The following is a 72,089-nucleotide window of genomic DNA, read 5'->3' as shown; positions in this document are numbered from 1 at the left end:
TCATCATCATCATCATCATCCTCATCATCCTCATCATCATCATCATCCTCATCATCCTCATCATCCTCATCATCCTCATCATCCTCCTCCTCCTCCTCATCATCATCATCATAATCTCATCATCTCATCAGCATCATCATCAGCATCATAATCTGCATCATCATCAGCATCGTCATCAACTACAACTTCAACATCACGATATCAAAGTGTCTGTTCAACAATTGTAATAATCTCGAACATGTTTTTTTAACGAACTGGGTACGCCGAGTTGAAAGAACACAGTTTCACACATATTTGACTTAAACTGTGACTTCTACAGTGATGAACATTTTTTTTAATTTGACAAAGTTCTTTTACCCCACATGACCCAGTTTCAAAGCCGGATGATATATGAATAGAACAAATGTTTTGACCATGTTTCCTAAACATTAAACTATACATGTGACTACTAAAGAGTTCATACATTTTCATTTTTGACATATAAAGAAACCTGCCTAGCCCCATGGCGGCCATTTTTATTCAACAATCCGGAACCATTTTCAAACTAAACTGGTATACCATTAGAATCATTTTCTGACACATGTTCCAGAATATGGGACTATAAATATGACTTCACTAGTGCTAAGAAGCTTTTTCTTTTAGATGACCTTGTGATATTTTTGTTCAGCACTTACACTGTTTTGAATTGGCCAAGTTATCATCGTCAAAGTGACAAATATTTTGACCAAAAATAATAAAGATTGGACACTACATGGGCCTCTAGAGTGTTCACAAGGTAGATGTTACGAAAACTTTGAAGTTTTGGGGATTCGCAAACTATGCAGATCTCTCATGCTTGTGCAGTAAACCGTTTATAATAACGTGAAGACGCTATTGTGCAATATATCGATAGATCAATCACTGGATTTTCACAAATGCTGCACCTTAAAATAATCCATATACACCAGAGGAACATTGTTATGGAATCGAACTATTGCAAGAAAAGGCACCTTTAATAGAATTTGATTTAGTCGACGTTCTGTTTTTGATAAGTGGTGATCTACATGTGAGGACGAGTGATTTCGAATACATTATTGAAGAAGATAACACGTACTAAATTTATAACGGCAATGGTTACAGAATAAGGTCGTTTTTTGTATGCCTAATTGCCATAGAGACAATGAACATTGCCCCATTCAATAATAGAGAAATATTGCATCACAAGTGTACACATTTTGCATGATTAATATAGCGATATAACTGGAAATGTATCATGAAACCTATAGTAGCATTAGTATTCTAGGCGTCTGTTTCATGCGAGAACCGATTTTGACGTCGATCATTTTGTTACCTCAGATCACATCCATATTGTTTGCAATTTGACATTTAAGTTGGTCGCGAGAGTCGACGAAGTGCAGCCAATACGAATACGTCAACTAATTTGACAAGTACAAGTGGCCATCATCTCCAAACGAGAATTGGTTTAACATTTTCCAAACAGTAGTCAACACATTCCTGAGGTTGCTTCATTAAAAACGATGTAAATTATAATAAGTTCCTGTTATTGTCTCAAAGCGCTGATATATGCATGAAACTTTTATGTCCTCCGCTAAAAGGTTCATATTAAAATCGCCAACTCGAGAAACCAGAATGGTGAGTTAATGATTGTCATAAAAAACACAAATAAAGACGGTGTCGTCTGACCAATTATTATGCGAGCGAAAAATGTATTAGAGTACAAATACCTTAACATAAATCAAAACTTGCAAAATGCCTATCACTGCGAATGTCATAGCGTAATGCTTATATGGTAAAATTAACAAACGCAAAAGCATTTTGGCAAGGCATTAAACAGGCTCAAAGATGTTTCTTATGAAATATATGCAGACGACTGTCGAGATTATTTTAAAATTGTGTTTTCAGACTTCTCGCCGGAGACGGGAAATGGAAAGCGATTTTTTGCAGAATATTTAGTGCAAATGAAATTTAAACTATGTGAAATGAGTGCAATTGGCAACGTCGGTACATGCGTGGAAATGTATCAACACATCACGCTTCGTTTTCCTTTCGAATGTTCCGACGGCATAATAACTGATATTCTCTAAACAATTAGCGAAACGGACACGAATTATTATATACCTTTATCCGTTTCGAACGGTGTAGGTAGCACATGTATGAAAAAAGAAATAAATGGCATTCTAACTCTTTGGTCTGATGAATAAGCATTAATTTATGAATCACAGTCAAGATTCCGACCTAGCTATACAATATAATAGTAAATACGACACTCTTCTTTACCGTATCGGAATAGTGCAGAAATATATATCTCGGTGAAATGCATTGACCTTATAATGTTTATCTTTTTCTTATTAACAAATACAGGTATTCGAGGTAGCATGCACCAACAGTGCAAGTTCATGTCTAGCCATAACGCTCATGTGCATAACAAATAAATAACCGCTCAAATGGCGTCTTATCAGTTACATAGTAATTTGAATACTGGCGTTTTTGTAGAAAAAACACATGCTTTTAAAAACTTAAAAACAAATAATTAAAGAAAGTAACAGAATGTCTGTATTAATATACAGTCGTGATATTTGGATCAGTTGATGTTAAACATACACACTGCTAGTAATTTTTAGTTTTCAAATCTCTATTAACAAAGCAGGATATATATTTGTCGTCCTCTGACTCGTATTGTCTTGTTTCAATTGAAAACCTCTATAGGTAGATAAAACAAACTTGCAGCAGATAGCTGCAGACGTTAATGGATCGTCAGAGTTCGAAGATATGTGCATAGTGGTATTATTTGCTTCGTTGTCGGTAGGTATATTCATTTAATTATCTTATGAATTATTCAGTTGTATCTTAACATATTATTATGTATTAGGAGATCTACAATACATTCATGCTTTATTATATTGCATATATAAAATGTATCTTTGTAAAGCACTCCAATAGCCATAAAAGCGTTGTTATGATTTGCCTTTCATCATCCATGTTTACACAGATTGAAGTAAATTATTTCAAAGTCATGAAATGATCTTTATATAATGTCATTTACCCGTTTAGTGTTCGAAGCCGCACGGACATCTTGCTTAAAATAAATTATGGCATGGTAGATTAATTTTTAAAATAAAGCTTAACGTTTTGATTATAATGTGTGGTAACATTCAAAGCTCTACACCGAACAAGCTCAAACTGCGCGTGCAATAAATGCCTAATGCAAATAAAGCTTTGTTTTTAATTATATATTATTATTGATTCAATTTGTATAATTAAAATAGACTATATTGCACTACCAATACACACACGTGTGAATATATTATTTTAATATCAAGTTTATTAAACATTTGATTTTATAAATGACCAGACACACTATATGCAAGCAAATGCAATTTTGTACACATATATTTTTTTCAGAAAAAATGGCAAACGAAGTGTATTGATATGAAAAGACCGAAGTCCAATTCTTCCATTATAATATAACAGTTGGCATCTGACCAATGTTTGTATGTTTTTTTTTATGTAATGTTACACTTTAACAATATCATTTTAATATCAAACATCTACACCCATGCCAAAACGCATTTTCCATGGTCGAGTATGTAACAAGCACTTTATAGTATACCTGCAAGTTTTCAATTTGATAATTTCACCTTTGCGAGGAAAATAAATAACTTTGTTTTATTTTCAGTTTTCGACAATTCTAAATTAACGTAGAATTTGTCTTCTCTCCTCACTGCGCAATCATTATCTGTCGCTTCAGATTCACGGTTAAGAACACTAATCTCCTCTGTGCTGTCGCTTGATATGACCGAATACTGATGAAACGAAGTTTTAGCCAGTGTCTAGTACTGGTTTATGTTATGGGATTCTGAAATAACATATTTCTTAAGTTCATCGCATACAGATCCGATAGTCCTAGAGTGGTTTAAAAAAACTCGCTTTGCGTTAATTGTTCAAGGCGCTAACTCCATTTCATCGATCGTTATATGTTATGTGGCCTAGGATGTTAATTGTTGCTCTGTATGTCAAATCGATTAAGCTTTGTTTAGTAGGACCAGAATAATTTATCTCGTAGGAATATATATATATATATATATATATAAAGTTTAACGAATTCCTATTGATTAATTTTTCATTTAATATTATATATCAAGAATTTAATACATTATTAAAATTTCATCAACATTAAAAAGACTGTTCAATCACAGCATATATATTTTCAAAACGTAAATTACATCTATAAACTTATTCACAAAAATACAAACATACCGACTCTGTACTCAGCATATTCGGAGCTGGTATTGAAAAACAGAGACGTTTGTCCTGGAGCAAACAGTAGCATGATTCTTATTATTGCTTACAATCAATTGTTCAATTTTGGAAAATAATTGACAGCAAGCGAAGTATGCATTCAATACTAGAGCAAAATAAAAACAAATACTACATACTGTCCTTTGAATAAATCATCGTAATGAGCACCAGCGTCAGGATTTCCTGAAAGCGAATGAAAGTGTACACTTAATTCGACGGACACACAGTGCTTACATCATATTTAAGAAAACTTTAGCGCATCTATCACTACGGAAAATATTTAATTAAAAGGATGATTCGACGCTCCAAAAAGTAGTCTATCAAAAAGTATATTAGTATTATCTGATGCATTTATGTGGGCGATTCATTAGTAAAATACTTCAATCGCAGCATTTGACTGGTCCACACTTGGATCACAGCATTGTTCCAGTGCGCAATAGGATGGAATATACGATTGAGAGATCAAATACAGAGTAACCCAAATAGGTATGTAATAGTTTATTGAAGAATTTTGCTTACTAATAACCCGATATATTCGCTTTGATTGTTCAATTCTATTATTCTACACAATAATATCAAATTTTAATCCAGAATATACATACGTTTAAACTTGTTCCTATATTTCCTAAGAACCACTAAGACGACTATCACAAGAACTCCGCCTACAGCACCTCCCACTGCAGCCCCGACAGATGGACTGGCTTCGTTATCTTATTAAATACATACATATTATAAATCATTATCATGCGTGAATTTGGTATTGTTGTGCTGTAGCCTGGTGATCAATCAAATCACTTGGCATATTTTCTGTTTTGATAAATAGACCGTTTCAAAATAGTGTCGGTATTTCAATATCGGTAGCTAATACACTCAAATTGAGAAAAAGAAAAAAACAACACTCAAATTGAAACACAAAGAAACAAAACATACCTATTGAGTGCAATTATTTTGACACTGTCAAATCACTTCATTCAATTTTATAATGTTTTTCATCATTTAACATATTTTATAAATTATCTATATTATTTGTGGCAATTAAGCACCTCCGAGCATCTGTAAAAATGTTTAATACAGATAACAATTCAATGTTATAAGACGTGAATTATTGATTTATAATCTGTCAGATATAAAGTGTTTTATGGACACGATATATTCAAAATAGGACGAACTAATGTCAATTAATAATTTAATTCTTAGTAGCTTCATATTTGACAATACTGAACACAAATCTTTTATGTTCATAAATATGTTTCCGATTATAGCCTACACCCATGATATGTACTTCATTTCATAATAATACACATTGAATTATACATACCAGATTTAGCTCCAGTTGCGAATGTTATCACATCGGTTTCCCCTGATGTTCCTATCGAATTTGCTGCATACATTTTGAAGTTATAGGAGGTCCCAGAAACCAATCCGTCAAAAGATATTCGATTGATAAGTTCAGATACGTTTTTGTAAAGCCAAGACTCGCTCGTTTCCTGTTTATATCTTATAACGAACCATTGGTATTCGCCTCCATTAAATCCTGGTATCAATTCGACGGTCACTGAACTGTCTGTTACCGACTCTTCAAGAATTCGGAAAAGTTTTGGCATCGCGGGCTCTTCTGTTAAATATAGTCATTAATACATAATATATTAATTATACAATAGATTGTAAATATCAAATGTGATAAATTACTGTGTACATGTTTGTTCAGCATTAAGCAATGTTATAATCGTACATATTTACAGGTCTTACAATAACGGAATCGTCGTTTTTACCTTTTGCTTGTATAACAAATGTCTGTTCTACAGAGCCAATTCCATTGTCCACGTTTACCGAATAGGTTGCAAACGCGTCTACTTTTACTTGCAATATTGAAAGGTTTGTTTGCAGTCTGTCTTTGGAAATTTGAATGTTAATACTGCTTGAATCAGCGAGTATTAACCATTCATCATTTACATGCTTCCGCCAAACAAATGCTGATGAAGAGCTGGGGGGGGGGGTGGGAGAGAATACGCTACAATGGTATACGTGAGAATTACACTACTGTTAATTTTCGTCCAAATATCCGTTTTTGTGGGCATAAATGGTGAGGATCTCGGAGCACCTTGTTATTGCGAAATGTAAGATATGTTTACTTACAATGCATGTATCAACACAAGACAAATTATTGTTAACAGAAAACAAACTATTGGTGTTTTATTGTATTAATTTACATTGGATCTTTATCTCACTTTCGCTCACATACTGAACGTAAATGGAGAAGATCTCGGTGCACTTTCATATACAGAACGTTTTAATTATTACTCATAACGTTAATTGAACATGTTAGCAACATAAGACCGTTATTTAGAAACAGAAAAAAATACATGCAGTAAACTCACATTTGATCTTGATCTCGATTTCTCGCACCTGCTGAATTTTATTGTGCGTGTTGTTTACCCTGCATTGGTAGATACCCATGTCATATTCGCATCGTGCATGAGGAATAGATGCGGATATTGTGTTGTAATAATTTCCTCTTAGTAAATCATTTTCACCGCGAGTTTTATTTATAAGTTGAATAGAAGCAAAAGGGTCACCTTCAGCATCGCAGTGTTATATAACAGTTAAATTCTCATTTACCGTAATATTTGACGAACTACCAAATCCGTCGGCATAAAATCGTATTATCGAGGCGGCGTCTACAAAGCAATTTGAGCATGGAAAATATTTATAAATATATGTAGTTATGCTCACATGTGTGTTTTGTATGTATTTCAACGCATACTGTGATTTATTTATATGTATGTTAACGACGATGAGCTTGACATGCTTAAGTAAAAAATAAACTATTCTATATGGACATATATTTAACATTTTGAGCAATAAACTGTAAACAATGCTAAAAGTCTTGAAATGGCGTTTAATTACATAAACATACGTAATAACAACTCACTTACATTGTAAATCAACATAAAACATTGTTTCATCGTATGTCGGCAGTACGCAACATCCTGTAGGTGTGATTGTGTTGTTAACTCTGCATTTATAAACGCCCTCATCAGTGGTCAGCATGTTTGGAATCACAAGTATTTGCTCTCGTCCAACCACGCGAGATGTATACACTTGTATCCATGTAAAACTTGTCTCAAGTGGATTCCCAGATGTGTATGGGCATGCGGAAGACGTCTGGTTTCTCAAAAGGTTTTATTTTCAATATAATGTACGGCTACCGGAACTTAAATTATAGATTGCACAACGAGTATATTGCAATGAAGCATTGAACCATGCATGGACGCCTCGAAATCGGAATATAATAGATCTACTTTTTACGTGTATTTATCATGAGACGGAAGAGATGTAAACCAATCATTCTGACCCTAATAATTTGTATTAATTGCAATTCAAATAGACATTTATATATTATACGTGTTTTAAACTTACATAAAATGTCACGTGTAAACATAACATTGACGTGCCCACTAATGGCTTGCGGCAGCAAGGTTGAGTTCATAACATTGTTGACATCAAGAGTGTAAGGACTGTTCGACACTAGCGTGGTATTGTGAGTTGATGTTCGACATGTTTCATTCCATCAGGCAGAGTCCACGACTAGCTCGTGGGAGGAGGGTTGCTCTTGCTTGTGCAATTAATATTCAGTGGTTCATTTTTGACTGCCCTTATAGAATTTCCTGTTATCAATTTATCTGCGATGGCACAGGTTGGAGGTGAAGGTGAATCTGTTCAGAAGCGAGTTCGTTCAAGATGTTTTTCATCGATGATTTTGTTTAAACGTTAAACATATTATGTTATACTATAATCAACTGTCATTCAAATGGCAAAAATATTACGCGTGTGGTTCAATTAATTGTAGCGTCCAGGAATACATATATATACGTAATTAAATTAAAAGCTTTTTCAAATTGTCATGTTTTCTATCAGTCGATGATAGATAGTATTGGGTTCGATTAAAACTATGACATATGTTTTTAGACCATTAACTTTCCCATATATCTATGCACACAAAAGTGCTATCACTATCTTCGCGTCTTCATGCTTGTATTGAACAAAACATACAAGTAAAACTGTGTACATCACTTCTGTGATATTCAATTTAAGATCAATTAATTGTTGAATAATGCTTAACATTAAACAAGAAAACTAACAAATTGATACTCGGCAGTGGACTGCGCCTATATTTAATATCACAAAAAGGGGGTATGGATTACACATTTTATTTTTGTAATGAACATTTGCTGATTATAACACTCACAGTAATGTAACAACATACGGTATTCATAATGTCATAATACAAAATCGTTATATTATACCAAGATATGAGAGAAATAAATTTTCACTTAAGGAACATCGGATATAAATTCCAAAAGAAAATATAAACCAATGTCTTATAAAATCACGACAGCAACATTCAAATGTATTTTTCCTAATTCGGAAAATAGTAATGCATCACAGTTAGACAATCAAACTTTAACGACGGCGATTAAAATCACTGGTTATGTATTTATGTGTTACACATTAATTAATTTAAATATACTTACACAAAATGTACAGCAGTAAATCAGTTGTATTATAATATGTTATCGGAGTTCCATATGTTGGCTGCATAACTTTTGTGGCCCTGCAGGTGATCATGTCTGTGTTTACTCTAGTATCCCATTTGAGTTCCATTGCCATGTTTCTAATCACAGAACCATTAGATAGAATCCATGATATATTGGGCTTTGGATTTCTAGTGGAGTTACATTCTAGCGACACAGTCCTGTTTAGTAACACAGAAATATTGTCGCGGATTATAACCGAATTGTGTAGAATTGTTGGCCTTGATGGAAACACTTAAACAATTTATGAATATAGAATACCGTTGTTAAACATTGCTAAATAAAGACAATAAAACAAAATATTCGAGGAGTAAGTATCATTATGTTCGATTATGTGAGTCAGTACACAACAATTCGCTTACCTAACACATCAATATACATTCTCGATTTGGACGTGATTTGCTCGTATCCATTTGTCACGATTATCTCTACTTTTTCGACAAAACCATGGTACTAAACAGTCTACTTTCGTTTTTGATGGTGCAAAATGGCACAGAAGAATATTCACGATAAGTCTAAACAATTATAATCCTCGGTGTGGAAGCATTTCGGGTTTTATCAGCATACAAATTCAACTTGACAAAGCAAACGCCATTAGCAAAGTATGTACGGTTCCCCTTGTATACAAAACCGGAACAACCTCCAACCAAAATAAACACTTTGTACAATGTATAATATTAAGTATTATGTTATGATAAGAACTAAGTGTTTTTGAAATTCAAAAACTTGTTAATTGTTTTAAGATATTTTGAGATACAGGAACTTATTTTTTTCAGTATTTTTAGGTACTTTAAGACACGTGTAAATTGACAAGTCTTTTGATTTGTGAAGCAACTTAAATCTAGTAATATTGCAGATTTTATGTTTATTTAAAAGGTTTTTGAGGCTTCTTAAACTGTAACTTGAGTATTGTTCTCTGTTTGGAGTAATAAAGTTTATAATAATAATGAAAGTTTATTATTTTTTTTCATAAGAAATATATAAGTTCTGGTGTTTCAAAACATTATTAATACATTTTTGTTATAGCCATATAAATTATAATTTATTTTGCGTATTGTTACTTTCAAAGTAGTATTCGAACCGATATTCGATATCCGGGCCTTTGGATTCGAATTCGGATCCGATTGAAATTTTGGACTCGCTGCAGCACTAGTTTAGTCCTAAATCGGCGAGCCTCATAATGAGAAAACTCATCCGGAATTTCGTCGCTAAAATTGCGCCTAATTGTGTTAAATTGCCTACTATTTTCTTTGATTTGCCGTAAAACGTATTGAAGTAATATAATAATAGGGAAAGACTGGTAATTGAAAGTATTTTCTATGAAACAAATAACTGATTTTGACATTTTAAAATTCAATGAGCTGACTTATTACTCCCCTTTTATGAAAGTAGGCAATTGCTGATGTATAGCCTAGCCAAACACAATTCGTCAACACATGTTGATACCGATTTTAGCTTAATGCAGGGAATGACACGTACATAAAATAAGATTTCACTAACAATTATTATTGATAATCCCAGTTATTACATATAATATAGCATACTACGTAACTTGTGCATTAGTTTGTTTTCGGTCAGAATGATTTATTCTGTCATTTTAGGGAAATTGAAAGAAACACACTGACTATTAACATTGGTCAATTAATTGGATACCATGACACCACATACATGATGACCTGGGAACGACAAGGTCAAGAACTACACGCGCAGAAAAGATTGTACAGACTCTCCGAATCAACGTTTAAAGTCGGTTAAGGTTTGTTACAATTGTTATAATTGTCCATTCAATATCATTGATTATAGATACACGCAGATACTAAAAACAAGTATATATTATTTTAACAATGAAATTCATGGGCAATCATCTGTATATATATTGATTTATCATTAAAAAAAAACTATTTAAATTGTACACCGGTCTTTGAAATATTTGATCTTTTAATTTTACTTAATTTTGTTAAATGAATTAAAGAGATGCTCTTCTTTAAATACCGGTAACAGAAAGCTGTGTTTTAACTGTTACACAATCGATTTAATCCTATTATAAAACATACTTTGACAAAATAACACGCCATGGTATACATTCTGCTGTTTTTCTACCTTGTTTAAAACATAATGAGCATTATAATAGCCATAAATTGCTTGACTTCATGACAACTTATTACATCTTATTTTTGTTTAAACACAGAATATTATCAGGTAAGCCCAATGAAAGATTAAAGGCCGAAAAGAATCACAGTGATGACGATGTCAATGAATATTAAACCGTCTTGAGAATAAGTTTAATAACGTACTGTATACCACAACAACAGGGAATGCAAATCCTCTTTGCTCAATGCCTGTGATATAAGTGGAATAATTAGAAGGCTGTGCACAATGAAATATTGCCGTCTATCCCACTTGTATATGCATCAATGCCAACAATATGTGACTATAAACAGCTTATATTACAACTAGTTGCTGTAACATTTTAAAATAATGAGCACTCTATGATAATATGCAATGACCATGATAGATATAAGATTTAACTGTTGCAAGACCTAACTCATATTTTTGAAATATTTTTTAATGTAAAAAGAACTTATTATATACTCTTTTTATTGAGACGTTTTATTTAATAATTTATATTCCATTCTACAAAAGCAACTAAAAAAAACTGCATGCATTTTTTTGAATGTTTAAATGATTACCATAGTTACCACAACCTTGTAATCAATGTTATGCAACTTTAAGTTATTCTTTAACATTAATGAATTATGAATTTATTGTTGTTTCCAGAAAGCAATGTGAAAAATTAATCGAACAATTAAATTAAGACCAATGAACAACACAGAGAAAAGTATGTTTGTCTATGTATGTTTTTTAATTTGGGATATATTTTGAATTCTTTATATATTCATAATTTCATTGACTTATTATTGCAGGTATATCTGATTTGCTAAGAGATTTAAACATGCCATGTTTAATTATATTGTGTTTTATTGTTGGCAAGAATTAATTTACATAACATTTTATGTTCACGCCTTTTAAATAAATTATTTCAGTTAGATCTCTTTAAAAAATTGTTTTTAGTTTTATCTTTAAAAATAAATAAATTATGTTGTGTTTGGACATTGGCTTCCATGGTTATATAACAACTAAAACCTTGATATACCTTGTAAACAATCACTGATTATATTTGTAAAAAGTACATGTAAACGTTAGATAATATGATAGAGTGTTTAAGACATACTTTGCAGTATCATAACATCTGTTACAATTAAGAAATTGTTAGTTATCTTATCTGATCCAAAGGTTCAGGAAACTAATTAAGAACAAATAAGAACAATATTCTATATTTATGGAAGAATGTGTGTCTTGAACCAGTCATAAAAACAAAAACAATTTAAAATGGTTTTGAATACACATAATTTAACTAATTTGAATTATTTATGGTGTTTACATGGTAACCAATATACATTTTATCATGTTTTATTATTCTTGAGAGGAATTAACTATATCATATTATAAAACCATATGTTATTGATTTATTCTGCACTTTCAGATTTATTAAAAATGTATTTACTTATTTAATTGAAATTACAATAAATTTAATAATTGTATTCTGTGTTTAAATATGCATTTCTAAATAAGCCATTTTCATATTTAATTGTGAAATATTGCAAACATCTTACTTTTTCCGTGGTAAACATACATGCACGCTTCTGAAAAAGTTATAACTCATTTTCGTAAATGTACACCAATTTGACCAAAACATTCCCTTAACCGGCAAGATATATATCTAGAAATCAAACAAGAACACAATTTTGTTAATCACGTTTTCCTCCAAAATTGAGATATCGACATTAAATGCTTGAGAAACCTGAATTATCTTGCTAACTTAAAGACAAATGAAAAAGCTTGCATATTGAACAACACAACGCAAAATTGCAATATTCATTGACGCATAAGATTAAATTGATATCCATGTTTAAAAATAGTGAACTTGACCTTGACTCAACTGGCCCAAAAATAATTACCATTCTAGCTGTGCGTGTAAGAAATGTTATAAACAAACGCTTACCTGTAAGTTCAAAATGAAAATAAGATGCACAATTCTGCTACATTTCATCTGATAGATATTGGCTGAGGTCGGTGATATCACATGAATAACCTAAAGACATGCATGAAGTTTCAGTTGGATGTCTGTTATAGTTTTACAGAACGTTACGTGCTGTTTGCAAATTTTAAAATTACACTTAAACTTGACTATTCTAATTACAAAATGGGTCATGATTATGCTAACATGTGGATCAAAGTAATAGATTTTGACAGGCTGCTGTTCATAAAGACTCTGGTCACATCTGTAAACTTTATTTTAGTATATGTAGTAGAAATAAATATAATTAGTTGCTGCATGCTAGAGTTTACCTTATTGTTCGAAGTAACACAGAGGTAAAATTATACTAAATTGCAGTTAAGAGGAATTGCCTTGGTGGTTGACCTCGCATGCTGATTCACAGAAAACATTCGTGAAGTTTCAGTTGAATATTAAGTACAGTTACAGAGCTGTATTTCATGCAAACCTCAATCTTGCATTCATACATTAACCGGTAATTTTTAAGAACAAAAAGAGCATAATCCTGCTAAAAAGCTGGACTTGTTATAGATCTTTGTAAGTGAAAGTTTATAAAGACCATGAAACCTAATTTCATGTTGTATTTTAACATCTGTAATAAATATAGAAATATTTAGATGGTATTCAATTTAATAACTATAGTAGAATAAGTCTTTTGGAGATGTTCGTTTACCCTTAGAAAAGCATTTCGCGGACGCAGACGCCGATAGCGACGCTTAACTTTGCTGGTCTGACTAATCAATGAAAAGTCGATCTAAAAGAGTGAGTTATACGACGTTTACAAGGTTTCACTATAACACTATCATACTCATTGTGGCCATGTTTTCAAAGGACTCAATCATTTTCGAACTTTGCCGAGATATTATAAAATCTTTAATTTTCAGCAAGTTTTAAGATTATTTGACAAAGAATGTGACTTTCAGAGTGTTCACAACATTTCACTGCACTGCAGCCCTATAGTGAAAATGTCCCGTCCCTCTGAAATCACTGTCTTCCAACGGACAAAAACAATTAAAAAAACTGCGCCAAGATATCGTTTAAACAGATGTTCGTAACAATTTGCATGTTGATTGTACCAAAACTGTGACCTTTTGGGTACTAATAACTTCAAACATACCCATTCAAGACTTAATTCCTCGTCTCCGGCGGCCAATTTTCGAAATCGGCTGAGATGTCGTTAGAACAAATGTTTGCAGCAAGTAATTTGAACCAAATTCCTTCCAGACCGACGACCGCAAATATTTTTAACTAGCCGGAACCATATTCGAACCCGGCCGGGGTATCATGAGAACAAATAATGACCAATTGTAACGAAGATTAGACTAAACATTACAATTCTATAGTGTTAACAAGGTCAACAACGTCAACACATTTTCACTTTCGCCATAATCACTATGTTATCAACCGTTTCTTCAAAATGACCTAGTGACCGGGCATTCGACCTCAGATGATCCAGTTCAAATTGTACCGATATATCATTTGCACCAATAATCTGACCATGTTAAATGCAGGTTGGGCACTAATAACCCCCAAAACACATGTTTAAATACTTACAAACCCTCTATGACTATTAAACAGTACACAAAATTACAAAGGGCCATACTTCAGTCAAAACTAGTCGCAGCAAAATTCATTTCCTAACGATCGATCATCTTTACGTTTAGGTCATTTAGTCCTAATAGTTTTAGCGATCCGCAAAAGCATTAGAAAGGTCTCTAGAATGGTGACAAGTTCTTCGAATATTTGACGAGGTTTCCTTTTGTTTGGACGCATATGGCCCCTATTAGAACTCAGCCGAGACGTTGTAAAATGTTAACATTCTGATCAAGATTAAATCAAAAGAGTGGCCTCAGGTGAAGTTTAAAGTTTTCTCTAAGATTTGACATGTTTTTATATGCACATGGCCCAGATTCAAACTCGGCATAGAGAAAATATTTGACCAAGTTCCATAAATAGGAATTAATAAATGTTTCCTGTATATTGGTAACAAGGTTTTTCTAAGTTTTTAGCCGACGACCTAGTTTTTAGACTTACATAATTCAGATTAAAAGTCAGTTCATATATTGTCAAGATAAATGTTCTGACCAAGTTCCATCAAATTGCTTCTTCTAGAGCGAAAACGAGCTAAAAGAAAGTTGATGAAGCACGACGGACGACGATGGACGACGGACATAGGATGATAACAAAAGCTCGCCATTATCACTTTGTGCTTCGTTGAGCTGAAATTGTACGCAACATCAGAATAACCAATTGCCAGTTCATATTCAACAATAATGCATCGAATAACAGTTTGCAAAAAAAGTAACCATCGTGCGCGGATCTCGTGGTCTATGATCAAACTATTTACAACACATGCATAAACAACCGAAAACAAAGCGGACTTAATGCAGCTTTGTTCACCTATTATTATAATTCGAGTTTCTTAATACGATTGATTGAACACTTTTGTATTAAACATATTGAATTATTTGTGGGATAACACATTTGATGAAAAGTTAAGGCGTTGCAGAAAACCGAGTCAATATTTTGTGTTGGTGTGTGAAGTAAAGCGTAAAGCGTTGTGTTTTCACAGCGGTTCTCTTAAGTAGATTCTAATGAAATTCGCTAAGTAATAGATGGTCGATCTGGGTCGGAGCAGCGAATCATTGCGGCAGTGCGGGATACGGTTCCACCGGTCTCTCAATAAACAACATATCTTTAGGATAACGGCGTTTGCCAGATGCATCTCACGAACCTTTGTGTCTATTGTTAGTACTTATTTCGCCCCATCAACCTCGCACGTATAACATTGAATACCACAGATTGATGCACGTATAGTGCGGGTGTAAGGTACTAAGAGAAAAAAGGTAGAGATATGGTTAACGATGTTAAAGATTGCAGTCACATGTTCTATGTCTAAATTTGTTTGGGAGTCCAAGGGTGTATGGGTAATTTGTCCGTGGTAAGGGCCCGTATTCGGACCTTAAATGTCTCATAACCATAAAAATAATGCCATGTTTGGTGTGAGGTAAAACATAATTAATGCTTAGTTTCCTCAATTTGCATAAAAGGAATACGTTGTTACCACGGTAGACAACACGTGAATAATTAAGAAGAAAATTATACCTAGATTTATTTCCCTTTGATCTAGAATTGTATAAACTAATTGACACCGCACATGCTAATCTATCTTTATATGGAATAGTTCATACTTTGCCAGGGAAAGTGTCCCCATACGTGTTGCGAAATAACCTACCGAGGGATATAATTTTATGATTGGAATTCTCAAACAAGAAAAGTTATATTTGAACTAGTTTTTAATAATAATTTCTGAAGAAGATAAAGCGATTGTCTTCAATAGCTATTGAACGTACTTTAAATTAAAAATTTAGTGTGGTGAGAAAACCCTTTTGAATTTCGACCGGTAATACAATCGCAACTCAAGGTTAAGTTTACGCTAAAGCGGTATATCTTCCTGGTGTCACAAGTGCGTTGGCATTGATGGACAGCTATTCATAAGTTCAAATATTGACAAGTTTAAGCAGCGCTTTTTATAGATTATGTATTGCTTATGTAGACAATATTTGCATCAATTTGGGGTTATTATTTCTACCTAGTAATCACGAAGATAGGTAGAAACTATACTTCAGTCATAATAAAACGCAATTATAATTGTTTAAAAAAATTAATTGCGAACATTATCCTAGTTAAGGTTAAATCCACGCATAGGCAGACGATTTAAAGAACCACACACATATTTTAGCAATCAGAGAAAATCCTAACGTATTAAAAGAAAATGCTTATCAAAATGCTATAGATTTAAGTGGGATTTTCTTTGTTAAATTGTGAGCACAAATCAAGTACTGAAGTCTTTTTGTCAAGGATACGTATTAAATTATATGTATCGGGTCTATATTGATCGTTATCGGTACCCTTCTTTGTATATTCAATGCGTTTCAAGGGATTCAGATTCTAATAGAGTGGTAATAGTAACTGAATTATTTGGATATCGCGGTCTGTTATAGTGGGAATGGGAATAGTCACCGCGTTCAGCAGGGCACTGGTAATGATATAACATAATACTAATTATAAAGTCAAGACGTTCGGTCGTTCTCGGATTCTTAGATATTGTATATCGCCACAGGTTTTGAGGTCTCGGATTCTTACGTTGTATGTATAGTCAACTATTCTATGGGTCTCGGGTTCTAATATGTGTTAAAGTGTGTATGATTACCGGGTTAAGTTGATCTCTGGTTTGTATATAGTATGCGTCTTCATCGGGTCCCGTTGGTCTCGGGTTTAGTTACCGGGCTATGTGGACTCGGGCTCTTCGCTAGTGTGTTTAGTCGCCGGATTATGTGGTCCTGGATTATTAGCATGTGTGTTAAGACACCGGATTCTGTGGGGTTGGTTTCTCAAATAGTGTGTATCGTCAACGGTTTTCTGGGTTTCAGGTTATGAAGTACTGTTATGATTACATCACTATACTCAAAATGTGATGTGGGCCTCGGATTGTTATATGCTATGTATAGTAATCGGGTTCTGTGGGTCTTGGGTTCTTATATAGCCAGTAGATTCAACGATTATATGGGTCTCAGGAAATGATATAGTATGAATAATCAGTGGATTATGTGGGTCTCGAGTTTTTTTACATATTGATATTCATTGTATACTTCGGGTTTTGTTGGTCTCAGATTGTGATACCGTGTGCATAGTCACCGGGTTCTTTGGGTTGCGGATTGTGATATAGTGTGTGTAGTCACTGTGTCCTTTGGGTCTCGCATTTTGATACAGTGTGCATAGTCACCGGGTTCTTCTGTTCTCGGGTTTTGATTAAGTGTACATAGTCACCGAGTTCTTTGGGTCTCGGGTTTTGATTTAGTGTGCATAGTCACCGGTTTCTTTGGGTGTCGGGTTTTTATATAGTGTGCATAGTCACCGAGTTCTTTGGGTCCATGTCATTAATATAGTGTGCATAATTACTGGGTTCTTTGGGTCTCGAATTTGGATATATTATGCATTGTCACCGGGTTATGTGGGTCTCGGATTCTGACCAAAAAGCGCATATTTAACGGGTTCTGAGGGTCTCTGATATTGATCAATAACATAGGTCATATTTGTTATGTCCATGCTTTTTTATGTCGCATGGATTTCTTCCCGTTACACTTCCTATTTTTGACGCATTCACCAGAATTTCTAACGTCAATTAAGTGTGTAATGTACATACTATACAGCAACAACACCCTCTTCTGCATTTATTAAATTTTAAATTATGAAATTGTAAACTACAGTTTGAAAGCAGGTATTCTCATTATAGTGGATACCTTAAAGTTACAAAGCATTAGCTCGTTTATTTAATTCACTACGTAGCTGCAGCAATAAACGGGCTATCCGTAATATCATTTATGTTAACAAACTGCTAGAAGCCTATATATCTAAGTTATCAAAGTTACACAATATTAGGCAACTATTTACTCGTAAAATTGTTGACTAAAAAGTAGCAGTTACAGCTAACTAACCGTCATAAACGTGTGTGTACATACACATGTCGGTATTGTGAAATTAAATAATAAATATCCAAAAATTATACAGTCAACCATAAGCAAAGCATAGCTCCCTCAACCCCAGCCACCATTAAACACCACGTATGATTGTCGATTAAAATATAATCGTTATTTGATACGGTTTAAAGTTTTTTTGTATTGTCTTTTTAAACAGTTTTTACCATAAACAATATATATAACAAAGTTAAACTATGTGGGAAATAAAACGGATTTTCATAACATAAAACAAAATCCTTTCGCGTCTGGAAGGATTTTATCGGACCTTTAACAGAGGTAACACTACGAGGAGTTTGCGAGAATTAGTCATTTACATTAGCTTAATAGTTACTTAAATAAATACTTTGCCACAGTGTATGGTAATATCTGCGAACGACAACTCTCCTAAGTGATTGCTATAAAAAAAGAACAATACTTCGGTTTTTATTGTTAAATATTTCAAAACTTTAACCTAAAAGATATACACTCTTTCAATTGTTCAGCTTGTATTAATAATGAAGCTCATAATATTAACGATACAATGATCACATACACATCGTTTATTGTGAAGTGGTGGCTCAAACCAGTGAGAAGTAATAACTTTGATAATATTCTCTCAGCCTCATCTTCATCCAGCACGTGCTTGTTTGACCGTACTCCTTTACCTGACGTGTTTGCTGGGTGTAACTGTGCAGGATCAACGTTTACCTGTACCCTTAAATCATTATCACGGAACAACGATGGAGACAAATGGAAGTGCTCTATTATTCAAACAAATGTTGATGTCTTCAGTCAGGAAATAACAATTGCTTTGGCAGGTTTATATTGTATATTATATTGTTAATTTTATCTTGTTTTCAATATTATTTGCATCGGCGAAATAAATACATATAAATAATTACATATGATATATTTGCTCATCGAAAAAGTGAAAACTCTTTTAGTTGAATATTAACTAAATGCGTTTCAGAACGACATCAATTGTTTATTTTGAGATAACTAACGCTAGCTATCACAACAGTTGTTTTAAGTAGATTTTTAGCAATAAATTAAGGCTTAAAATATTAAACCTTAAGAAATAGTTGTATTGTCTTGCTAAATGGACCATAAAATATATCTATGCATGTGTGTATACCCGCGTGCAATGAGCGTTTATTGCATTTACGCTTAATATATGAGATAAAACACCATTGCCTGAGCGATCAAATTAATGCATGAAAAATATCAATCCATATTTATAATACATGTATATGCGTTATTTAATCGTGTTTACAATACATATTAAAGCGGACGTGTTTTAGGGATATTAAAACGGAATTGTTATATCGCGTTTGGTTCTGTGATGTGTATGTAGAACTAGTGTATTGAAGTGGCAATATAATCTGTTGAATCATGATATCTATCTCCATACGTCTTGTTAAGTTTTCTTTACAGATGACACACACATGTAACTTTGTACTGATTGTACCATTGGATTAATGCTTTAACATGCCCATATTTATTCATTTTTCTATTCATACATTTAGGTTTGTATATTTTTTTTGTATTCTAAAAACAATCTTCTACATGTTTTGAAAAACTTTAAAGTGCGTCACGAATTAATAATCAACATTACGTTTCTTCCATTAGTGCCTGTGATCAGAGTAACGTTGACTCCACACCTACCAGCAATTTCTGTGTTACCAAACGTACCAATCAGCTTCATCAAATGTGAATCTTCAGAGGGTCGTCCTACCCCCATCATTACTTGGTATATAGACAACGACACTCCCATTTACAACGACGATGTAATTATCACTGAACGAAACATTAGTATTGTAGCAGGAGACCGGACGACAAGCACTCTGACAATTATTCCTTCACTGGAACATCACGGGGCAATCATATACTGCAACGTCACCAATGGATACGGGCCGATCATATCCGACAGGAAACTCCGTCTTTACGTTTTGGGTAATAATTAAGTATCGTACTTAAACGATAGTTTAAAATAATAATAAAATAAACAATTAAGTGTATTATTTTTATTATTTCAAATTATGTACGTATATTATTTTTTTTTTTAATTTTCAAAATTTCGTCATTTTTATTGTACGTTGTATTTAATCAAATATGCTTTGTTCGAACATACATTGATGTTCTTATTCTATTTTTATTTTACTTTCGCTTCGTTAAAGTTTCCCCATCCACACCAAAAGTTCTATACAAGAATGTGATTGTTGACACCATTACTGTGATACAAAATAGCTCTGTATCGCTGGAATGTACCTCTTCTGGGAATCCAACGCCTAACATATCATGGAAATTAACTAATAGCTCTGTTATTAATAACGGAGCTATTGAATTGAAATTTATGCAAAGTGTGAATGCAGTTACGCTCACCTGCACGGCCACAAGTGTCATGCAGCCAACAAACGGAAGTACAACAAATTATAATAATGCAACTACTTTACTTGTTAACATTCTTTGTAAGTATAATGTGCTGTGTATGTAAGTATAATTTACTTTGATTACAGTATAATACATACACATACGTATTAATTATATTACTTACGTGTCTTTTATACTTGAAATAACAAACCCACTAACATAATGCATATGCCTATTACGTTGTGGTGTTGTGTAATCATTCGATAATCATTTCAAAGTGTATTTAATGTCCATACAATTTGGGATGAGAATAACTGTTGATCAGATAATACAATCGCTATGGTCGTGTTGGTATATGGACCTCAACTTTATATAAGGTACATAGCGGGTAAAAGCAAGAAATCGGTTTATTTAACACAAGACGGATACAGATTGCGAAACAATTGTCTGTTGGATTTAAAAATTGCATTTTTACAGCATATTGACATTTTCTGAGCTTTTTAATTTACGATTTATGATTCACGTGAGCATGCCTCTGAAGTAAGACGCAACCATTGTTATATGTTTTATGGTTCTTTGACCGTTTGACATTATTTACTCAATAAGCTACTGATTCAAACACATTGTTTTTATAAATGCAATTTCTTATATTGGCTTGATCTATAAATTGATTCACGAATCTAATTAAAAAATTTAAGGTCAATTTTAAGGACTTTAGCGAAGATTTATTTTCATATAATTGTTGTTTAAGGAAACTATTTATCTGTGTTGTCGAAGGACACAGCACATAAATAATGTTATTGCCAACGTTATTCGTGTTCAAAATTGTAAAGCTGACACATGTTAATATGACTGACTTGATATAAAATTGGGAAAATACATTGGTTTAAAAAAAAAATGAAAATGTATAATATGTTTGTTAAACTTAAATGATTCAAATATTAGCATGCCTACATTTTGTATCAACTGTAGCCAGAATGACGTGATTTACATGAACTGAGATTCTGTAAATGGGTGACCCCATTGTTTCTATCAATTTCTGCCCGGAGATAATTTCTTCATAAAAGACAAACAGAAACCAAAATCTGTGTACATTTTATAACCACATAAACCACCGGATATTTTCTCAAAGGTTAAACGTGTTTTTATTGCATAATACTGTTTAAGCTGATCATAAGATATGCCAGGAATAAACCATGATAATCGTTGCTTTGCAGATCCACCGACCACTCCAACGTGTGCCAACGAAAATAATGTTATAACATCAAATTACATACGTGCAATTAAAAACACATCTATTACAATTAATTGTACCAGCAATAGCAACCCCACTCCAAGTAACTACACGTGGATGCTGCCTGACGGGCTGAAACAAGATGGCCAACTCTTCACGATACCAAACGTTCTGTCTAGCGGTACTTACAAACTGGATGTCAACAATGTGATGAACGCAAGTTTTGCCCCGCAAGTCGTTATTGGAAATGCCAATGTGATATTTACACTTGACATGTTATGTAAGTTTCGTTAATATGTCTTACTTTTATGTGATCGGCTTGTATTTGCATTTTATTTAAATTTTGATTGGAGTGAAAACTATAATATCAAATTCGAGGGCAGATTCATTGATATTTATCCGTCAAGTTTCATGACAATGAATCCGGTAGAGCTATTCTATTATGATTTCGTTATGCGTATCACTTGTGTTTCTCATCCTATGATATTTCATCATGAATCATTCGATCCATGTGTTAAAATTCACTTTAGTCAGAATTGCCAATTTTGTTGAAGATTAAATGTACTGAATGCTAAAATCATCGCATTTCGAGGAAAGAATCATGAATACAGAAAGTTAAGTCTTAGTTAAATGCACCCTGAAGAGCTATTTTACTATGTGTATGTGTTGCAAGGTCTATGATACTATGGTGGTGCACTATACATTAATCTATCGCTGTGTTATAATTCACTTCAGTCGCAGTGGCTGTGAGACCAATTGCGAATACAACGGTGTTACAAAACAGGACATTGGCTGTCGCGTGTCCATACACCGAAGGAAATCCCCCAAAGACGAATTTCATGTGGAAACAAGTAAAGACATCGCGCGTTGTCGGAGTCGAGCAAAACCTTACTTTTCAAAATATGCAAATCACTGACGAGGGATTTTATAATTGCAGAGTAAACAACACAATGGAACCTTCAGGTTGCTGTGCACAGACGACATTCGATGAAACAATGTTTTACGTTGATGTGCAATGTAAGTAAATGGTACATTTATAAGAGTATGTGCGTATAGTTCAAACCTTTGTAAATGAAAATTCAACAAAGTGATTTGTATAAGTTAAATGTTGATTATTGAATTTAAAATTGCAAGGTCATAATAAGTATTTATTTATTGTAGATCCTGCCAGTATACAGAGATTTTATGACGACGGATTTGAAAATGCAAGGATTATTACTATAAACCAAAGTCAGAATGTGATATTATTCTGCGAAGCTTATAGTGACCCTGTGGCTAACATGTTTCTAATAAATAATACTCGAAATGGACGCGATTTACTGACTGAAACACATACTAACACAATATCTGCTTCTCTTGAAAATGCGCGATGCGAATTTGACAAGGGGATCTACCAATGCCAAGGGAGCAACATTCACAACGCCGTCCAGCAGGTTCGAGAAATAGAGATCATCATCCGATGTAAGTCAATATTATAAAACATACGTTTTTGTGTTATGAATATGAACGTTTGCGATAAGGCATATGTAAACTAATGTTGTATTTCTCTTTTTGCAATTAAATTAATGTCGTCTAATGTTACATCTTATTTTTTAAAGGTGCACCGCGAGCTTCTCCATTTATGCCGCCGGTACCTAAAGTTTGGACGAAAACTAACAGTAGTGTAATTCTTACGTATACTATTGTGGCGTATCCTCCTCCAAGAGCTTCATCGGCATTGGTTTGGAGGAAACAAGTAAATAATGAATGGTTTATTGCCAATGATAATACAAGAATTAATATTCAAATTTCCCAAGACAGACTGCAGACAAACCTTTCCATAGTGCAAGTACAGAAAGACGATTTTGCAACCTATACGGTCAATGTGGAAAATGACATTGGCTCCACAGAACAGACATTTGTTATTCAAGCGAAGGGTAATAATATGATGTCATTCGTAGTTTTTTTGCTATAGCTTAAGATATTGAATATTGCCTTTATATTGATCGCATATTCACACACTAATTCATTAAGGATGGGCATAAAGAGGCTGTTGAACATAACTTTTTACAGAAGTGCCAGCTATACCAGAACAGTTCGGTATACCAGAAAATACGATAACAGACAGCTCTGTCATCGTTGAATGGAAACCGGGATTTAACGGTGGGGATGATCAATGGTTCGTTATTGGATATAAACAACAAACGGGTGAAAAATGGACTTACACAACTATATTAGAACATATCGAACGAATATCGATTGAAGAATTGGTTGCTGGAGCCTCTTATCAATTCAAAATGTATGCAGAAAATTCAATCGGAAAATCAGTGGAAACACATGTTATAACAGTGACTACACGAGCCAAATCTGGTATGCATACTCCTTTTTTAATCTTTTGTTTAGGTTTGTACACTGTTTCTTAATATCTACATTAGGTTAGTGTGACGATCGGCATGTCGGGTTTATCTTACACGTTGTCTGCCGAGGCACCTTCATTTTAATGTGATCGTAAAGGGAAGGCATACAGGTTTCGACTTTAAGCCGTTTCTATTTTGTGGACTCAACTGCTAGATGCATTGCGCTAATAGTTTCTTGGCTTAAAAGTCGTTATGTGTATGCAATGGTAAAGTAATGTTGGCTTTAACCAGATGTGGGAATTTTTGGTAATTGTGATGACCCAACTTTTAAGTCGGAGTATATAGATTTGCCCTTGTAAGTCCGTCCGTTCTTCCTTCTTTACATACGTCTGTCCGTTTGGTTATTTGTCGGGCCAGACTAAAAAAGTATAAAAGTATTTTTGTTACAGGGTTATACAACTTTGTCATTTTAAAAACCAGCATGTGAAACAACAGATTAAAGCAAATACAGTTTTAAACTTGTGTCTCGTGCTCAAGACGTATTTCTGTTAGAGGGCTGAAAGTTTACAAACATTTTTACCAGCATGTACACAACTATATAAATTCAAGCATAAAAGATAACAAAGAATTTGTGGTTTTGAAGGGCATCATTCACTATGACAAAACTACTTATTTTAAATGTTATACTGTTGAACGTATTGCTGAAATGGAATTTGTGCACTTGACTGAAACATACCATTAAATCCGACGTATTATCCTAATGCGAATTCTTGAAAACAAGTCGACTTATTGTAGACAATCGCTGGCACACAGACGTATTATGAAACTCAGTCTATTAATTGTAATTCAAACAGAAATATCATAAAGTGTAATACTCTAGTTTAAATTACACTGCTAATGTGTTAATGCTCATTAACAAATCTGTGTTTTTTCTTTTGTTTTGATCTATGAATAAGGCCCGGAAAGTTTTTCTACTGGTTTAAACATGTTTAGTAATGTATTGTATCTAATTCTCTATACCGTATGTGAACATTGTTATTCACATATTTAACTAATTGGTGGGAACAAGATTGTTCTTTTAATAATATTTTTGGACTTTCAACAACTATATATTAAAGATAAATAACACAATTATAAATACTATTCATTTCAATATGAACTCATACACCATAACGTTTACATGTAAACGCAATGCAGACTATTCTGTTAATTTATGTCGTTTAAGCAAACAACATCAATCCTTAAAATATTCAAATTCAGGTCACTAGATTATTTTTAGTAGGTTCTACAAAACAGTAATGCCATATTATATTACTAAAACTAATGATCAGCAATCACTTTTTTTTAGCTTTTTTTTAAACTTTTCAAAGAAAAATGAGAGCTACACTACTCACCCCGGCGTCGGCGTCGGTTAAAGTATTATATAAAGTCTAATAACTTTAACACTATCAAAGATAATTAACTCAAACTTGGAATACTTCTTTATGGCAACAAGACAATTGTGTAGGTCAAGGTGCATAACTCTATCAGCATTGTTTTCAGAGTTATACCCATTGTTATACTTAGAAAATTGAAAATTTTGTTAAGTTTTGTGTTAAGGTCCACTTTAAGGTTGCATAACTCGGGTTGGCATTTTGACGGAATTATTGCCCTGTTTTGACTTAGTAACTTTGAATATTTTGTTAAATTGTGTGTTTAGATGCACTTTACTTCTAAAGTATCAAGGCTATTGCTTTCAAACTTCAAATACTTTCTTACTATCATGAGGGTACTGTACAAGGCAAGTTGAATTTGAACTTGACCTTTGAATGACCTTGAATCTCAAGGTCAAATAAATAAATTGTGCTTAAATGTCATAACTTCTTTATTTAGGATCATATTTGATTCATACTTTGACAAAACAGCACCTATCTGACATACAACAATGGGCTACACCCAAACCAATGCCCCACGCCCCACCCTAGAATCCCACCACCCCCCAAAAATATAATTTGGTTTCCTTATTTTTCTTATTTTTGAAATATCATCTAATAAATAACCACACCCCCACATTATTCCCCCTCTCCATCCCCCCTACAAAAATATTTTTTTTGAAACATGTTAAAAAACCCACACATATTTATTTTTATCATTTTACTTTTTGAAAGGCCGTCCAACCATCACATCCAAGCTAGTGCTATCAAACTTGAAATATAATCTTATTAGAATGTTTTATGTCTTTACAAATGTTCATTAGATTGTGGAAAAAATACCTGAACTCAGAATCGTCTATAATGTACCACTTCGTTTAAAACATAAGCGATCAATATGTTTCAATTATGGTCCTCTTCCAGTTAGAATATGATTATCTTACCTTGACTTTATTGAATATGAACAATTTCCCCATGAGGGCTTACGTTATACTGTCAAGCAGTCGAAAAGTCGAGCGCGCTGACTTCTGACAGCTCTTGTTAAGTACTTGAATTATTGCTTATTTCAATTTTTATTAATTGTGCTAACTATATTTTTAAAAAGGTGTAATAATCATTTGAGTTGTATGCTAATGCTGCATAATGGCTATTGCTTAGATACATTTATAAAAGTTGATTTTGCCATTGTTGAATATGCAGCGGTATATTGCTTTGCACATATCTACAGAATTATGTACCATGTCACCATGTAACATTAACAATTGGTATGATATTTACATAAGGAAATGAAGACGCCTGTCGAATTTGAGTTCAACCGATCGAAAATAAACTATAATATAGTATCAGAGATGTCGTGTTTAATACCACTTTTAAAACTTAAAACAGTTTAGTAATATTAAACGCATACATTCAAATAGATATACACATTAATAAGTTATTGTACTTCAATTTCTGCGTTGGGAAAGAATGAAGTAATGAATAGTTTAAGTATCAATTGCAATTGCAGACAACTCCCGACAAAAGCAAATGCTTATACAGAAATTGATTAATTACTTTAACTAAAAACGACTTCGAAAGCGTACAGACACTTGTTTATTCATTTAATAAGATAATGGATCCTCTCCATCTATTGGGGCTGCAGTGGGAGGGGCTGTTGGTGGAACTGTCGTGATAGTCATGGTGTTTGGGATCTGTATATTATGGAAGAAATATAAACGTATGTATAAACTTTATTTTTTGTGCAATAACATTTTATAATGTTTATGAGAGGATATCGATTAATGACCATAATTTACTAAGGTAAATAGACCAAGTTAAATAAGTACATATTTGCCTCCTCACTTTATAGTATTATAGAATTGTACATGTGTAATCAGGTACGTAAAAGAGCAACGAATCGTTATCAGCCGAAATAAATTTGATTATTTTATTGTATTCAACCACTAGTTACTCTGCTCAGAGAAAACATGGCAGATAAAATCAGTTTTTAAAGTACAACTATGCTCTCTCATAAGTGTTTGCATATTTCAGGTAATCAAGCCGGCGGTTCTCAGTACGATGACTTATTCAAAGGACAGTATGTAACACTACTTATTATTGAACCATACTTCGTTTCCACGTTTTAAAATTCCACACACCCACCGTATATTTGTTTATGTCATCACTTTGGCACTTTCTATTTTCGATAACTTCTAAGAGTTAAACCTGTTTATCCGATCACGTAACACATTCCGATGCGATATAGTTGTGAACAAACAGGACATTACGGCTATGGTTATAGTGAGTATAAAAGTATACTATAGTATAGTATAGTAAGTTTTAAAACTTAAAAGCGAATCGCAAGTGGCTAAATTTTAACTAATAGAAGATGTGCATGACTACGAAAGTCTTCATTATTGAATATGTGATTGTTTTTGTATAATTCAAAACTGCAGACTGAGTACCAAACAGTTTATTTTAAACTTTCAGTGGTCTGTTATCCGGATACATGAACTTGTTTGATCAACAATTGATTTGTTGTTCAATGTGCACCTTATACACGCAATAAATGCCATTTTATACCTTAAATTTGTGTTTCATTTTTTTATATTACAAGTTTAAGGACAATCATATTTAAAAAAAAACAACAACAACTTCATAAACCGAAAAATCTGAAAACGGACCAATCAGCCTGGTTCGGTTTAGATAAGTTTCACCTAATTTCGTTTTCCCATTTCGTTTTCGGTATATATCACACATATCTAGGTTCAATGTGCGCTATTTCCCTTAACTGACATTTTATTTATACAATATTCTTATAATTAATTTAATTTAAAAATGTATGTTATCTACATTTTATTGACAAATTGGATACATGACTGGAGAATAAACAACGAGAACGTGCTATTTTTTGCTCCAGGGTAAACGTCTCTGCCTCCAATACCAGTTCCGAGTATGAAGCCTACAGAGTCGGTATGATAGTAAATTAGCAAATGCATGTCATTTTATGTTTATTTGATATATATGTTATGGTGAAATCGCCACGATGATTTATTGTTAAAAACACAGCGTTAATGTACACAAAGTATAGTCAATATCGTTCAGAAAAAAAGTGAAAAAAATAGGAATTGTTAAACTTCTAAACATTATCAAAACAACATGTGGTACCATAATATCTATTTCAGGCAGTATGCTTATTTCGAATTTAAGACAGAACAAGTTGCGACAAGACACTTAACATAACAAATGCGCATATGTACAGTAAGTGCAACTCATTTTGGGGCGTCCACATCTTGAAGAGAGCTTCAGAAAAATGAATTTAAACCGGCGTTTCATTTCAGATTCCCAGGAGAGAAGCCAGTACGAAACACTCGCTGAAACTTCTTTTCATGAATATTCGGTCATAACACCAGGCGGCACACAAGAACATAATGCTATGAACCGTGTAACTGATGTTGCAGACAATGATTGCGCAAAGGAAGAAAACAGCTATGCGAATTCAGTGTTATCGGAAACTGGAACTTAGTTACATACTGTTCTTGGAGTGGCAAACAAAGTAGTTATCATCTAATTAAACTACTTACCAAATTATTCATATTGAATACGCTATGTAGTGTAATGTATCAATAAGAAGTATGTATATATTGAGCATGAGCTGTTTGTAATTGGTATAAGAACATATGTAATGGGAACAGACAAGTACTTTTTACATTTCAACATATAGAGATTATTATTGAAAGACGTTTCTTACATCTGGAGTATGACATCACAATTTGTTGTTTCGTACAAATACACTAGAATTTAATTAACAAGTAAAGTGCATGTAAACAACAAATTGTATCACAGATTCTAACCATTATGTCAGCTTCTGTGATACGCCTTTATAGTGTGTTTTTTAATCTGGTAAAACAGATTAGAGTGTAAATCGCTGTGAATATTTAACTTCTTGTGCATCTAAATATTACAAATTACTTGGGTTAATGTGCATTTAAATATATACAAAAATGTTTGGGCTAATGTAATATGTGAGACACATTAATCTGATAATATGATTTGAGGTTGACACAGTTGCTGTCCCATGTTTAAAAAATTGCTATTACAGTAGGACATGCGTTCATGAGAGGTTTTCTTTTGTATCAATATTTTTATTTCATGTTTTTGTTGTATTTAATTGAACATTTTGCTTTTACTTTTAAATTTAGAACCTTAATTGGGAGCTTCTGTTTTATTTCATACTGTGTTGAATGTTATCGTTTGAATAATATAAGGTTAATGTCATAACGTTAATGTCTTGATACAATTAAATAATTAAAGATTCTGTGTAATTCAGAACATCTCATATTTGATACATATGTCTGTGCCTACAAAACAAACTCATGCATTAACGACAACACTTCGTCATTAGTTTACTTGCACGAAGGTAATGAGTGTGCAATTATATCGATTCAAATGTAAGATCAGAAACAAATGTATCTTTATTGTTTTTGCACAAGTATACACAACTCATTTTAAAGTGGACGTTTCAGAAAGAAAATAGTGCAACTTTAATTATTGTTAAACTCTCCGCGAAATATAAATGAGCGATTAGTTTCGGCAGAAGAATCCATAGTGATGCAGGGAGATCTCTTTCAGGACTGTTTTTTTGTTTCAACTAAATATATTTATATCAGTTCCCTTTAATTGCTTACGTTAGTTTTATTCAAAAGTACCAGGGACAATCATGAGCTTGCTATAATTGTTAACTGCTCGTGCATGTTTAGTTACATATATTGCAACTTAATGGTGGAACATTTTAAACACCAGAGTTTCAACAAACCAATTTAGAACTGGTACATTGTAATGATAGCAAACTAAAATTATTTATATTGTTATACACCATTAATACCCGTATGGTATACTACAATCTTTTAATATAAAGATCTACCCATAACCACACTGTATAAGAGAGAAATCAAAACCCTACTCCCGGCTAAAAATATTGTGAACATAAAATATTTAATACGGTGAAAACCATACAAGTTAAACAAGAACCCGAACGTAGGTAAATGTTTATTTCTATTTCTTTTTAAGATATTAATTTTGTTACAAAGTGTTGATATGTAACTTTAATTGCCTTTGTTTTCTCTGGGGTCACCTGATTATGCAATGATCGCTTTACTTTGCACGCTGAGAAGACATACAGTTGAATTTGATTGTTTAGTGTTTTGAGGAATTGTAAAACTGTCTGACTTTTAATTATGTATAAGCGCCTATGGTGTCGCAGATTTGATTCCTATTAACTATCAACATGATTTTAGTATTAATCATACCATCAACTTAATTCCGTCTTGTCTTCAGGATAGATTTGGGGAAAAAAACATCGTTGAACGTATGAACGCAATTTAGTACTTTATGAACACTGACAGTTAAATTTACCCCAACGAATTAACAACCACTTATTTGCTAACTCAGCAGACATTTTTAAGACACAAATTATTTTTGAAACAATTGAATGTTTGACTATAGAGTATCCCGAATGTATACAATATAAGTCCGTATCAGTTTTGTTGTATTCAGTAGGTGATCAATTAGTTTTTGTGCGGATTGTTGCCGATATGGTATGATCTGCTCGATATATATGCTTATTGTAAACTGTGAGCAAACAAATGGGGCTTTGTAAGCCCAGTAACAACACGCCATATGCTACAAATATATTCTCGTGCAAGACGTTGTGTTCTATGAACCAGGTGCGTACTCTAGTGATATGGTATCATTTGAGCCGCGCCGTGCGAAAAAGGGTCTAAGGATATATCCGCACAGCGTAGCTCCAGATATGGCACTGCATCCGTATATTGTTATGAAGAATAATAATGTCCGGGTAGAGATCACTTAAATTTGCGTGACTTCATAGCGGACAATAAAGCTCCGGACACACAATGCGCAGGTTGGTCTGGGGCAACACAGTGCGCATTTGGCATACTATCTGTTTTCGCTCGACTTCTCATTTCTTGATATGCTTTATTCTTAAATTCACTCCTTTGATTCGATCGATTCAAATGGATCCATTAACTTTAAGTCGGACAAAAACACTCGAAAATAACACGGTATTTATCAAATACAATAAAAATTAACGGGTAAATATGGGTCGTAAGGCTCATTTTTTAACAACCCGATATAAATATATTTGAAACACGTTTGTAACAAATGCGTTCAATTTATGATTTCTAATTAACATAACGGTATATTATTTGCATGGTAGTTTATTTAGTGTTATTTCATTCAATATTGTTAGCATGGAAATGTTAATTGTGCAATAAGTGAACATCTCTCTTTAAAACATAAATGCCTATTGTGATCAAGAGCAGATAAATGTAGACTTCCATAAGGTAGTGTATTATCTGCTTATTTCCCCTTTCCCGGGATAACTATACACATTTGTCGGTTGTCATTTAAATTCCTTATTTACACACTCTTCATATTTAGTTGTTTTTTTGAATATCAAGGATTTCGTAAAATTGTTTATGTAGCATTCTATGGGAATACATAAATACAGAATATGATCAATGTCTTCAAACAAATCACAAACAAATAACGCAGCAATCCTCACCTTGATAAATTTGTAAGACCATAAACGTGTGCATTTTATATTAAACTGGGCCAAGGGCATCTTTTCAGATAGATTAGGTAAATCTAGCACACGACAACGGTGAGCTTTTTGTTTATACACAAGAGTATATAGCTACTGCATAGCTATCTCACTGGTTTACGAGGCATAACTATCTCACTGGCTTACGATGCATACCTAGTTCATTGACCTACGAGGAATAAATATCTCGCTGGCTTACGAAGCATAACTATCTCGCTGGCTAACGATGCATAACTATCTCACTGGCTTACGACGCATAACTATCTTACTGTATTACGAGGCATAAATAACTCACTGACTTACGTGGCATATCTATATAACTATCTAACATACTTAAGAGGCAGAAATATCTCACTGACTCAAGTGGCAAAACTATATAACTCTCTAATTTGCTTACGAGGCATTACTATCACAATGGCTTACGAGGCATAACTGTCTCACTGGCTTACGAGGAATAACTATCACTGGCTTACGAGGCATAATTATCTCACTGGCTTACGAGGCATAACTGTCTCACTGGCTTACGAGGCATAACTATCTCACTGGCTTACGAGGCATAACTATCTCAATGTCTTACAAGGCATAACTATATCATCGGCTTACGAGGCACAACTATCTTACTGGCTACCGAGGTATAATTGTGTAACTTTTACGCTTACGAGTAAAGCGTATCTCAAGCAGGGGTTGACGAATCGTAACTCAATCACTCGCTTACAAGTCATAATTCGCTCACGGACTAGCTAGTTGCTAGTCAATCACTTGCTTTTGATTCGTAAATTACTCACTGGCTGATGAGTCGTAACTTCATCACAGGCTTACGAGTGTTAACACCCTTTCAGTCATATGAATCGTAAATCAGTCACTGGTAAACGAGTCATAGTTCTATCACAAGCTTATAAGTTAATAGCACTCATAGGTTTACAACTTGTATTTCACGCACTGGCGTATGAGTCGTAACTTACTCACATACTTACACGTCGTTCATCATTCAAAGGCTTTGAAATCGTAACTCACTCACTTGCTTGCGAATCGCAGCTCTCTCTTTAGTTAACGAATAGTAACTCACGCACACGATTGCGAATTGTAACTCACTCAAATGAGTCGTAACGTAGGCACAGCTTATAGACAGTATGATCGTCCCCGGGTCAAATCTTGGCAAAGATATGATATGAATGCTATCAACAAACCTTATCAAACAGCAACAGCATGAGTAATGAGAACACTGTGCGATATAAGTGTTCTTGCAATACAGGCATCACACCATATACTGAAACGAACGTCCATATTAATACATGTCTATCTACAAACAATCTAAGCGGTACGATCATTAACTGGATTTAAAAAAAGACATTGTAAACATCATATTAAGCATTCACTACTAGATCTTTAGTAAATAAATGATAATGAATTGAAAAAATACAGGTAAGCTTATAATTTAAAATGTAAAAAAGTATCGTAATTTCAGCTGGAAAGATTGTAAAATGACAGACATACATGTTACGTATCATACATAAATACATTTATCGTTTTTAGTGTTTTCTAATTTAAGTATGTTTAAACATACGCAAAGTTATGCACAAATGATGTTATACGTGATCAAGATCTTTCAGGTCTTTGTCTTATTAAATTGCTATAATTATTGCTCATAGTAAACTTTAACACCCGAATACGATGTTTTGAAGAGATGTGTCAACATTATTTGTCAACACCATGTTACTGCTGGTAGTACAGCTATAAAAATATAAATATATAAATAATGCATAAATCATTAATGTATGGCTTTTTTCTTTAAAAAAACAATCACCGAATGACTTGAAACCAATGATCGTTAATGTGCTGTGTTAAAATTTTAAAATTAAACTGTAATGATATTACTAATATTGAACTCGTTGTTGTTTGTACTGGTACACTATACGGTTTACGTGTACAGTTTTGAGTGTTTCAACGTCTTAAGCTTCGTGTGTATTAACATGTTTTTGAAATGATGATTGATCATTTTGAACATTTGGTCAAATGTACATCATATCGGTAAAAACTTGACTCATACCATGTAAACATAAACCTAAGTAAACCGATGTAATTGATCTTACATCTTACCATGTCTTTATACTATAATATCAAAAGCATAATCCATAATTATCTGATATTTCTGACGCGAATATATATAGAATTCTCTCTCTCTCTCTCTCTCTCTCTCTCTCTCTCTCTCTCTCTCTCTCTCTCTCTCTCTCTCTCTCTTTCTCTCTCTCTCTCTCTCTCTCTCTCTCTCTCTCTCTCTCTCTCTCTCTCTCTCTCTCTCTCTCTCTCTCTCTCTCTCTTAAATACTCAGTGTCTTTAACAAAAATAGTTTGATTTTGAATCTAAAGTGAATACTTTACATATTTCATGTAGCGATTACGATTTATATAAACTATCAAGTTGTATGGCGATGATGCTGTTATTAAATAATGCTATATAAAATGCAAATGCATGATATGTTGCATCTTTTTTTTATATAAGAATTGATTTGACGAACTAAAGACAACCTTTTTCGCCATTTGGTTTTTCTTTCCCGAAGTATAAGCAACCCTGACCCCAGATGTACCTACAATATCGATCTTACCAAATGTGGCGATCAGCTACATACGCTGTGTATCATCAGTGGGACGTCCAGCACCGAGCATCACATGGTTTTTGGAATACAGTACTCCTTCAGACTACAGTAATAATGTTGACCTTACTTGGTATATCAGCAGTTAAACATCGACAGGAAGTCTGACAATGACGCCCACCACTTAAGATCATGATGCATGGATTTACTTTAATGTCTCGAACAGATATAGACAAATCATGTCCACCAAGACCCTGAAAATCAATGTGTTGACTATATATTTAGTATAGTTTTTTTTCTGATAGGTTAGCAATGTCTTTAGTATTGTATTTATTCACTTAAGTATGCATCCTTTTCATAAAATGTTATCGCTATAATTAAAAGAATCTTTTCCTGCCGCCTAAGCTAATGAGCGCGGCATGCTGTTATGATGTCGACATAATACATAGATTGCAAGTAATATAAATACATTTGATGGGAGACATGCTATAATAAGGTGATAATAAAACGGTTGAACACAATATAGAAATGGAGCATGTACGAGTCTAGCATACCAAACAGCTTTCAGGAAATGAGTATTATATTAAAATAAAATCGTTAGCATTCATTTGCACTATAAGCATTCCCAAACAGTTACGTACTTTGTGTATGTATTTAGGATTATTGACTATCCAACTTAGCCTACAATAATGAACAACACGGTATTTGCTCCACCAAATAAATCTGTAATACAAATAAGTACAACGACGTTTCAAATTTTCTCATGTGGCAACACGGCCTCGAGCATTTTCTGGACCTTATTTAACGGCTCCCTTATACGTTATATAGTTCATTTGAATAAAGTGTGAAACAATTCACAACAAAGAACAAATAGCATGCAGTACCAACAGTCTTTCAGATCCAACGATTGGATTGTTGATAACAATTGGGAATACAAACATGTTAACTGTGGATATTTAAAGTACTTATTTTCAGATAAGAAGTTTTTTTTTACCTAGCCGTATATGCTTTAGGTTTATATGGATTGCCTTCCTTCGAATTGTGATATGGCTACGATGACTCTATTCGTTGTATGTTTTCAGTTTCATAGCATATGCTCATAAGCGCTCGTTTGAACAATAAGTTGATTTTAATTGTCTTAATCATATATGATATAAATCATGTGTGTATGTCGGATATAACCATGACTGTTCAATGGTATTGCATGTTTACATTTTAAGTCTGCCGCTACATAATTCAATACAATTTACTTTGTATAGTAAGTTGCTTCTGAGATGCCAGAATTAAATGTTCAAATGTATGCAACGTTTCCCAAACTTATCATCTTAAGGAGATCCGAGGCAATTCCGTGTTGAGCATATGTACTTTGAAGAGTGAAATGGGCTAAAAGTTGTACTAAACATCTGAAGAAAAGAGGAATGCGTGATGGTTTCTTAATCACCAACGTCAGTAGACACCACAGTGGCAATTATACGTCCATGGCAACGAATAAAATGAACACAACATTTGATGGGATTATAAATGCAACAAATCGGTCCAATTTTTATCTAGACGTCTAAGGTAACTTGCCATTTTGTAAACAGTGTTAGATTGATTTGCATGTATTGAATATCAAGTTTCAGTAGATATGCTCTTTTTGTATAACGACAACTGATACACGATATCAATCACTCTGTTTTTCAGCACCAGCAGATGCTCTGTTCATTAGTTGTTTATGCTCTGTTAAATAATATGGTTTTATCGGACGGAACGTTATCTGTCACGTGCTCCTACACGCCTGGAAACCCAGCGAAGACGCGATTCACGTGGTTCCGCGGAAATACTCCAGCGAATAGATCCTACCAAAATGTATGTCTGTTAATGCGCAGCTCTCAGTCGAGGCTACTTCACCTGCCAATTTAAGAACACTATGGAACCTACGGGTATGCCACTCAGATACGATGAAATAACAGTTAACGTGGATGTGCAATGTGAGTAAAAAGCAAGGGTGTCATAAGGAAGCATGGATATAACGCCATTATCATTAGGAGCGACTTACACAATTACGCTCGTTTGTTATTATATGTTTGTCTTTATTTAAGATCCTGCTTACATAAGAAGATTTTACATCAACGTATATTTCGCATCTAGTATAACCATAAACGCAAGTCAGACTGTGACGTTACTCAGCAAAGCAGAACGCAACCCTTTAGCAACACTTAAACACGTACATATTACAAAAGACGATGCGCGCCTATTAATAGAAGTGAACAACCGCTTAATATCCGCTCATTTGTCCAATGCAATGTGAATAACTTATGGGGGTCTACCAATGTAAAGGAACGAACATCCACAATTCATTTCAACCGGTTGGCGAACTAGAGATCCGAATTTGGAATAAATGAAGTTTATTTATGCCATTTACCGTCTATGTCTTTAGCTTTCAAATTGGCTGCTTCAAACTTGTTATTTATATACAATCGGGTCCGCCAAGAAATTTATCATTTTCCCCACCGATTTCCGAAGAAAATGGTTTGCTTACATAACACTTGCTGTGCACGTTAATGTATTGATGATATGATTCTATGAGATATTGAATAAACTATCAAGCAATACTGTTGTTTTGGCAAACTAGTTTTAAGAAACATAGTTATAAACATTAATGTTATCCCTCTTAATGATGATAATTACAAACATGCCCTGCAGGAGAGGAATAATGAAACATTACCAAAATAATTGCCTTGTGTTTAACAGAGCAGCGCTCTATGCAACAATAACTTTGTGTCGTCAATTCTATGGTGACTCAAAGTGCTATCACTGTTCAATGGACACCTGGATTTAATTGGGATACAGAATAATGGTTCGTGATCGTTTACAAAGAGTCAGCCGATGAAACCTGGCCATAAGTATACTTATCTCCAACAATTATTCAATTTATCATTGTTTAATTAGTTTCGGGCACCATGAAGTTAAAATATATTCATGGAATTTCATTGTAAAATCAGGTATATATTTGTGTTCTGCACGTGAAAGTGTTTTTGTGTGTTAACTATAATTCTAGTACATATACTTGTTTGGCTGAAGGTCTGGACACGCATTTTCAAATTCAAGATCGTACTGTATCTGTAAGGTTCATGAGCATAACTGGTTTTGGCAGCACAGACATCGCTTCGAAATAACATTCTTAATTCGATTCCATTACGCAGATTAATAAACAATATAATACCGTTGTTTGTTTTCCATGAGGTGAAAGCAAATATTGAATAGCCGTGTATATAGTTCAACTAATACAAATGGTGATATACTGTCCATTGAAGAAATCAATATAAACATTACCACAAGGTATACCCGAAGATGTGTAGCAAAATGTTTACTATAGAATCTTTGACACATACGAATACAAGTGTTTTTTGTATATGCTTTAGAATAATTTAATTGACAACACTGTATGTTCAATTCGAAAAACCGTGCATAACAAAATGAAGAATCTTACACTTGAAAAGTTTAACTTTTACATTGGATTCTCAATTATTACGTGGATCTATGATGCTATGGTTCGTGCATTCCAGATTCCGCCTTTTATTTATATTATACGCCTAAAACTTGATGTTGAGACCAACCTTTTTTGTTATTTTTTTGAAGAAAGATTTTAATTGAAAAAATAAATCGGACTAGATAAATGTAACAAATTTAGCTCACACTGCCTGTGCAATGAATAGGTAACGGATCCACTCCATCTGTCGGTTCTGCAGTCGGAGGTGCTGTAGGCGAATTTTTCTCTAGCAGTTATATTGGAGATGCTCTGTAAATACAGGATCGCCTTTAAACGTATGTATATACTGGAATAAACGTTTAGTATTGTATGTACATACACATGTGTACGAATAAATCGGCTTTACAGTAAGTATATTGGCTCAATGAGGATTTAAATACAAAGTTGAAAACGTGTTTTCATTCTACCCCCCCACTTTAATCTTTGATTCGATACTCCTATGTAATGGTACCGTGTTTTGATCATAGTTTGGCCACAGTATTTGGCATAATTATCATCAATCGATCAATACAGTGACGTTATTTAAACAGTTCAATGATCCATTGCTAAAAACATGTTTCAAGACAAAAAAGAAACGCCAAACATCAAATATTTGACAAATACACGGGCTTCGACAGTAATTTGATTTATAAGAAATGTATCCATTCAAATATTTTTAAATTAAATTATTTTGTTTAAAATTAAGCTTGTTTTCAAAAAAAAATTCTACACCTTGACTGTGAAAACTACATTTATTTAAAAAAGTAAAACAAATGCTGTAATTACCCGTTTTTAGATTTGTGTGTGCCCAACTGCATTAAAATAATAGTATTTTAATGATTATTTATCTCTAAGCACACATAAACTAAACTTAAAGACAACACACAACAACATGTCAATACCAAAGACACGAAATTGTGAGTTCATTGCGCATTTAACTTTATGACAGACTTGAGACTCTCTGTCAGACTTGAAATTCTATTTAGATTAAATCAAAAAAATATTTTATTATGTGAACACGCATAACATGCAAAAATGTATCGTTACATTTAAGTTTTCATAAACTGAGGAAACCTGTACAAACATATGTTCAATTTTAAAAGGTGTAGGCTATAATGTTAGTAGTTGATATTTGCGATTTGATTAAAAAAAGTGTGTAAATTTAAATCGAAAAAGAAAATGCAACAGTGATTGGTTGTCAATAACTGCAGTTCATCATTTTTAAACTTGGCAAATACCATCATTCTGAGTGACGAAAATGTAAACGCTATATAAAATATGGCCAGACATTTAGGTCAAATGTGAGCGTAGTCAATAAGCTACGCCGTAAAATATTAACATGAATATAGAACTAAATTGTTTAATTGGTTACTTTACCATATTGTCAATTAAATAAAAGATACCAATTCCAATGGCCTATGAAACACGGGAGAACACATGCAACAAAACATCCAAGATATACAATGCGCTTTTGAATTATAAATGTAAATTATTTTTGGCCTTTGTTACAGCTTGAAGATTAGCGAAACCCTGTAAAATGAATACAAATAATTGTTTCATTTCAGAAGTGCAGCACTCAAACTAGTAAGAGGCACTCTCAAACTTCTTTTAATGAAGACTCGGTTGTATCAACTGGCAGCAAACAGAAGAATAGCTTCTCACCTTTCTGCAAATGTCCCTGCAATCGTGAATCAGGAAAAACACCTATGTTAATATGTAATTTTCAGATAAATAAAATCGTTTTCATTTCGATGATTGGAATTTTTACATCAATAATAAAGAAATTGCAAATTAAACATGTCAACAGTTGAACTATATTCGATGACAAGTTTAAGTGCATTGAATGTATACAGTCGAAATTTGTCTGGAATGTTTGACTAATTGTTTAAAGACTGCGTTTGTTTTAAGTAAACTAATCTTTTAAACTGTGTTTTAACTATAGCCATGTATGTTAACATACCTGGCATTATATTACTTAATAAAGTTGTATAAAAAATCATGTTAAATCAATTAAAGCTTTGCATGATGAATATAAGACATTGACATTATTAATTATTTCACTCATTAGGCCATCCTCGACTCCTCGCGACGAATTATTTCATTAAACGCTGCACGAAAATTGCGCACTCACAGCAGTATTAGGTGCATATTTTAGTTGGAGATTGCAATACATATTCCCGCGTAAGTTTAAATTTAAACGAAAATTATTTTGGTAATTACAAACTTAACGTTTTATGAGATCATTTAGTAAACTGTATTAAACGTTCATGCATATTACATTTAGGTATTTGTTGTTTCGGCACCGATCTTTAAAATTTATTTTTTTAAACATGAATAATGCTAACCTATACAAAAAATGAACAAACCCAATCAATAGTCCTTTGCGTACAATACAAACATCGTTGACTGTTAGTCATCGTCAAATGAGTGTATCCTACATTAAACGCTTACAGAGATGTGATTTACAGTGTAAACGGACACACAGATTATATTTCTTTTGACCTTTTCAAACAAACTGATATTTGATATACACGTTTATGTAAAGCACCGCACATTTCTGAACCTTTTCATAAACCTGCAAGTTAAATATAGGAAGTTGTTTACTCCATCTCCTTATTGATATTTAAAATGTATAGGTCGAAACATGTGTGTTAAATAAAAACAAATTAAGATTCAAAAGTTTCATATTTTGTAAAATAATGGTTTTGCTTGAGTATTCGATTTACGATAAAGATGTTTAACTTAATTTTAGTGAGTATATTTTATCGTTGGACTATTCGGGATATAAGTATGTATATTAACTTTTCTTTTATTGTGCTGTTGTTTTGTCTTTTACATTAACTGAAACTTAAAAAATATATATAGGAGTATCAAATTAATACCTGTTGAAGTACAGCGTTTTACATCATATAACATTTGATAAATTCACAAACCGAAAGTAGAAAACTTTATCTATTATATTGGGTTTTTATTTGTTCAAATATACATGCGCTACTGTGGTTCGAATAACAGTGTTTTGTTTGCATTATGTATAGAAAAAATATTTAATAACAATAGGTGTGTTTGTAACGAGTTACTGGACGGGTATGTCTTCACTCTAACAATTTGATAACGAAAATAGTAATAATATACGTTGATTTAAGCATGTCGCAATACAAGCTAATCAACGTTTATTACATTAAATGTTATATTAACTACATTAATTATTACACTTTAATAATAAAATGTAGGTACAATTGTAATTTTTCAAACTTTACATTCGACAAAAACCGTGTCATTGGGGTATGAGTTCCAATACTTTAGGCTCTTAAATAAAATTGTACTTTAAGTGTGTGTCTATATAACGAATTGGTAAACAATTTAATGTTAGTAAACATGTGCATGGAAATACATACGGTGTGTATATATATAGAAAATTAACGAATAAAAGAAAGATTTCATACAAATATCAGCATATTTACGTATTAAGCTCACATAAGCACGACATGCTGAAGGTGAGTGTTTTTTGTGTCAGTCGTCCTATTTGTCCTATCCTCAATTATTGTTTTTAATCCGATTGTCAAACTGGTAAAATCTTACAATCTTATTAATACATTATCACCACCTAAACAGTGTATGACCAAATCTTAATGAAACTTGGTCAGAATGTTTATCTCGATCATACTAAGCAAGATTTGGTTTAAGTACCATGTGTTTCTTTCACGGACTAATACAGAGTGATGGCATTTCTAAATGTTGCATGCCAATTACTTAAAAGTTCTAAAATTAGAAGAAAATATAATAGAATGCAATATTAACCCATGTATGCCTAGCGTCTAAAAAAAGGCATTGCGGCGTCTCATCAGGGTCTGCGCTGTTTGCTTTAAGGAATTTCTGTAAGAAATATTCTAAATCTATAAATAAATATACAAGACATCCGTATTTGTTTTCAATAAATTGACCAAATTTAGAAGGATGGAAGAGTCCACTAGGCATAAATGGGTTTACTTTCCAAAATGCAGTTTTTGGCTACAATGGTGAACTTCCGTGTGAATCGACACCGAAGGCGTTACTGGTACTAACACTCAGCACCTTTATCTTGGCGATATCTAAGCGGAATTTGAATTTGGGACATATGCGGGCTTATACTAGGTCAAAGGGTCCAATTTCAGTAAAACCTTGTGAAAATCTAACAGCCACGATAAAACTTGGTAGGACTGGTTTTCTTCAAATCATCTTGACCGATTTTGACTCAAAATCACATAGTCTATCTAGACAATATTCAAATAATTGGTCAGATACGTCCACAATGTAGGTTAACAAGTCAAGTCTAAGATAAAGACTAAATCTTGATGAAACTTGGTCAGAAATGTTATCTGCACAGTAATTGGTCGTGAATGTTGGTCCACTTTAGTCAAAGTGTTAATCTAAAACAAACAATAACAAAAACACACTTTTATTAATTTTCGACATTTCATCACCATACTTATATAGAAAAAGTAACACTTTAATTCTCAATTATATCGTATATGTTAGCACAAACAAAACATCCTTCCCCTCATTCAGAACGACGCGATTGTTTCCCAATTCTATGGTCCCCGTCATGTGAAACCGAAAAGTGTCCACCGTCAAATTTAAGAAAAAGTCAAATTTGAAGAAACTGCATCTCGGTCCTAGCACTGAACATTGCAACTTCATCGACAAACGCCAGGTAACAAGGTCAAGTCTTCGGCAATTGATATACCTTGAATTCAGGTGAGCACTTAAGAGGCATCATGGTCCCTTTGCCTTTGTTTCAACAATGAATCAAACGTTTGGTTTCAAAAGAAAATGTGTAATTGCAATCGTTTTGTATCCATGCAATGTATCCAAAAAAAATTTAAGGTGAATATTAGAAATGATAGGTTAATGTTAGTATTCCCTTATGTATTTTTAAAACGTTGTTTATCAAACTGCTACAAGCATATCAACAACAATGTATAAAACATCCATATACTTGCTTATTGTTTGATCTTCAGATTGTGCAATACTGTGTTTAATCAAGCATGCTGACTGAGCATATTCCAGTGCAATCGAAACAGCTTTATTATATATCAATCGCTTAAAAAAATAAAAACAGTGTTTTAATGAGTACTTTATCTACCCCTACGACACACAGATAAACACACAAACATGTATATGAGGCGATTGTATTTAAGCCGAAACATTTTTCTGTTGTTAATTGAACGACAGATTTGTGAATGTGCCGTATGGAAGGATCTGCACAAATGTCAGGGCTTTTAAGTTGTCGAAATCGTTGACTTTAGAGCGTTGAGTAGTATAAACAATTAATACACTACTGTTTTATATTAAATTAACGACACTAGTATTATGGTAATAACTTAAAGTTAATGAATCTGACATTTTAGACATCGCGTTCCTGCTTCTTGCCTACTTTCATTTCGACGATCTTTAATTTGTACCACATGATTATGAGGTGTGAAATCTAGAAATCAAGAAGATTTTAGTTTAAGTAATACGGATGCGATTAAATTGAATTGATATTCTTTCATATTGTATTGTTATTGAATTTTACTGGGGAATGCCAATGTGCTGACATATGGACACACAAATTAACAAACTACCGATGCGTATATATAAGTTTAGCATTTGCATTAAATATAGGTGCAGCCAATCCGGTATTGACATCCAATGCAACATTTGTGACGATCAATGAAGTTGTACAATTAACATGCAAACACACGTCCGAAAATATTGTTGATTGGTGGATCAAACCCAATAACACTAGTAGCTTTACAAACATCCTATCTACCGGTTTCGTTGGAGAAGCTTGTAAACATATTCCTGTGAAGTTACCTGATACATTGATTACCTGTGAGTGCACAGCAGCAACCGCATTCACATGTACACTAAAAGCCATAACGCAAGCTAATTACGATGACAAGTGGAAATGTTCAATTAGTGGCCAAAATTCGCAAAGCGTATTCAGCAATGAAATAGCAATAACTGAAGCAGGTAAATATCAAACTTATACGATTTAAATAAGTCGCATCCATTATAACACGTTATCGTGTTTTTGTTAAAACCAGTACAAAATCGACCTCCATAAAAGTCGTACTTTCTTTAACGGATACTCAAAACTGCCATTTTTGTTGATGTGATGAAAATTCTCAATGTAAAAAAAACTGTTTAAGGGGATTTATATGTAAACGTTTAGTTTCAGTGAAATATGTAACGTTGACACCAGCTCAGCCTCAAATGTACGTCCTTCAGAACGTGGTAATCAGCTATGTCCGCTGTATATCATCAGTAGGACGTCCAGCATCAAGCATCACTTGGTACTTGGATAACAAAACTCCTTCTGACTACAGCGATGATGTGAGCCTTACTGGGTATAGCAGCAGTTCAACAATGGCTGATGTGACGACAAGCAATCTAACTTTGACGCCTACCAGTAACTATAATGATGCAAGAATCTACTGTAATGTATCGAACGGATACGGACAGATCATGTCCAGTACGACTCTGAAAATCAATATTTTGAGTATGTGTTTAATACATTTAGCTGATAATATTATAAATATATTGCTTCTTTGAAGTGTAGCTAATCCCTGTCAAGAAAGTTGCTTCCGATAAGTAAATGATACATTTAACGCAGCATATGTTAAAAAACAAGGGAATGCAATAAACGTATCAAAATAATAAGTTTCCAAATAATATCAAAACACGGAATGGCAGATATACTATTATAATTTTATAATCGATTGGTTGCATAAAAAATAAATAATTAGAAGATGTACATGTAAAACACAGAACACACTTCAGTTAATTAGATTTAAATAGTCTGATATCTAAAGAACGTTACCATTTATTAGAATAACTCGACTTTAATTCCGTTATACATGCGTGTATGTATTTAATGTTCTAGTTTATCCAACTAAGCCGACAATAATGCACAACACGGTATTGGTACCAACAAGTGTCTCTGCAATACAAAACAGTACTATAACGCTAGAATGTCAATCCTCTGGCAATCCGGTGCCGAGCATTACGTGGACCTTATTTAACGGTTCCAAAATTAGCAGCTCGGTCATTCCATTTAAAGTTGCAACAAGTAACAACAAAGAACAAATAGTTTGCAAAGCCACCAGTCTTTTGGATCCAACGAATGGATCCAGGCAATTAGCTGAAAATACAACAGCGTTAACTGTGAATATTTTATGTAAGTATTTCAAACAAAAATACATTTAACTGTGCTAAGAAACTAATAGGTTCATTACAGTATCGCATCGTCATTTAATTATTCTTACTAATCCATTAGCATTATTCTATTACCATCTTGTAACAAATCGTACGATCGAATGTTTTGATAAATTATAGCAAAAAAGTGTTTATTTTCTCTGTGTCCGAGGCGAATTATCCGAAAATAACTCATTATAAAATGCAAGTGAGTGATTACATAAAAAATAAAAACAGTCACATTACATATTGATTTTGCTTTACAATATGATTCTTTCGGAAGAGCAATAAAACATCCAATTAAATTTAAATATTAAGTTGGAGTTAATTAAGTAGTTGATTATAAAAGCTTGCAGTCAGAGATTATTATGCATATTGATAATTTACCATGAATCTCCTCGTTTTGTTGGACAATAGCATGCCGATTTCTTTGTATAAAGTCTTCTTTCGCGTATACGTAGATGCTCATGAGACCCAAAAGTTAACGTTAATTTACGTGTGCCAATACATCAATTCACTTACTTAATACTTCTATCTCGTATTTGTAGTTCCTCCTGTGGCGCCAAAGTTAACGTTTCACACGTGTGCAACGTATTCCCAAACTAATCGTCTTACGCTTATCCGAAGTCATTCCGTCTCGGGCATATGTACTTCTAAGAGTGAACCGGGTTCCAAGGTTTACTGGACACCTATCAATACTGAAAATGGTGATGGCTTCTTAATCACCAACGTCAGTAGATACCACATTGGCAATTACACTTGCATAGCCAATAATGAAATGAACACAACATTTGGTGGTATTATCAACGGAACAAATCAGTCCAGTTTTTATCTAGACGTCTTAGGTAGCCTGCTGTTTTGTATGAAGTTTTGTATTAATATGCATTTCTTAAGAAATCAAGTTTTTGTAAGCATGCTCTGATGTGTTTGCTCTGTTTTTATTGCACACAGTAGTTGATATAAACCTAACCCTGCTTTTCAGCACCCGCAGAAGCTCTGTTCATTGGCAATTTTACGGTTTTATTGAACGCAACGTTATCAGTTACTTGCCCCTACAAGCCTGGAAACCCAGCGGAGACGAGATTCACGTGGTTCCACGCCAATACCTCAGCAATTGGAACTCATCAAAACCTGTCTTTATCTAATGTGCAGCTCGCAGGCGAAGGCTACTACAAATGCAGAGTCAACAACACTATGGACCCTACGGGATGCACCGCCGAGGAGGGATACGATGAAACAACATTTTTCGTGGATGTGCAATGTAAGTAAAGAATAAAACGTTACTACATAAGATACTCACAAAGAAAGAATGCGATTGACGCGAATGTCATTATGAGCGAAATACAATATTACACATATTTTTTTATTTTACATTTGTTATCATTTTAGATCCTGCTAAGATACGTAGATTTTCTGCCGACGGGTCAGTTTTCGCGTCTAGTGTTACTATCAACGAAAGTCAGACTGTGACGCTACTCTGTGAAGCTGACAGCGACCCTTTAGCAACACTCGAAATCGTAAATTTTACAAAAAGTGATGAGCGCTTATTGGTGGAAGCGCACAATAACACAATATTCTATCGCGTGGTGAATGCGCGATGTGAATTTGATATGGGAGTCTACCAATGTAAAGGAAAGAACATCCATAATGCAGTTCAACAGGTTCGAGAAATAGAGATCAGAATAGCATGTAAGTAAAGTTTTTATAAGCCGATTCTCGTTAATATCTCTAAACTTATAATATAAATTAGCTGCATCATATTTGTTATTTACATGCAATCAGGTTCTCCAAGACCTTCACCATTTACGACACCAATTACCACAGCATATAGAAGAAGAAATTCATCAGCTATATTATCGTTCACTATCGTGGCCTATCCTCCCCCAAATGATGCTTCAGTATATGTTTGGCGTAAGCAGGTAGATGGTGAATGGGTAACACTGCTCAATAACAACAGGTTTCAAATTCGTTTATCAAACGACAGTCTGCAGACAAACCTCTCCATATCGCAACTACAAATTGACGATTTTACAAACTATTCGGTCCGTGTGAACAATCAAGTTGGATCTACAGAGCAAACATTTGTCATTCGAGCAACTGGTACGTTTTACACTTGCTCCTTCCTCGCGGTGCACAAGATGTATCAGTAATCTGATAGTATATAAATATTACATGACTGACAGGGTGACAGTAAATTTGTCAACTTGAGGAAATACTGTCAACCGAGGCGAAGCCAAGGTTGACAGTATTTTTCCGAAAGTTGACAAATTTACTGTCACCCTGTCAGACATGTAATATTTATTTTATTATACCGAATAAACTATTCAAACATTAACAATTTATATCAACCATGAACAATTTTAATATTCAATAATTGAATTTATTTTCAGCAATAAACAACCATTAATATGTTGAGTGGTTCAGATTTACGGGCAGAGCAAAATGAACTGCGCTTTATTCGGCACCGACCTAGTAATCAATTTATCCCATCAATTTTCTTAGTCGTCAATTATTTCTTTAAAAATACATTACAGAACCAGCTTTCCGTATTTTATTTTCATCACTTGATTACGCAATTTATGACGTACTTGTGTGACGTCATTTCGGTGACGAAACATTTTGGGACAACAATATGGACGTGGTGGTTTTTTTAACAGTAAAATATTTGTTTAAAGCATCGAACGAATCCAAAACGTATTTCGTATTGTGTGTTTGTCATGCATAACACCTTAAGAACAGACACTGGAAGTGTATATCGTTGTAACTTTATTGTTTTTAGCATTGGATTAAAGTTGCCTTTGAGGTAAGCGTGTCGTTTATACTAAATTGATTTTCTTTTTGACTCCTGTCAAAGCTTAAATAATGGCATTAATCTATTCTACAGCACAGTTTCAGCTGCAATCGATATTTTAATTATCCAAATACAACGGACACGCAAAACTGCGTACTGCGCATGCGCGAATGGGACAGTATAATTTTCGAACATTCCGCACGTGATTGCTAAGGCAGCGGGATACAGTATTTTTTTGTCAGTAAAATTTTTCCCGCTGGTGGCACGTGATTGCTATGGCAGCGGGATACAGTATATTTTGGACAGTAAATTTATTCCCGCTGGGTCTGACAGTATTTCTATGTCACGATGGCCCATGGGAGTTTAGCATTGTAAATAAATGTGAGGTATAATAATATGATATCTTTAATAGACTATTAAGCAGTAATATTGTTTTGCTAACCAGTTGTAAAGACACATAGTTATTTATATTACTAGTATCTCTCTTAATGATAAAAGCAAACATTCCAAAGGAAGGATGTATCGATCATTACTAGAACAGCTGTGTTGTATTTAACAGAGCAGCCATCTGTGCCACAACAACTTCTTGTCGTCGATGCCATGGTGACTGAAAGTTCCGTCACAGTTAAATGGACACCTGGATTTAATGGGGGTGAAGACCAATGGTTCGTGATCGGTTACAAAAAGGCAGCAGATGAATTTTGGACTTATATAAACGTTTCTTCAACAGTTACTCAATTGAGTATTGGGGACTTAGTTGCGGGTACCAAGTATGAAGTTAAAATGTATGCAGAGAATATAATTGGCAAATCGGATGAGACTACTTCATTTAGTGTGACAACAAAGTCTGTTATTTCAGGTATGTATTAATGGTTGCATTTGATTGTGGTTTGTGTGTATAAAGGTGTGGTATTACATTGTATATGTAAATTGCTTCGCTAAATATATAATCGACATGTACACACTATACCATATTAAATTTAATACCGACTCTGTATGCTTCATATTCGGAACTTGTATTGGCAGCAGGGACATCGCCTCTTTGCAAGCAATGTATTGATTCTTATTTTGCCTCCATCATGCCGAATAATAAAAGCATACATACACATTACAATATCTATGGTGTGAAAGCAGAAATTTAACATCATAATATTTATTTAAATAGAAAACAAGTTGCGACATACTGTCCATTGAATACAAAATCCTAATGGACACTTCCACCAGGTTTACCTGAGGATGTGAAAACAAAATTTTAACTTAAAAAGTAGCAAATGCTCATAAGAATACTAGTGTGTTTTACCAATGCTTAAAAATAAATAAAGCTCATCACTGTATGTACTATTAAGACAATTGATCATTGAAACAAAAGATAAAAATACATTCTAACACTTTTAAAGTAAAGCCTTTATATTAAATTCAAAATATCAAGCGTATTTGCTATGCTAATGGTTATAAGGACATTTTCGATTCCGAAATTAAGGTCTGTAAAGGTAATTAAAATGTTATAGCGAACCTATTTTATTATTTGTTTAACGAGATATTGTATTTAAAAATGAATCGCGAGAGATAAATGTGTACATATTAACTCGCACTGCTTATTCATTTTGATTAGATAACGGATCGTCTCCATCTGTCGGAGCTGCAGTAGATCTAAATCTTTGGTGCGATACTTCGAAATACTGGAACCATGCATTGATCACAGTGAGGGCACAGTGTTTGGCATACTTTGATGGGGCGATCAATACCGTGCTGTAATGGACACATTTCACTGAACAATTGCTTAGATAAATATGCCAGACAATCATACGTCGCTTCGATAATAACAGGTTGGACCAATACATGCAGCGTCTAATAACCTTTCAGACAACATCTTAACTTTGTTTTACGAGAATCCAAGTCCAATACTTCGACAAAATGAAAATGCAAATAAAAGTATTTATTGTGAATTTTATTTATTATTTCATAGCCGACTTCGCATAGTATAAGGCGGAATAAAAAACACGGTAAATTAAAGAGGTTGAAGGTAGTTTGTTTTATAAAAAACTGTATACGTTCAAATATTAAAAAAAAATGTGTACATTATAATAATTATTTTTTTAACAAGCTTCTTGTATGATTGACTATGAAAACTACATAATGTTAACAAATTAAAAAGGCAGTCTTTACAAATTGTGTATGGCCACAATGAGTTGAATACTTTTATATATTATTGGTAGGAATTTCCCCTGACATAAATTTGAAATCAACGTTCTCGTTTAACAGATTATAAAAAAGGTTGGCCTAAACATGGACTTTAACGTCATTTTCACAGTTTGGAGTCGAGAATGCCTCAATAGCCATACAATTAGCAGATCCATGTGACAGATTTGAATTTTCAATACAATATTGTAATTAATTCATTGTAATGCAAAGTTGCATTAAAATGTTTATAAGCATCATCTGAGTAATATACTTAGTATACATTTCGTTGAACATTTTCAGGTAAACCTGGTGAAGGTACCCAGTACGATGACTTGTTCAATAGACAGTATGTTACCTTTTTTTTGCCTCATTAACATTTTACTGTGTTGTTTTGTTGTAAGTTTTTCTGCGGAAAATAACCAAAATACGAAATATGCCATCTCTTGCTCCAGAGCCGATGTCCTTGCTGCCAATACCAGTTCCGAATATGAAGCCTACCGAGTCGGTATGATCATGGATATTCAAATGCGTATCATTGTATGCTTGTATTTATATTAATATTGAAAATACCACAATGTTGTTAAGTTTAATAACTAATGATAATATATATAATCTATAATCTATAATACATGCACGATGAAACAGTAACAAGACATATACAAAAACCTCAGACAATAATATTTAGATAGCAGGCTTAAAAATGCTTATTGTGCTCTATATGCTACATACATATCGTGTTATTAGTATGTAACATAGTGTAATCATTTAATGCAAAGGAAGAAATGAACATAAATGCAGTGTCGAACTATTTGTTCAATGTTTCTTTTATTTCGTTTGACTAGCGGAATGATGACTGTATTATTTACGAAAATGTTGCCGCTGTATAAAATATGGCAAGAACTCTATATCAAAAATGATCTTAGTCAGCTAAATAAAATATTAGATTTCAAATGAATTATAAAATGAAAATAAGTTACTTTAGTCTAGTGTCCATTGAATTCAATGCCCATTGTCATCAATTACGTGAGAATACATGCAATACAACATTAAACAATGCGAATTGGAACATTAAATATCAATCATTTTGGGGTTTCGACGTTTAAAGGAAAGCGAAACAATATGACATGACTTCAAACAATTGTTCTATTTCAGAATCTCAGCAAACAAACCAGTACGAGACACTCGCGGAAACTTCGTTTCATGAATATTCGGTATTATCACCTGGCGGCAAACAGGATTATAGTGTTACGAACCGTGTAACTCAAGGTACTGAAACTGATTGTGCAAGTTTGAATCAGCAAAACGCGTATGTAAATGTGTAATAATCAGAAACATACATATCGTTTCATTTGGTAACTAGAATGATCACATCAACAATATTTATAGCGCAAATTAAACTATTCACAAAGTGAAAGTTGTTTGATTAGAATGTTTAATGATTGTAAGTATGTGTAGAATGTGCATAGAATTTATACAGTCAATATTTGAATTTATATTGTTTAACATTTGTTTCTTAATATTGAAACATATATAAATCAATTTACTTGACCATAAGCATATACTTTCAACAAATCAACGCTTGTTATTATCCAAACGTTTTCGTTGATGTATTAACTACTTTATTCTTACAAATATGAAAAAAAAATAAGTTTACGATTTTAAGTGGAATCTTTAACGAAACAAGTGAATATAACAGTAAAAGAAAATTAAGTATTTAATTGCGTATAGTTAACATAAGTATGACGAAAATCCGTTACAATAATACGAGCGTTTACCAATTAAAGGGATGCAACTCATATATATTTATACACTAATGATATTGATATAGTTAAGCCATTATTTTCATAAAACTATAAGAATTAACACGAACGATATGTCTTTCATGATCTACAGTATTTCAAAGATATTACTACATCTATGGTTAATTAAATCAATTTAACACCATTTGAATCATATCTTAAATATAAGATCGTTCTTAGAGCATTATTAATGCATGTGTTTGTTAAACGTGTAATGTGTAGATAATGTAATGTGTTTTTACTCATGTGCATGTTCAGCATATACAAAAGTTGTTACACAAATCATGTATATAGTATTTTTACGAGGGAGTATTCCTTTAGTGAGATAACCAGTTTCTATCCATTCACTACAGATACATAAAGTGAAACAAAATTTAACGTTCAACGTGCAGTTAGTGTTTGGAAACTATTCAAGCATCAGTGACAATGTTGCGATGAAAACATTTGAACCATGTAAAATAATATTAGTCCAAATGTCATTGTATTCATTTAATGCTCAATATTTGTTTTGCATGTTTTTGTATGTAATTTTGAAACATGGTTTAACGATTGAGTGTTTGATCATCTTTTGAACTCTTTGTCTTTATGAACATGTATGTATGTCAACATCAGCAGCATTATGTTACTCTATTAAGTCGTCCCGAACATCTCATGGGCAATCACTTAAACCTTTGATTGAATAATATAAGACACCAAGACCAATATTTCGATAATTTATTAGGTCATCAACTGCGGAAGATTATTATATAAAATACGCTGAATATGTATTTTTTGGGGATGACATTGAGCCTCTTTTATGCCTTAAACACGGGTAAGTGTTCGAGTTGGGCTCTTATATTCCAGCACTTGTAGTGTGTTATGTTAATGGTTTAATGTTTTCAAAATGTAATTTTGTATAACCAGAATACATAAATAAATGTTACGTTTGTCATATTAAGTAAGAATGAAGTATACGAAGATTTAAAAAAAATGTTACAGCTGTATCATCATATCAGTTTTAATTCTGGGCTTAGTGTGAGGTTTGGGATCCCTTTATCGAGTTAAAAAACAACTTTAATTATGTTTTAATGACACCTTAAATCAAGACCATTCCTTTTTTGCTAATCAATGTTATGTTTCACGATCATTATGCTTCCTTCTGGGAAACTGTATATGTTGTGTCTGTCAATTAGTTAGTACGTCTTCACAATATCCGTTCAATATCTAATGAACTATTGTGTTTTGTTTTTGGGTTTCAAAGTGTTTATTCTATCATATGACAGTGGGGGCAGTTACATAAAAAACAATCATTATTCCATTTAAGTATTGTGAGTACGCTTTATAACTATACATTTAGTACGCATTACTTATTAAAAAACAACACCTTTTTCTGTCGATGCCTACCTCCAATCCTCGTTGACATATCTAAATCAGCTTCAATTGCTTTTTTTTTTGCAGAGATCTTGGTGCATATTTAGTGCAATGAAATCGACAATCCCTTATAAATGAATTATGAATGATATTGACCAATATACAATCAAAAATACGAATGACACAATTTAATTAAATAGATTAGAATTATCATCAAATGAATGAAATTATTACAATGCCAGTATATATGTGTCCATTGTCGGTCGTCAGCACAGTCATTAATAACAACCAATACGATTATTTAGCACCAGGCTGCATAACAGATAAGGCATATTATTCATATTTATGTGACTTTGAAGTATACAAATATACAAAGGAAGTTCCAATAGAGGTTCGACTCCTGACGAACTTTTATTCCGTTGAAGACTTAATGCACCGCGTTTTCCATTTTTGCACCAAAAAGCGTGTATTCTAATAACCGGTATATTCTGTGAAAATTTATTTGACAAGCTACCGTTAACAAACGTTTATAGCAAATATATATGTTTACAATTGCGAAAATGTGTAATAAATTGTCAGGAATTAACATAACAAAAATATGAAAATATGTTGCATATGAAGGGAATTAAAAACACAACACAACTTCATGACGGAACATCATATTTTATACATTCCGTGAACTAAAGTAGCAAGTGTCTACTAATATTACAGCATCAATATTAAAGATATTACTAGTGTCACCATTATCTCGTTGCTATTGGAAAATCTTCTTATAAATTTATTTTAGGCGTATCTCTAATATTATACCTAATATGCATTTAGAGCACTGCAAAATACCATGTTACTCATTAGAAAGCATCGGTGTTTTCCACTGGTTGAGCGCTAGTCGAACCTCGTACTTACCTAAGAATTAATAACAAACCGAAAGCGAGTTTTAAACAACTTTAATACAATGCTTCTATTCAGACAGAAAATGAAAACGCCAAGGTCAAAATATGATCTTAAATTGAATATTAAAAACAAACGTTTAGTATTTAAACTATTAAATTAGCAATATTACTCAATGATGTTTGCTGTCGAACAAACTTAGAGTAACAAAGATCTTTCAGGAGTGTCATCAACATAATTAATAGCTCTGTTATAAAAACTTTTGATTTTTTAAAATATCTCCAACACCGAACGCATATATACATATTTACACATTATATTAATTAATGGGAGACAAATCTACTATAACAACCGAGTAAGATAGTAGCTGGTTGTAACAAAATCAGGCTGTTTACACTTTGCGCAGTTCAATAGGTAACCTTTGAGTCATTTATAGATCAAATGGATAGATTATCATTAACGCTCTTGACATACCATGTATATTTGATTAAAGGTCATATAAGATTCACATCAAAAAGTGATTGATTATTTAATGGTTTTCTTACAATGTAATGTTTGTCGTCGTCGTCGTCCTCATACTCCTTTTCTTCCACTTCCTCCTCCTCATCATAATCATCGTCATATCCATCATCATCATCATCATCATATCCACCATCATCATCATCATCATCATCATCATCATCGTCATCATCATCATCATCATCATCATCATCATCATCATCATCATCATCATCATCATCATCATCATCATCACCATCATCATCATCATCATCATCATCATCATCATCATCATCATCATCATCATCATCATCATCATCATCATCATCATCATCATCATCATCATCATCATCATCATCATCATCATCATCATCATCATCATCAAAAACAACTTCAATATCACGATATCATAGTATCTGTTCAACGATTGTAATAATCTCGAAAATGTTTTTCAACGAACTGGGTTCGCCGAGATAACAAAACACAGTTTCACACATATTTGAATAAAAATGTGACTTCTAGAGTGCTGAACTTTTTTTTTTAATTGACATTGTCACCTATGTCTTTGACCTCACATGGCCCAGTTTCAGAGTCGGCCGATATATGATTAGGACAAATGTTCTTACCATGTATCATGAAGATTAAACTACGCATGTGACTACTAGAGAGTTCACACATTTTCATTTTTATAGAAACCTGCCCAGCCCCCTGGCGGTCATTTTTTTTTCAACAATCCGGAACCATTTTCAAACTAAGCTGGTATACCATAAGAATCATTTTTATAACACATGTGCAAGAACATTGGATTATAAATATGACTTTTCTAGTGCTTAGAAGCTTTTTTAGGTAACCTTGTGGCATTTTCGTGCACCACTTACCCTGTTTTGAACTTGGCCAAGATATCATCATCTAAGTGACACATATTTTGACCAAAATTCATAACGATTCAACAATAAATGGGCCTCTAGAATGTTCACAAGGTAGATGTTACGAAAACTTTTATGTTTTTGGGCTTTGCAAACTATGCAGATCTCCCATGCTTGTGCAGTAAACCGTATATACATGTGTAATAACTTGAAGACGCTATTGTGCAATGTATCGATTGATCATTCACTGAATGTTCACATGTATGCTTCATCTTAAAATAATCCATATACACAAGAGGAACAGTCGAACAATGATTAAGTCGACGTTCTGTTTCTGATAAGTGGTGATCTACATTTGAGGACGAGTGATTTCGATTAAATATTTGAAGAAGATAACCTGTAATATAAGTATAACAACAATGATTTCAGAATAAGGTCGTTTTTGTATGTCTAATTCCTATAGAGACGATGGACATTACTCCATTTAATAATAGGGAAATATTGCATCACAAGTGTCCACATGTTGCATGATTGAAGTAGCGATATACATGGACATATATCATGAATCGCTTATAGTAGCATTAGAATTCTAGGTGTCTGTTTCTTGCGCGAACCGACTTTGACGTCGATCATTTTGTTACCTCAGATCACTTCCCTATTGTTTGCAATCTGACATTTAGGTTTTTCGCGAGAGTAGCCGAAGAGCAGCCAATACGAATACGTCAACTAATTTGACAATTACAAGTGGCGACAATCTCCAAACGAGAATTTGTTTAACATTTTCAAAACAGTAGTCAACACATTTCTGAGGTAGCTTCATTAAAAACGATGTAAGTTATTATTAGTTCGTGTCATTGTCTCAAAGCGCTGATATCTTCATGAAACTTTGATAAAGTTCCTCCGCTGAAAGGTTCATATACAAATCGCCAGCTCGAGAAACCAGAATGGTGAGATAATGATGGTCATAAAAAACACAAATAAAGACGGTGTCGTCTGACCCATTATTATGCAAGCGAAGAATGTATTAGAGAACACATACCTTAACATAAATCATAACGTGCAAAATGCCTATCACTACGAATGTCATAGCGTAATGCTAATAGTGGAAAATGAACGAACGCAAAAGCATTTTGGCAAAGCATTAAATAGGCTCCATGATGTTTCTAATGAAATATCTGCAGTGACTGGTGAGATTATTTTAAAATTGTGTTTTCAGACATCTCGCCGGAGACAGGAAATGCAAACACATTTAACTTAATGCAAAAAAAAATGTAAATAATGATATTTTTCGGCAGAATATTTTATTGCAAATGAACTTTAAACTATGTGAAATGCGAGTGCAACTGGCACAGGCGGTACATGCGTGGAAATGTATCGACACATCACGCTTCTTTTCCTTTCGAATGTTGCGACGGCATAATACAAATATTCTCTAAACAATTAGCGAAACGGACCCGATTTACTATATGTTTCAAACAGTCTACATAGCATTTGAATGAAAAAAGAAAAAAATGGTATGCTAACTCTTTGGTCTGATGAATAAGCATAAATATACAAATCACATGCAGGATTCCGACCTAGCTATAGTAAATACGACACTATTATTTACCGTATCGGAATAGTGAAGAAATATATATCTCGGTGAAATGTATTGGCCTTATAGTGTTTATCTTTTTTTTATTAACAAAAACAGGTATTGGCGGAAGCATGCACCAAGAGGCAAGTTCATGTTTATCAATAACGCCCATGTGTATAACAACTAAATAACCTCTTATTTGACTTCTTATCAGCTACATAGTTTATTGAATACTTGCGTTTTTGTAGAAGAAACACATGCTTTTAAAACTTAAAATTTAATAATTAAGGAAAGTGACCGAATGTCTGTATTAATATACAATCGTGATGTGTGGCTCAGTCGATGTTAAACATACACACTGTTAGTTTGAGTTCTCAAATCTATATTAACAAAGCAGAATATATATGTGTCGTCCTCTGACTTATTGTCTTGTTTCAATTGAGAACATCTCTACGTAGATAAAACAAAACTGCAGATGTTAATGGATCTGCAGAGTTCGAAGATATGTGCATAGTGGTATTATTTGCTTCACTGTCGGTAGATTTATTCCTGTTATTATCTTAGGAATTTATACAGTTGTATCTTAACATCTTAGTATGCATTAGAAGAATTACAATACCCCCACGGATTATTACAATGAATATATAAAATCTCTTTGTAAAGCACGCCAAAGAGCCAAAACAGCGTTAATTGTTATGATTTGCCTTTCATCATCCATGTTTACAAGCATTGAAGTAAATTATTTCAAAGTCATGATACTGATCTTTATAAAATGTCATTTACCCGTTTAGTGTTCGAAACCGCATGGGCATCATGCTTAAAATAAATTATGACAAGGTGGATTAATTTTTTAGATAAAGCTAAACGTTTTGATAATAATGTGTGGTTACATTCCAGGATCTACACCGAACAAGCTAAATAGATGCCCAATGCAAAAGAAGATTTGTTTTAATGGTATATTATAATTGTATTCAATTTATGTAACACAAATACACTTTATTGCACTACAAACACACACGTGTGAATATATTATTTGAATATCAAGTTTAATATAAATTTGATTTCATAAATGACCAGACACACTATATGCAAGCAAATGCAATTTTGTACACATATATTTTTTTCAGAAAAATGGCAAACAAAGTGTATTGGTATGAAAAGACTGAAGTCCAATTTTTCAATTATAATATAACAGTTTGCATCTGACCAATATTTGTATGTTTTTTAATGTAATAGTACACTTTAACAATATTTAAATATCAACAATCTACACCCATGCCAATACGCATTTTCCATGGTCGCGTATGTAACAAGCACTTCATAGTATACCTGCAAGTTTTTTGATAATTTTACCATTGCGAGAAAAATAAATAACTTTGTTTAATTTTCAGTTTTCGACAATTCTAAATTTACGTAGAATTTGTCTTCTCTCCTCACTGCACACTCATTATCTGACGCTTCAGATAAACGGTTAAGAACACTATTCCCCTCTGTGCCGCCACTTGATAGTACCGAATACTGATGAAACGAAGTTTCAGCCAGTGTCTCGTACTGGTGTCTCGTACTGGTTTATGTGATGGGATTCTGAAATAAAATATTACATAAATTGACTTCAGCTGTTCCGATAGTCCTTAAGCTTTACGTTGTTAAAAGGCGCTGACTGCATTTCAGTAATCGTTATATGTTCTGTCACGTTAAATGTTAATTTTTGCTCTGTATGTGAAATCGATTAAGCTTCGAATAGAATGATCAGTATAATTGATCGCATTAGAACATGTTTAAAGTTGAAAATATCCTAATGATTATTTTTTTCCCTTCATAACATATTGCAAAAATTCATTACATGGTTGAATTTTCATAAACATTAAAAAATTGCCGGTTTTATCACCGCATACATATTTTAAGACCATAAATAACATCTATTAACTTATTCACAAACATACAAACATACCGACTCTATACTCTTCATATTCAGAGCTGATGTTGACAGCTGAGACGTTTGTCATGGAGCAAAAAAATATCATGATTTGTATTATTGCTTACACTCAAGTATACAATTCTAGAAATTAATAACAAGAGGCGAAGTATTAATACAATTCTGAAGACTCTGTACTCTTCATATTCGGTGCTTGTATTGACAGCTGAGACGTTTTTACTAGAGCTAACAATATCATGATTCTTATCATTGCTTACAATCAAATGTGCAATTCTGGAAAATAATTAACAGCAAGCGTAGTATGAGTTCAATACTAGAGCAAAATAAAAACAAAAAAACATCTACATACTGTCCTTTGAGTAAGTCATCATTATGAACACCAGCGTCAAGATATCCTGAAAGCAAATGAAAGTGTACACTTATTTCGATGGACACACAGTGCTTAGAACATTATATAAAACGTGATCACATGTATTACTTAAACTTTATTTAGTTAATTCAATACTGAACATGTTTAATTTAAAGATGATTGGACTCTCTAAATAATTTATTAATATTATAATTATCTGATACATTTATGCAGGCGATTGATGAGTAAAATTGTTCAATATCAGCATTTGATTGGTCCACACTTTTATCACAGCATTTCATCAGTGCTCAATAGGATGGTACATAAGATTGAGGGTTGAAATACTGAGTAACCCAACTGAGTTTGTCATATTTTATTGAATAATTTTGCCTACTATTTAGCCGATATATTCGCATTGATTGTGAAATTTTATTATTCGATACAATAATATATATATTGTAATTCAGATTCTTATTTACGTTTAAAATTGTTCCTACATTTCCAAAGAACCACTAACATGGCTATTACAAAAGCCCCGCCTACAGTACCTCCCACTGCAGCCCCGACAGATGGACTGGCTTCGTGATCTTATTAAATGCACACATATTATAAGTTGGTACTTATATTCGGCGTTGTTGTGTTGTAGCCTCGTGCTAACTCAAATCACTTGGCATGTCTTTAGTTTTGATAACCAGACAGTTTCAAAATATTGTCGGTATTTTAATATCGGTAGCTAATTCACTCAAAGTGAGACACAAAGAGACAAAACATACATATTGAGTGCAACTATTTTGACACTGTCACATCAACTCATTCAATAAATAATATTATTCATCATTAAACATATTTATAAATGTATTCAAATTGTTTACGGCAATTCAGCACCTCCGAGCATCTGTAAAAATATTAAATGCAGAAACCAATTAAATGTTATAAGACGTGGATTATTTTCATAATTAATAATCTGTGTTATAGTGTCAAATGTTCTCGATATAGTCAAAATAGGATAAACTGCATCCATTTAATAATTTAATTCTTAGTAGCTTTATATTTGACAAAACTGCACAAAATCTTTTGATTCATAAAATGTTTCCGACTATGGTCTACACTCATGATATGCAGTTCATTTTATAATAATGTGGTTCAACAAAACGGTTGTATTCGCAATAGACCGTATACTCACTGGATCTGAAATGTATTATTGCACAGCGCATTTCGACACCGTTATATTTTTACGGCTCTAGTTCAGAATGAAATAACTCTGTCTTAGACGTTGATTTATCTTAAGACTTGACGGATTCATGTACATTCTCTTAGTTCATAGTATTATCGAACAATTACAATTTCTACGAATTGTAAATTATTGCTATTAAGATGATATATGTTTTTAACTTACATAATACGTGAAGTGTTAAGATGATATTGGCATTTCCAGCAAGCACATGCGGTTCGAAAGTTGCGTTTATGGCATTGTTGACATCCAGAGTGTAATTGTAGACACTACTTGTGGTATGGCGAGTGTTTGTCCATACTGTTTCATACCCGCAGGCAGTGTCCATGTATAGCTCGTGGGAGGAGGGTTGCTCTTGCTGTTGCAATTAATTGTTAATGGCTCATTTTTAACTGCCCGTATAGTAATAAACTTGATTCAGTAATTTCCGATTGCACACTTTGGGATTGACGGTGGATCTGTAAGTACAGAGCACCATTTAGAGTGTGTTAAGAATATCTTATGGTTATCAGCTTATATTAACTTTAATATCGATAATCATAAAACGTCTCATCACATTGATAGTTTAAGATAAAGAAAGCATAATTCGTATCTCATTACACATGTTTTTACGGACATGTTCGTATCAGGAGCAGAGTTAATAATGAGTTAATAAGGTATGTGATCTTCCCTCCTTCAATGCTTCCTTCCTGAAAAGGACTACATACGTATGCTAACTTTTCAAAAGTCTGTCTGTCTTGATCCTGCGTTGTTTACAAAAGGCATTCATCAGAGGTCAGATAAACAATAGACCAAACCTTAATATACAAAAATACGAAACGTATATATGATATGATAATGAAACTTGATGCACATACTTTGCTCTAGCTTTGCATTCTGTCTGTATTAACATTTCTTAAACTTTTCCTCCCTCCGTCTGCAAACACTAAACCAACTTGAAAAGATATAATCACAAACGTTATAAGTAATATTTAAAGTGGAAACAGCATAGTTACAGCCCCTTATATGTATCCAGTAAACTCATGTCAGTTGACCGTTTAAAAAAAATATTACATAAACTACTGAAAACACTCGAACATTACACAAGACATATCATGAAACTTCGTAGACATGCAGAGCAATTTGAGGTGTATAAGTAAGTTTTTATCTTACCAGATATCAAACGTCTGGTGTTAATTTAAAAATTGAAATATATAAATACTGCTGTCACAATGGATTTAAATATGAAACATGTAACTTGCTCTTATAAAACGAACTATGATGGTTATGCACATTATTTCATTTATTGCAGTTTATCCCGGTGCGGGGCTGATTTATTGTGTGCATTACTGGCAAACATTGTTGAAACATTATTTAGTTTCTTATTTAAGCAAACGAAATTTTCTATCGCCATATGTAACATACCGTTATTATACAATTTTAAATAAGAGTACAATCGTTTACGGTATTTTGCAGTTCACACTGTTTGTTAATTCTGAGAATGACAATTCCTGTAAACTAACATAAACATACGCTTTGAATTGACGATTTACTAAAACAATTTACAATTGAAAATAAACTTGTATATATTTTCATTTACCGAATGTATACTTCAATGCCTTATGAACGTCTTGTATTACTATTTATTATGCAATAATATGCACTTAATTACATTTATATTATAATCTGATAAAAGTTGGGTGTTCAATTAATTCTGACCGCAAATGAAAGAGATCATTAACTGACGAAGTTGAACCGTTTCATCGCCAATCGAAATGACCGGCATGTGCAAAGTTCACATATTTTGTACATACAAAAATCACATCGAACGAAAGTTCGTTTCCATTCGAAAACAATATTTTCGTGACTATGTTTCGCTTATAAAACAACATTTTAAAAACAGGCTTTTTAATAGTCAAAATAACATGAAATCTTAATCGACACTGAATACATTCCGAAGTACAGGTCTTTATTGATGAAAAAAGTCTGCATTGTCATTTATATTTCGAAACTGATGAGGTTTTGCTAGTGAACACAATTACTCACTGATTTTTAAAAGCGCGCACGATTAATGGACACGTTAATTGTTTTAATTAGACGCGGGTAGCGTTTGTTTTCATGTCGGTTAGGATAGATTCTTATTACATAATTATCATATTTCTGTGTTTTTTTAATTAAAAACAACTTAATTTATGCCCACTTAACCATTGAATTCCTCTGAATTTCGACCGTATGTTTATCAGCCTATTGAAGTAAGCAAGATTATCGGACGACATCGAACTATTTTAGTTTTATAATAAAACCACGCTTATATCTGTCTGATACAAAGGTGCGTGATACATTTGTTAATTTTGGACAGAAGATGTTCATATCTTTAAACGGTTGGTTTTACCTCTTATTAACAAGTGTAACCATTTTCGGTAGATACAAGTACTATACAATACAATTTGCTACCATTATTTATTACATACAAAATACTAAAAGGAACAAACAACAAACAGGTTTTAACAAATATTAAGCATTGTCTTGTATCCCATTTTTAAAAGGGCATTGACGGTATAACACATAATGGAATAAACTAGCTTGTCTCCCACCTTGTTGAATATGCCTGTCACGTGCACGAACTACTTTTTATTATACCACTGCATGAGTTTTCATAAAAAATCTCTAGAGTCGAGAAAACTTAGCTTTAAAATTATTCGATCTTCAACCTTTATATCTAGTCTTTGGACAAAAGTTTACGCCATCCGTATAATGAATCAGCTGATTAATGGCGTCATAAAATGACATACTTATTGCGTCATTTTTGTGATGTCATCTGTTGGTGTACACGTAACTAGTAATACTAGAAGTATGCGATGTCTGGGAATAAAACATTGAAGACACGCATTTGTTTTCGTGTTAACGTATCGTTGATGTTATTATAAAAAAGTGCATATTCTATGGACTACTTATTTCGGATGGAACCGGTGATACGAAGGATTTAGATCTACATGTAGATCTAGCTTATTCGTGTTATTGATTTTCAGAATGTTCGTGCTTATTTGGATCAAAGGATGTAATAGTGTGTGTGTAAAGCATACTGATGGGTGTGTATTTTGGTTCCGTAGTATATTCGATTTGTTTTGCTTATGGATGTAAGTAAACGTAAGGATATTTTCTTTGATGAATAAACTTTGTCTTATTCAACGCTAACCTAGTATTCTATATTAATTGCTCTTGACGTTACATCAAACGCATTATTAAATATTTATTTATGTTAGAATGCACAGGAAAAGCGATAACATCGTATCAATTCCTTAAAAAGGGAGGTTGTATTATTATTATAAAACAGGCTATTAAGTTATCATTTTGTAATATATTGAGCTTGACATGGAAAGCTTAGACGTTATTGTCCTCTAAATAACATCCGCATTATTTCATAACGATACGAAGGAAATAATTATTTTCTACGTTTATGAATGCTAGTTGTTTTATATTACATTGGATCAATCGACATTCGAACAATAACATTTCTTAACATAAGAAGCATAGTACAATTAAAACATGCTAAACAACAAGTTTGATTTAGGCCAACAAACACTCATATCGATACAAATTACTTATTTTGTTTTAAGTTTTCATATTTTTCTGGTTATAAACCTCTTATAAAACTGAGGTAAAAATACCAATGCAACCGCATGTATTATCTTATTAAAATAAATAACTCAGAATTCTCTAACCGAATAGTATGGTAATAATATTAGCAATGCCACAATAACTTGAGGTAAATCTAATACATAACCAATACTTTCAAATTATTACTGAGTGATTATTTCTAAACACACACGTATGCCTCTTTTCAATTATATCTATCTATCTATATATACTGTCCAACTCCCCTTTCGGGTATTATCGACAGGTGCGCAGTCAGTGCAGGTAAAAGTGTTACAGTGAAAAAGTGATAATGTTAAAAGTGTGTTAGATTTATTAAAAGGTGAAGTGATTTAAGGTTAAAAAAGTGATAAAAACATGTCTCCCAGAGTTCAAGGGGCAGAGGGGGAAGGCAGGGACTGCTTAAACACTCCAAGATCAGGATGTAAAAGTGTAGTTGCGGGGAGGTTGTTCCACATCACAATAGCACTTGGATAAAAATGACAACTTATAATAATTTGCATTAGTATGGATCTGTCTGTAGGAGAGGGGATGCATGTGACGAGTGAATCTGGTTGTTCGCTCGATGTTTGATGGTAGGGGCACAGCCACTAAGCCTTGAACAATTTTGAAAAAAACATTATTAATGTAGTGTTATTTCGTCTTTCTTGTAGGGTCTGCCAACCAAGTCCCTGTTGCATGGAGGTGACACTGTCATATGGGGAATATTTATGTTTGACCCAGCGGACTTCTCGGCGCTGTACATTTTCAATTTTTTGTATATTTTGTAATGTGTGATTGCTCCATACGGAAGAAGCATATTCAACCTGTGGTCTAACCATGGTCTTGTGTGCGAGCTGGCGAATGTTGGAATTTCTCGTCTGTATGTTCCTGCGGAGAAAACCAAGTGATTCATTAGCATTGTTTGTAATTCTATTTATATGGGTGTTCCAGGAAAGGTCTTTTGGAATGTCCACACCTGAGTATTTTTGCATTGTCAACAGTTTCTAATATTTGTCCATGGAGCCTTTAATTAAAAGAGAATTTTGATTTATTTCTGGTTATGTTTTAAATTTGACATTTACTTGGGTTCCATGTCCCAAGGATGTTCCCATTTCATTAGTTTATCTAGATCTTCTTGTAGAGTGTGGCAGTCATGCATATTGTTGATTGGTAGGTATACGGCAGTGTCATCTGCAAATAAGCAAACTTGAAAGCTAATAGACTTAGGTAATTCGTTTATATAGAGAATAAAAAGTAACGGACCAAGCACAGACCCTTTTGGTACCCCGGTTGTCACTGGTACCTCGGATGATAGTTCTCCATCTAGAGCAACCCGTTGAGTGCAACCTATAAGGAATGATTTAATCCATGTGAAAGTATTTTTATCCACACCATGTTCCTGTAATTTGAAAAGCAGTTTAAGATGGTTCACTTTGTCGAACGCTTTGCTGAAATCAATCAAAATTAGATCAGTTTGTTTTCCAGATGTCATATTTCGTGCCAGGTCATCAATCAGTTGTAGAAGTTGAGTTTCGCAGGAACGATTTTCTCTGAAACCATGCTGTAAGTCATTAAGTATGTTATATTTATTAAAATGAGCTGAAAAATTAGAAGCAACTATATGTTCTAAGGATTTACATGAAAAACAGGTGAGAGAGATAGGTCTGTAATTTGCTGGGTCTTCTTTGTTCCCTTTCTTGAACAGCGGTATTACATTTGTAGATGTCCATACTTTCGGGAGAATTCCGGTGTCCAAGGATTTCTGAAAAAAGAGTGACATTATTGGAGAAATTTCTGAACTTAATTCTTTTAGAACAAGATGTTTGATGTTGTCTGGACCTCCTGCCTTGTCTGGTTTAAGATTGGATAGCAAATTCTGCACCACATTGACACTGACTGTGATCTTTGGCATTGTTGGAAATTTTCAGAAAGATGAAGATGACATTTCATTAAGATTTCTGAAAAAGGAGAGGCATGATTGAGAAATGGTTAGGGGGGGGGGGACATAGGTGTTAAAACGGATTGGAACTGTTGGTTCAACACATTGGCCTTTTCTTGATTCACTGAAGTTGATTTTCCTGAAACATTGTCAAAAAAGTAGAACTACCTTGAGCGTCGTGTTTGGAGTTTTTTAAGAGACTATACAGTTTTTTCGGATTAAAGTTGGATTTGTTTTCTTAGACGTAAGAGTATTCAATGCCTAAAATAGACTCGATATATTTATTATAAGCAATTTTGGTATTTCGTTTGATAAGGTTTTTAATATTAAGGAACATATTTCTGGTCTTATGAGCTCCATTGTTTTTTAGTCTGAAATAAATTTAATCTCTTTTGCTCATTAGTCGTTTTATTGATTGGATAATCCATGGTAATGATCTTCTTGTACCTATAGTTTTTGAGGGAATAATTTTTTTAATACCAAATGATATCTCATCTGAAAAATTGACCAAAGTTCTTCTACCGATTCAATTCTAGCGTAAACTACCCGTTAACGGTATTTACAACTAAGCGTTAAATTATGTGTTGTTATACTATGATACATGGATAAAACGAAATAAACTTACGTAAAATGTTGACCACCGTGCCAGTTAAACTATATTGTGTTATCGGAGATTGATTTGTTGGCTGCATAATACTTGTGGCATTGCAGATGACCGTGTCTGTGTTTTCACGTTGCTCCCATTTCACACATCAATCACTTTTCTGTTTATCACGGAACCGTTTGATAAAATCCATGAAATGTTTGGCGTTGGATTTCCAGAAGAATTACATTCTAGAGACACAGTGTGGTTTTCTATCACAGTTATGTGTTAACAATTACAGTCTTGTAGAAAATTGCCGTATTGATGCTTGTATTGTAAATGATTGTCCTTTTCTTGATATAGGAAACCTATCGATATGTATATGTTTTAAACGAATTCTAAAACTGTATTCGTATATTTAAATATATTGATAATATCACAATTTGATTTGTCATGTTCATCTTAATGCCATTTTTATGGAAAACTTTTTATCGCTCTGATATTTATACACAATCTCAAGATGAACAAATTGAAAGTGATATACATGTTGGACGTTAACTAAAATGAACCAGTTTGAATATGCTTGTAGTTAACAAGTACACGGTTTTTAAATACTATCAATTTAAAAGAGATGTTAGTGAGAAAATGTTGCAGTTAATCACCACAGCATACTTAAAACATCAAATTCCGGTTTCCTATTGGATAGTATTTATCCGTATCCGTTTGATGCATAGCAGAAGATCCGCGCTCCGTGATATGTGTTGCTAGGTGTAATAGTAAGCATATTTGTCGTTACATCAGCCACTGTTAAACTGCTGCTATTTTTAGTAAGGTCCACACCATCACTGTAGTCAGAAGGCGTTCTGTTATCAAGGTACCACATGATGCTGGGTGCTGGACGTCCTTCTGATGACACACAGCGAATGTAGCTGATGCTTACATCATTCAAGACAGAAATTTTGACACTGGCGGTTGAAAAGATGCATAGGTCACCTTAACTAAAAAATACATATACAGTACATATCTTAATATGAATGTGCATTGGTAACATAATCTTAATATATTAACATCTACGCAACAATGATAAAAATAATGGTCACATTATATTAACATTGAATCGATAGGCAGTTCTAAATAGTATTTGTTTCAAGTTTTTAATATGTGTTTTCATAAAAATCAGCAAATGAAGTTTGAAATAATTTTGTATCATCTAGCTATGGCAAGCAAATGACCCCCGCGAAACGATTCCCGGGCTATTCAAATTTGCAAGCACATTGTGTTGAGATTAGGGTCTATCTTAACAGTGTATATCATAACATTTTATGACACACGTGGTGGCTAGAGTAGGTATATAACAAGAATTAATCAATATCGCTGATTAAGAAGTAATTTCGTCATCAACGCGCCGTAATTGCTGTGCGGAAACCTATATTATAAGTAAAATGTTATTCCTATAAACAATTAAACAGCAAATATAGATATAGGTGATCATTTATTAAAAGAACAAACAACACTATGTACCGAGTCGCAGAGGCCCGTACACTATTAACAGATAAAACACCTATAAAACCCTGTGTTGTGTGTATTTCATAGATAATCTATTCTAAAGCTCACATAAATACTGTCCATTCATTTAAGTTTGATGTAACAACCATGTTTTCGGCTCGGCGTATTTGGTATAAATAACATGGTTCACAAACTTCGTGGTATTCCACATTCACTAAATAGGACGTGCTGGTGTAGCATTACATATACTTGCGCAGAGCCCGCATGCATATCTGCCAAGCTCAAGGGGAACAACACAGCTTTGCATTTGTTATCAACTGAGTCTATAATTGCCGGTTAAATTTATTAAAATGGTTATCCATAAAACACATATCTTTAGACGACCTATATTGTTATTTGCTACTATATTCCATAAATGTCAATACGTCATATAATATCATTTATTCATATGTACTCACCCTTGGAAGTTAAGTTGATTGATACTTTATTGATTGAGTTGAAGGCCATGAAAAATGTATATGTACCGATAGATTCATTTGAAAAGCTAATGATTGTCAAATATAGGTCCGATATAAATGTACCAATTACAGTTATTTTAAGATAGTACATTGTAGCGTGTGTTACTGTAGGCAATCAAAACACAGAATCAGCTACGCGTACTCCAGTTTTGTGAAAAACAATGTATTCATTGTCTGGTATGTTGCAAACATACCACCGAATGGTAACGTTAGTTTCTAAATCGACAAGGCTTGATTCCGAGGTCAATAATATATGGCATGAGCTTGCATCTGAAATGTAAATACAACAAATTCATTATTACTTATATTCACCCCAGAATAAATAAAGAGTGCTTACTTTCATCGAAAATTATATTAATGTACAAGTATGTTATGTCAAGATTTAATATCTCGTTTTTAAACCGGTGTTTACTATAATTGTATGAATCTTCTTTAATTTGCATTGCGCTCATTCGAAACAATTTAAACAAAAACAAAAACACAAACAGCATTATGTAAATAAGAAAAAAATGACGCGTTGCATTTCGAAAACGGAATACCCGTTAAAAAGTCCTTAAATGGGTTTAGCACAACAAAAATAAGAGCGGACCTCTATTATTATAATATATCTATTTTTTAATTTATGAAAATGACATTGTGGTACCTCTCAACAAATTAAAATGAATGACATTCATTATATATTTTGTTCTTGTCGATAACATAATTTAATGTTGACAACGTAAGATAACATTAGGTTACATACATACAAATATATGTCTCACTGTAGTGAAAATTTAACACAAAAACAAAATGTTCCTTAAACAAAAAATCAACTTCACAGTGGCACGTATTGTAATCATATTATACACATGTGAAAGTTGAATTTAATAACTTTCAACACGCATTGGCATACATCACCACATTTTACGTGTATTGCATTTCCCAATATTATGATCTAAATTGATAGCGTGTATTAACCATATAAAACTTATTTTCTAACTATTTAGTAGACGTATACATAATAAAGAGGAATCGGAATGTTCAAACAATTAATCAAACGATGTTTATTCATGAAATGAAATTCAACACGAGTTTACGCCAAAACCATTATGTTTACTTGTACTTGATGCAGAATATAAACTAGCGTAACTGTGTCGTATGAACGAAATCTGCAAACAATAGTGAGGATTTACCAACGGTGCAGCTATCGTCTGTACATCAAATACTTAAAGAAAGACTGTTCACATGAAACGTATCTTATTGTATTCATCTCTAAATTCGTTGATGCTTATTGATAACACCAATTCTTTAAAAGATTTATTCTAGTTTTATATAAATCAATGTTTTTTTGTTAAACAATGTTAATCGCTTAAATCATTTTTATACAGTGTTAAGAATCTATTGTCTTTCATTGTATATCGGCAACTTGCATAAAATGTGTTAAACATATTTTTCACTTATAAATGTTTCTTGAAGTGAATTACTCATAAATTTTCATTGTTTATCATTATTGTGTCAATCAAATTAGATAAGTATAAATATGTTCAATTAACACTTATTAACATACTCACCGTTGTTCACTATCCATATGTAAATGGCGATAACATAGATTATCATGTTTGTTTTGTACATATATCACCCCTTGCAGTGGCAATACACTACCTTTATACGATAGGCAAGCAAATAAATAGAGAATACTAGGTCGGTGCCGAATAAAGCAAAGTTTATTTTTCGTGCCGAGCAAAATAAACTTTGCTTTATTCGGCACCGACCTAGTATTCGATTTATCGAATCAATTTTCTTATTCGTAAATTATTTCTTATTATTAAAATAGAATAGGAAAATCGAACTACACGAAAAATCCCAAAGTTATTTTAAGCAAACATTGCTTCATTATTTTAATCGTGCCGAGCCTAATACATTACAAAAAGATCAGTAACTAACTGTTTTTCTGTTTTTCTGTTTATCATACCTCTACGTCCCCGATTTTTAAGAAATAATAAAAAAAACACTAAACAACTGCAGCTTTAGCGTGAAAGAACATGCATTGTGTCGTATGACGTGTTAATAATGACGTCACGAGTACGCGCACTTAATATTTGTAAATAATGTGTTTGTTTTTTTTGCTTTTTGAGTTGCTTTATGTGTTAAAAATATATTACATCTTGGTATCAAATTGTTTGTTTTGTTGAATCTGATTCGATTTTACTAAAAAAGATTACTTTATAGTTGATTCCGAGTAATATGACCATTCTCCGCCGCGCGTGACAGCTATATTTCAGCACTGCCGAAATAGAGGAAAATTTATTCCACAGTGGTTTATTTCGATAATGCACGTCTGATGATGGGATAAAAGAGGAAGTTAAAACATCGTATCCGACTTAAAGACAAGACTCGGCTTGCAATCGCTGATTATATTCATACACAAGTATGAATTTACCGACGATAATATTCAAACTCATGTTTGTCTCACAAAGGAGTTTTAAAATAATCATATCAACACATGTCTTCTTGTTATTTATAAAACTATGCAATCAAATTCAAGTTAATATATTTTAACTTTTTTGGTAAAGAACCCAAACAAAACAAGTAGTTAAATTGAACTTATAAATTAAATACAAATATAATGTGCAATAGATTTACTTTGATTTTGAACGTCTCGACAAACACCGGCATGAAATT

General features: G+C 33.1%; 1 protein-coding gene and 1 long non-coding RNA gene across 2 annotated transcripts; both read left to right on the top strand.

Moving 5' to 3' along the window:
- Positions 1-41,147: 41,147 nt before the first annotated feature.
- LOC127835911 (hemicentin-1-like) lies at positions 41,148-50,348 on the top strand. The gene is made up of 10 exons (XM_052362331.1): positions 41,148-41,372; positions 44,228-44,578; positions 44,781-45,107; positions 45,492-45,785; positions 46,351-46,647; positions 46,785-47,063; positions 47,192-47,491; positions 47,585-47,902; positions 49,153-49,452; positions 50,206-50,348. The coding sequence occupies exons 1-10, from the start codon at positions 41,318-41,320 to the stop codon at positions 50,346-50,348; spliced, it is 2,664 nt and encodes an 887-aa protein (XP_052218291.1). The 5' UTR covers positions 41,148-41,317.
- A 690-nt stretch (positions 50,349-51,038) lies between these two features.
- On the top strand, positions 51,039-53,918 carry LOC127833564 (uncharacterized). The gene is made up of 3 exons (XR_008027478.1): positions 51,039-51,120; positions 51,227-51,279; positions 51,927-53,918. It is a non-coding gene; the product is annotated as an uncharacterized LOC127833564 (long non-coding RNA).
- Positions 53,919-72,089: the final 18,171 nt, after the last annotated feature.

This window comes from Dreissena polymorpha, chromosome 6 (genome assembly GCF_020536995.1).
Source record: "Dreissena polymorpha isolate Duluth1 chromosome 6, UMN_Dpol_1.0, whole genome shotgun sequence".
NCBI lineage: Eukaryota > Metazoa > Mollusca > Bivalvia > Myida > Dreissenidae > Dreissena > Dreissena polymorpha.
The sequence above is the reverse complement of the archived record's forward strand: the minus strand, read 5'-3'. Positions and strand labels throughout refer to the sequence as shown.

What these genes read in the sequence shown, in the direction of transcription:
- LOC127835911 (XM_052362331.1), top strand. Translation starts at nt 41,318, where the DNA reads ATGTTTAACTTAATTTTAGTGAGTATATTTTATCGTTGGACTATTCGG. An exon ending in GTTAACTGTGAATATTTTAT is followed by an intron (nt 45,786 to 46,350) that starts GTAAGTATTTCA and finishes TCGTATTTGTAG; the next exon opens with TTCCTCCTGTGGCGCCAAAG. An exon ending in TTTTTATCTAGACGTCTTAG is followed by an intron (nt 46,648 to 46,784) that starts GTAGCCTGCTGT and finishes CCTGCTTTTCAG; the next exon opens with CACCCGCAGAAGCTCTGTTC.